Genomic DNA, 72,089 nt, shown 5'->3' on the forward strand with positions numbered 1-72,089 from the left:
ACTCAAGAGGCTGAGAGTTGAGTAAAATAAATAAAGAACACTTTGCGTTTGTTGTCCTTAACCTACTGTGTGAACTTATTTTTTCTCTCTTTTTTTCCCCTCTCCTTATAATTTATCTCATGCTGTTAGTATGTTTTACTTTGATAGTTGGTATATTCTATATAGGTTTATTTGTTTATTTGAAATAGAGAAGAAAAAGGGGAAAACAAGAGGATTGGGAGGGAATGAGGGAAGGGAAGCTGGGAGAAAAGCATAAGAAGGAATATCAGTATTCAAGAAGTAATGTACCCACTACCTAACTGTTTTGTTGTCGTTGTTGTTGTTGTTCTTGTTGTTTGCCAGTTCTGGGCTTGAGCTCAGGGCCTGAGGACTGTCCTTGGATTTTTTTTTCTCAAAGCTAGAACTCTACCACTTGAACCTCAGCACCACTTCTGGCTTTTTCTAAGTATGTGGTACCAAGGAATCGAATCTGGGTCTTCGTGCATGCTAGGCAAGCACTCAACCCCTAGGCCAAACTACCGGCCCAAGGCCAAACTCCCAGCCCCCACTACCTAACTGTTACCCCTCTATACATTACCCTGACAACAAAATACAATTAAAGAAGGAACACTAGAGATAATAACCTCAAATACAAATAACTGAAATTTTGAATTTCATTTGTAAGTTAGACCACTTAACTAATACATTTAAAGTCTGACATACACATGGTCATATCTTTAACAAATAAATTATAACCTATAGAGAAAACAGTGTATTTACAAGTTTTCTAGTGCGGTGTGGGTGATGAAGGCAGTTAACTGTGATTAGGTCTCAAAGACACACCTATAAAATAAACAGGATAAGATCCACTGATGATTTTTTTTGCAGCACAACACAACTTCCTTTTATTGAGGATGATGCTTGCCCACAGATGTGGTTAGAATATTCATGAATTAACAATGTTTGCCTTTAGGAGTTATTCACATTTCCAGTATATATAAGACAATATGCCTTCCAATGAGGTGCAAGAGAGAAGGCTAAATATATTATATATGCAAATAGATCATAGTATCCACTGATGATTTTTAAAAAAGGAAGTGCAACAGATTTAAGCAGATTTAGGAACAAGCACTGGTGGGTAGCCTTTTCCTGACCCCCACCCACCCACAGCAGTTTCATCTTTCTTGGCAATCAGTTGAGGCAAATAAGTAGGATAACAATATTGGCTAGAGACGAGTTTAACAATATCCTTAAAATTGACTTTCTAATTATGAAAAGTTAAATTTCAAACTTATTGTTATCTGAGACTATAGTGACTTATCAATTTACCTTCACTGATTTTCTAAAGAAAATGCTCAATTTTTCCCATTAATGTTTCACCCCCAATATATTGAAATTGAACCATAGATGATGTTTTCCTGTTTGGCAATCATGAAAATATGTCACACTTAGAATTTTACACAGGAGAAAGCGATTGAAAAGTATTACAGAGTTATCAGATTGCACCTTGGTTCATCAGAGAATGAAGAAATAAATGTAAGGTTTTAAAATAATGTCTTGGGAGATCTATATACCAAGGCTAAAAAATTCAATGTTGATTTATATTTTATTTTGAGTATAACACTTTCTTATCTAGGGAAAAATATCTGAACTTATTTCACTTTACATAGGTGGTGACAAATCACTACTTACAGATTTTTACAAAAGTCTTGCTTCCCATGACATAAAAATTGCTTGAAAGAGTTCCAGGTGTTGCTATTTTCAAATCTCCTATCACACTATACAAATGCCAGTCTGACCAATCTGTCTTTTGGGATTTTCAAAGCAGCTTTCCTTAAAGGTTACAGGTGATATTATGTCTTCTAAGAATGTCAGCTCTCTTGACGGTTCTACATGTCAATGTGGACGATACCAAAATTAAGTAAATGAGTTTAACACGAGATAGATTCCATTCATAGGTGAATTTATACATTTGCTAGTTATTGCATAGAATACTTTTATTTTAGCAGAATCTATACTACTTATTTCTATATCCTTGAGCTTTAATTCATATATATGGATACATACACACATACACACATATACATATGGGGGGCATTCAGCTGATAAAATTTCAAGACATTTAGGTCCTGAAGGGGACTTATTTTGTTTAAAAGCATCATCCTCCTTTTCGTCCCATTTGTTAACTTTGAAAAAAAACCTCCAAATTGCAAAATTTCTATGACTCTCTTGGGGATAGAGAGATTTAACATTGCAAGATATAAAAAAGATATATTGCATTACATTTCTTTATATAATATTTATATTTATATTAATGCATTAGTGTACAAATCAAGACTTTAATTCACTTAAGAAAAATAGCCAGAAGTAATGTTGTGGTTCAAGTTTTAGAAAGGCAGTCTTGAGGGAAAAGCTGAAGCAGGGATAGCACAAAGACTTGATTTCAAGCCCCAGTACTGGCACTGTGTTTACATATGTGTGTGGTAAGCTTTTCCTTTATCAGCTGAACTTTTTACCATTTGATATTCTACCTTTAATTCTCTATAACTTAGCCTGAAATCATTTTTCAATTATTATCAGCATATCCAACACTATAAAAGTTCATAAACTTGGATGATCAAATTTAATATTAAATTAAATACATGCTTGTCATGAGTACCAATTTTATTTTTCAGCCATAATAAACATTTTAAACCCTATTTAAAATTTTAAAAAGCCATATGAAGATATGACTCAAGTGGTTGAGCCAAGTGCAAGGCTCTGGGTTGGATTCCTAGAACTGTCAAGAAGGAAAAGAAAGTGGAGGAGAGGAACTCTCAATGCATATCAGCATCCCGATGTCCACTTTTACAGATTAGTAACATTGAGTCTAAAAATGTAAGTAACAATTCTGAAGAACAGAGCAATGTAATTAACAATAAATGCTGCTGACATGTTTGATCCCTTGCTACTTCCTATTACCATCAATTATCAGAGGTTTATTTGGAGAAGGTCCATGATTCGGTGATGTATTCATAGAAAGTCAAACCATCACATCAAAGGCTTTTTATTGGTTTATTTTCAGATAGCTAACTTTTCACAGTCTTAGAGTATAAAACTTACCAACTTTGGTAATTTTACAAATGCAAATATTTTAAAGATTACTGTGTGATTGTGTGCACATCAAAGATAACGTATTAGTACCTGGTTCCACTTTGCAAATTGATTTTGTATTGACCTGTCATGGGAAATTTCTACCAGAGCATTCACAACCACATATTTAAAAAATAAAGCAACATGTATTCATATCATTATACAGAGTATGTCTCTAATCATTATCAATGATTCATCCTTAGATTTTTTTCTGTCAATGCACACACACACACACACACACACACACACATACAAACACACAATAATTTGTGAAAAATATTCAAATCATTCACAGATTCCTTTTTTGTCATTATTTTTACTGTCTTGTGTTCAAGAAAGTTTTGAAGTGGTTTATAACACAAAATTATACATAAATAGGTTTTTGAGATTTAAAAATAATAAATATCAGTTAACTTTGGTAAACAAAAATTGAAATGGAAAAAAATTACAAAAATTACTCTTTCAATAGTCTAATAACAAAAACAGTGTTATGCTGTTAGTTTCTTAACTTATATGTAGAATATTTGCCAAATATTTTTGAATGTTTGAATTCTAAGCAATAGTTACATAGTAGAAATGAAGAAAGATATGTTACTACATTCATTAGCTGATATTTTAGTACTAAATAAATAAATTCATGTGATTTCTGCTACAGAGAAATGCTCAATAATTTAAAAACAACAGTGTTAAGCAACTATATGGATATCTTAAGGTGGATCATAAATAATTTTTTATACTAGGGAACAATTCAAATGAAAGTAACCAGTAAGATCTCAACCAACAATCAATGAGAAGAGCAAAATCTCTTCTCAATATCTCTACTGAAATGAGCTGCTTAGCAAGTCCATGATTCAGAAGAACATAGGCAGCTTATGGTAAATCAAACATTACAATTATAAAAAAATTCTTCCCTGCAGATAATATGTGTATGTGTCATTTTGCACAAATAGTGGAATCACTGATTTCTAATCATTTTTCATATTCTGCAGAGCAGCTAAGGGAATTGAACTTCATATCCAATGAAGGTCAACAGAAAATTGAAATGGTTAAAAAGAGCCAGCTATTCTTCCTTTCGATAACCAGCTAATACAAAGACTCCCCCAATCTTTCAATGAAATTGTTTTCAAACTTCTCAGGCCTGCAGGTTTTCATTCCAAAGTAAAGATGGAAAAGTTGAGTGTGATTTCCTGAAAGTCAATGATGAGGTAAGACAACCTGGGTATTTATGAGTCTCTTATACTGTCATGCTGAAACTGTAGAAAGTTAAACAGATTACTGATTCACTAGAGAAATACTCCAGTCATCTCAGGCTTGTTTACAACCACAGACAAAGGAGAGACATAGCTCATAGATCAGCATGTCATAAAGTGGAGACAGCTCACTGCTAAGGGCAAGTTTCAAACTCTGACTGAAGAAAAGATACTGTGCGCACACAGCACCCAGACACAGAAATCTGGTGTCACAAAATTAGACCTGCTGTACATAGTACAAAAAAAGCACATAAAAAAGAAATTTCTACGACTATCATAATTAGAAATTAGTGAGGGAAAATCTCAGTATATCCTTCAGAATGAAAACAATGTTAGAGTTATTTACCTGAAATGATATACCAAATTAATGATTGTCAAATGATAATCAATATACAGGAAACAGATATTTTTAAATTACATATCTGTGATTCTCTGAAAATATGTTTGCAGGCATTGATGAGATAGACCCCTTTCTGGTAAAATAATTGCAAATTTTAGTTTAAGTAGAAATAGGAGCCAGAACAAATTAAAACCCATAGGAGAAATAATTTGAGGGTGAAATAAATTACAAGTTCTCAAAAGAAAGCTTACCAGCAAATTTATTCATGTTCTTAAGGAACCAATAATTATATCCCTAACCAAAGAATATAGAAAAAAACTACCACTTTAATTGAATGAATCTTATGAGATTTCCTTGACAGTCTGATGTAATTATTATATGAACACAGACAACAGTATCTCATACGTGCAAACCTAGCTCCCTAGAAGGTTGAAATCTAGAAGATTATGATGTGAGGAAAGTTGGACATAAAAGTTCCTGAGACTTTACTCAACCAATAGGTAGGACCAGTGACATTCACCAGTCCTCCTAGCATTGGTGGAAGTCATCATAGGAGGTTCGCAATCAAAGTATATCTAGGCAAAATCAAGACTATCGAAAATAGTAAAAAAGAGACTGGAAGGGTGGCTACAGAAAAGCATAAGCCCCACAAGTGAGGCCACAAGTTCAAAGCTAATTAATATAAGAGAAAAAACTAGTAAAATGAGTAAATACAGAGAAAGAGAGAGAGAGAGAGAGAAGGGAGAGACAGAGAGAGAGAAGAAAGAGAGAGAGAGAGAGAGGGAGAGAGAGACAGAGAGAGAGACAGAGACAAGAGAGACAGAGAGACAGAGAGAATATCCAGGAATATCTTGAGGAAAAACCTTACCCTATAATTTGTATAGCAAAAATATTGTGCTTTACCCTGGTTCTTTCTCAGTTCCTTCCTAATGAGAAAAGACATTTTCCAAGGAGCTCTGGGAGGTAATGTTTTTGATATCCTGTTTCTCCACAATCCCTAGCTTTGCTCTTTGATGTTCCAACATGTACTATGAGGTCTCTGGTTCTAACTTTGAAGATCTTTATTTACCTAAATGTTACCTATGGGAGGAATTTGGGAAATAACTTTCTAAAGCAATTAGATGGTACAAACAGAAGAAGAAAAGAACAACAGGAAAGACATTATGCAAATGTGTTGCTTTTCAAGTCTATTGCCTTGAGAAAAGCTTGGTCAGGTATTGGAAGAGAATGGCACAGGGGAAAGTGAAATGTTCTCTTGTTCCCTGTTCATTTCTCATTCTGTTTTAGTATTGCTCTTCAGTTTGATTAATTCTACATATTGACAGCATGAAAAGGTAATTTTACAGGAAACATTTATGAACAGAGATTAAAATACTTTTAAAACACAGATAAAACAAATACAGCAGTGTATCTACCATCACCAAATTGGTTCTAATTCATGAATGCAAAAATTTGATAGCCATAAGAAATCTCTGTAAAGCCCATATGCTCAAGTAAGAGAAGACACTTGATTAGTAAGAATCTCAATAGACTCCAAAAAGCCATATGAAATATTCAACACTTTTGACATTTATTCCTAATATCTTGTTGGATTGGTTGAATGAATATTTTTGTTGCTGTATTAGCAGTTGTGGGTATTTGCCTCAATTTGCTTGTTGTACTGTCAAACTTCCATTTGAGTTATATGTATAACCTGGCTTTTTGCTTACTATTTTGGATATGGTATTTTGTGGACTTTTCTCTCAAGTGTGCCTTTGAATGGCAACCTTTTTATCTTTGCCTTTTGAGTAGGCCAGATTTCCAGTATGACTTACTACAGCTAATTCCAATGAATATTTTTTAAAATTCATGTTTTACCATTATAATCTTAAAGCCAAAATAATTTTAACAGTCAATGTGTAGAATTTTCAGGTTAGACTGGTGAGTAGCCAAAAGAATTTTGGTAGTCAATGTGTAGAACTTTCAGATTAGACTGGTAAGTAGCCATTAGCCATTACAAGAGGCAAAAGGAATCTGAAGAGAGGCCAAGATCATGGGATATCTGAAAGAAAACACATAGAATCTTCTTAGCTCATGGGGAATACAGCCTGAATCCCAAACTACCTAAGTATTAATAGAAGGATTTTCTTTAAGGCTAAAACTAGTTAGAGTGGGTCAATAACAAACTTAGTCTGAAACAATAGATCTTAAATTGACTATAGTATGTAAACCTTGCCATTAAAGTCAAATGCAATTTTCCTCCAATGTTAAAACACGATATCCAAGAAAAATAAATCTACAAACAATGACTCAGCCATTGGGTGGGTGAGCTGTTCCTAGTGAGGTTCTGACTGCTCCAAGATTCTTACACTTAAATAAAGTACAGTAAGGAAGTGACAGTAATGGTCACTCTCACTCTAGAGATGACCTACTTCCAGCCTCTAACTGTTCATAGTAAATTTTACTATCACCTTTTTTTTTTTTTTGCTAGTCCTGGGCTTGGGCTCAGGGTCTGAGCACTGTCCTTGGACTTTCTCAAGGCTAGAGCTCTACCACTTGAGCCTCAGCATCACTTCCGGCCTTTTGCTATGTATGCGGTACCGAGGAATGGAACCCTGGTCTTTGTGCATGCTAGGCAAGCACTCTACCACTAGGCCAAACTCCCGGCCCTACTATCACCTTTTCTATGTTTAATGACTTACTTAAATTCTTCCTTTGCCAAATACAAAGACTGGGGTAGATAGCTATGTTTCCTAGACGTAAGAAAACTAGCATTTCAACCTCCACATCATCACTAAACATTTTTCTACATGTCCTAATGAATACACTCAGGTATGAAATTTCAGTGAATATGTAGAAATAAGAAAGATGGGAGAAAGGATTTTGTTATCATAATTCTATGTTAAGAAACTTTTAAAGAATCTACACTTTTCATATTTAGTAAAGGTATTATTTTTGTCTTATTAATTAATTAATATGTCCTCTTAGAAGAAAAGCAACAAAAATGAATACTTTAAACTCAATCATAGCTACAATTGGAAAGTAAATTTCCATGTACAATAAGCAAAAAGCTAGACAGAATATTTATTTTAAAATAAATGAAGAAATAAGATTTTTATCATTATGAGTCATTCATTATTTTCTGGATTTTATGAATCAGAAAATGGACATATATAAAATGCAGGTTCTTCCATATTCAATATTTGGTTTTAATTCCATTGCATATCTTATTTAAATGGACTGCTTTTGAAATTGCCATAACGTTTCTTACATATACACAGTAAGTAACATGTTAAAGAGATGTAATAAAAATACACTTCACAAAATTCTTGTCAGCTTATCAGAAGAGGAAAATGAAACAAGAAAATATAGAAAGATCGGTTGCACTTATTAATCTTAATATGACTAAAGCAAGAAAGATCATTTAAAATGTATATCATTTCAGGCATCAATTTCAGGAGTTGGGTTTCCTAAATTCCTCAAGCCTTGTTTGATGTCCTTACTTCAGTCATGTAAACACACCCCCACTGGAATCTACCTTTAATTACCATGACTTCATCCCTTTCGATCAATACACCCCTCCTGTTTTTTCACTGAAGTTCTTGCTCACACCTCTCATACTAAGCAAATTAATTCACCCCAAGTGTGCTTGCACACCACAGGGTTATCTTTGTCACTTCTGAGGAAAAAAAACAAACATGACTGGTTTGCCACATGTGTGCTATTATATGTGTTCACCACAAATAGTTCCATGTGTGCTTCCTCTTAAAAATGGTGCATGTGTGTGTGAGTGTCTGTGTGTGTGTGTGTGTAGTGTGTTATGCATACATATCACAAATACAATAATTCTCTTTTGGACAATGTGTGTTACAACCTTAGGTGATTTAAAATTTCTGCAGTTGAATGAAGTTTCAAAAACTCCATCCAAGTCTGATCTAAAGGGACTACTGATCTCGGCTTTTTGAGAAGGGAAACTTTTCAACAATACAAAGTACGAAATTGTGATCACTAAGCTAGAGTTACCACTGTGATGCTCCCTGTGTATAGCTTATTCAGAGCCCTATAAAAAAAAGAACATAAAGTAAGCTGGGGGCCTCTGAAGCTCCAGCCCCATGCTTCTTCAAGGCTACAAACCTGTGAGCTATTCTTGCCATGGCTTTTGATATAAAATAGTGAAAACATTGGATTATCCTAAGAATACCATTTATAAAAGGAGGAATTTCTAGGATTGCCTTTTTTTTTCTTTCTGACCCAGAAAGACCCATCAATTTATGGGTAAGCACACTAAAAGAGTGTGACAGAACCATCTGAGATTTCACAGAGACAATGGAGCATGAAGTCACCACAACCTATGGCAGAGATAAAGCACAGTCCTACTGTTCCGAAGGAGTGATCAGTTAGGAATGGGGGATAAACAAGAGGAACATTCTGGAGCTAATTCACTATTCCAATACTCTTGACTACACTTTTACTGATGAACAGGAATAATTAGTTATATGGACACATAAAAGGTAATTCTCTGTGGATACAGTTTTAAAAATATTGATGTTCTGATCAAAGATGTAACCTACATTAAGCTTAATTAACTCTGTGTCCCTTCTAGTACCATGAACTTAGTGTCAGTCTCTGTCTCTAAAAGTTTCTAATGTTATTTTAGTTACAGTCACTGCCTTGCTCATTTATTCTAAAGCACTCTGACACTCATTCCATCCAAGATGCTTTGAATCAATTACCTAAGCACTGCTTAACTACAATATACTTCTACTTGTTTTATCACACCAACCGTCCTCATGTGCAGGACTTTAATAAATATTGAAAAGGTTAGTATTATTTCCTGTCTGCCATTGGGATATGAACTGCTGACCATTGCTCTAGCTCTCTGGGAGATAAACAACTTGCTTAAACTAATTTTTCCAGGTTAGCCTTTTCCCCAGGTGATCGACTGTGATTCTGTCAGTTTTTGTGAAGAATGTAGGGGACATACCCTTGAGTGAACACTCAATGCCATTTTGAGTCCATTTTCCTCCTCTGTTTCAGCCACATCCTCTGTCTCGAAACTTTCATTGCCTATCTTTCTGCCACCACAGCTGGTTGCTGTCTTAGAGTTTTATCTTCCCCACTGACTAGTACAGGATTGATTTCTGTACTGAGAGGAAAGAATTTAATTGGTGAATAACAGTCACTTTTGTTCCCTTACATTCAGCAAATTTACAAGCTATCTCAGTATTTCAAAAAATAGGCCTTCAGGCAGGAGAAACATTTGAATCTGAACATTTATCTACCTAAAGCACTCTGCACCCAGTGAAGTTCAGTTGTTACTTAGAAAGCTTTAATTGGCACCATGGGAACCCAACACATTGGCTGTCTCACACACATAAGCAGTCTGTCAACTTTCTAAAGAACAAAGAGCCAATCCAGTAACTCTCTCTGCTTGCCTCTCAAGCTCTGTTTCTGTTCACTTAATGTTTGTTTACCCTACATTAAATTTTTAAAGGTATTCTCCCTACCGAAATCACAAATAAATTCATGTCATATAAAAAAGAAGCATTTGTCAATCTCCAGAAACACAATAATTAAGGTGTACTTTTTTTTTTTTTTTGGCCAGTCCTGAGGTCCTTAGGGCCTGAACACTGTTCTTGGGCTTTGTCCTCCAGGCTAGCACTCTACCATGTGAGCCACAGCACCATTTCTGGCTTTTTCTATGTATGTGGTACTGAGGAATTGAACCCGGGTCTTCATGCATGCTAGGCAAGCACTCTACCACTAGTCCAAATTCCCAGTCCAAGGTGTACTGCTTTTAAAGAAACAATGGCTTGTGCCTATTTTCCCTCAAGATTCAAACACCAAATTGAAGCATTAGAAAACCATTAAATAAGCCCAGAAGTAGTAAGTCATGAAAGTTAATTTTCCTTAATGACTCTCATTTTTACCTTCATAATAACCCATACACAATTTATAAATAATACCAAATTATAAATTTGATATAAAAGTTAACCAGATATAAATCTTCCCCAACTTTGATTACTCAAATTTAGTTTTCATTTTAATTAAACAAATTTCCCCCCAATATTTTATTAGTGCCAATGCCACACTAAAAATACCTATAGCCTATTGGCTGCATCAACAAAAATGAAAATATCATTAAAAGTATTTGAAAATAAAAACAATTCTACACACATGGTACTTTTATTGATTCCAAAATATTCTTTTTCTCTTTATTCTTGATATGAATCTATTTTTATTTTCAGAGGCCACTAAGGATGATTTGACAGACTGATACAAATGTTGTATAACCTAATGACTAATAAATTAGCAGAGATGAGAATTGTGTCACAGAAAACCATTAAAGCGAGGGGTACTTCATTTTGGAAGGAAGAAAGATAGGAGAATAAGTTGTACAACATCAGTTGAGCTTGAGCTAGGTCAGCCATGGTGAGTAAAAGTTTAAGAAATGAATAGTAATCAAGTAGGAAGACAAGGAAAGTATTAATTGTAGAGAGGATCAATTAAATCTCCATTTGTGATTTTACTAATCTACCAATCTATCTGTGTTAGAGGACATGTTTTGATGTCTGCCACCCCAAAACTATTTAAACTTAGATGAAATCTGATTTGCGACCATCAATTTTTTAAACTATTTTCATGCTCAAATAGATGGAGCAACATTTATGTTGTAGAGTAGACATCCTATATATTTGAGGTATTACTATGATTGTTAACCATAACAATATGAGACATATTGGAAAGATGTTCCACAACATGAAGTTCATAATAAGCAATTCTAGTTTTTATATAGCCTGGATATCAGGAAAAAATGTGAAAACTGTAGGAAATGGCATGTACATAAATTCATAGCAGAAGGAGTGGAGAATTCTGAAAGAAATAAAGCTTAAGGTAGGTGTAATTACTAAAATATTCAAATCTGCATATACATTATGATGGTTCATAAGCTTGTGTTATTACCTTTGGCTGAAGTACTCCCTTTTATATATTCAGGTTATATTTCCTAACAAATAACACAGACATTATATAATGTAATCTGCTGGAGTCCTGTCTTGTGTATGGCTGTTACTCCACCCCCTTTTCATTTTAGTATTTTTTTTGCCTGTCCAGGCTTGCGCTCAGGGCCTGAGCACTGTCCTTGGACTTTCTCAAGGCCAGAGCTCTACCACTTGAGCCTCGACTTCATTCCGGCTTTTTTGTATGTATGTGGTACCCAGGAATCGAACCAGGGCCTTTGTGCATGCTAGGCACAAACTCCCTAGGCCAAACTCCCGGCCCCCATTTTAGTATTTTATTCTTCTTTATTACTAGAAACATGCGTGTTTTGCGTGAGCCTTTGGGGCAATGGAGAGGGCTGGGCATGCTCCATGTCCTCATAATTGGCATTTGCCCATAGGAACATGGATGACAATACATCACGAATGATCCCATAAGAGATTCTCCATCCTGAGGAGTAGGCAATTCTGAAAGTTACACCATCGGTATCATCATTCTCTGCCTTTAGTTACACAAAGTATAAACTTAGAAAAGGCCAGTCAACACTTACAACATATTTCAGCCTTTATCAGAATGTGGAATTGTTTTCTAAGATGGTTAGTGCTTATATAAGAAAATATTAATTTTGACTCATTAAAATTAGTATGTATATATGCATGAACGTTTAAAAGTTATTACTGGGAATGACAAAAATAATATATAAGAGGGAAGGAAGCAGAATAAGATTAAGGAAATGTAAAAGTTTCAGAACAGCCTTGTATTTGAAGGAAGAAAAAGGAAAAGATTTCTACTCTTCTTAGAAAAGCATTGACCCTCTTCTCCTCTGTATACACGCTCTGATTAGCTCAATGGCAGTCTTTCCCTCATTCAAAGCCTTCAACCTTGAAAAAGTACCCATCTCTATGCAAAGCAATTAGGGGGGAAAAAATGTGTGCCATGTTCAAGGTAGGTTCTCAGTCAGGATGCTTCAGCCATTTAAGAACCACATGGAAAAGAGAAAAACATCAATGAGTCCAGACTGCTGGAAATAGTACACAGCTTTAAAAAAAGTAAAATAAAAAAGGTTTTGTGAGAAAGGGCTTAATTTTCCTTCTGAAGGCCATGAACTCTTTCACATTTTCTTTGTTTCTATATTGCATGCTGAAATTGGAATAGATCTCCCAAGCTTGGTTAGTGTCTGCTGAATTGGGTCAGGGAAAAGAAAGTCACTTTAGAATGACTTGAAACTCAATTATTTCTACATGATTATTACTAGTGGAAAAAATTATAAAAGGTCATGCTTATTTCAGTATATTTATTTTTCCTTGTTACTCTAACGTACCTGAATAACACTAGAGAAGTTAAGAATTCCTCCAAAAAATGACAATAAAGGTCAAGTAAAAGCTCATGGATATATATTTTCCAAATCAGGCTTAATAGCATAATTTATGTTTGTTTTGTAATCTTAATATACTATTGAACTTGAATTTGAGAATATTCACTGTAGTTGTATATTTTACAGCTAGCCATGTAAGAATTCTTGTTTCACACATTCTTCTGGATCTTTCCCATGCCTTTCCATGAATTAGAGTCTATTTCACATGCCCTTAAAATTGAGTAGAATCTGAGTGCCTTGACAAGTGATATCATTTGGCTTCTCAGGCTGCATTTCTCCTATCACCACTCCTCTATTTCCTTCCTAGAAGTATGACCCTTAAACGTACCCCCATAAATACACACACACATATAGATAGATAGATAGATAGATAGATAGATAGATAGATAGATAGATAGATAGATAGATATACTTGTATATATATGTCCCCTGAAGTTACCAAGTTGTAGAGATCACAAAGACTGACCACAGGAATGATGAGAGCTGCTTTCAGGTAACTCCACTTCCAAGTTTGTGAGTCTTCCACCTTGAGGCTATAAGATTATGGAGCAGTTGGGTTCTAGTGGCTTATGCCTGTACTTGCTCATGAGGCTGAAACTTGAGGATCTCAGTTTCAAAATAGCCTGGGCAGGAAAGTTCGTAAGTTCTTTATCTCCAAGTTAAACCTGGAAGAGATGTGGCTCAAGTTGTAGAACGCCTAGCTTTGAGCAATAAAACTAAGAAACAGTACCCATGCCCTGAGTTCAAGCCCTAATATCAACATGGAAATTAATTTTAAAAGTACATATTTTTGGAGTAGGCTACCTGATCTGTAATGTCACAGAAGAGTTATATCCATAAAGAATGCATAAAATGAATAAAGTGGCTGCTTTTTCCATCTAGGTTTCAGAATATTTTATTTAAAATCATAGCATCTACGTTGTATGGTGACAGAACGTTGAAAAGGGTGATGTTGATCAAGATATGTTGTATTCATGAACTGATTTGTTAAATGGCAAGTCCTCTGTTAAATTACTTAATAGAGACTGTAGGGACAGAACAAACAAAAACAGAGAATGAATTTGTACATATATTACAGTTATAGACTCTTCTTGCTCCATTTTCCGTCTTGTCTTTAGGTATGTCTTAGCTTGGAAAGGTATTGTTGGAAAGATAAATATTGAGGATCACAATGAATCTCAGAGAAGACAAGGAACATAAAGAAGTCACCAGCTGTTAGCACAGGGAATAAAACCTTCTACTTGTAACAGGTTAAGCCACATTTCTCACTAAAATCCAGACTGGAAACTTTGCATTTTATTTCATTTGTATTTCCCATAATACATCATCCTATAATTGTCCAGTTTATTTGAAGAAGAACTTAGGAGCCTTTTATTAGGTGAAATCACTCACACAAAACATTCAATAGAAAATGTGATACACTTTCCAAAAGAGAATAAAAACCTTTTATGCTAAATTAATATTTTAATAGTAAAGGTTAATTAAATGCCATTTTGTAATACTTAGGGGTAGAATTATATTGAATCCAAGTAATATAAAGAGCTTAGGAAAATTTTGTATTTATTTATTCATTTTTATTTACTGTAACTCAAGCTATCAAAACTAAGTCTCCATGCATACATAACAAATATTCTAACAAGGAATAAATTTCTATTTCTACTCACTTCGTTGTAAGGAAAAGATAGCAATATAAAACACTCTTTTCCTTTCTCTTTTTTTCTAAGTCTTAAAAGCATTCATAAAAGCTCTACCAACATTGTGGATTGCATATGGAGATTTAAAGATCCTAGAAGTATATGAGAAAGGAAGCTGCAAAACTATAAAATAATGGGCCGGAAGTTTGGCCTTGTGATAGAGTGCTTGCCTAATATGCACAAAGACTGGGCTTTGATTACTTAGTTCCACATACACAGAAAAATCTGGAAATGGTGCTGTGGCTAAAGTGGTAGAGTGCTAGCCTTGAGAAAGCCCAAGGGCAGTCCTCAGGACCTGAGTTCATGCCTCAAGACTGGCAAAAAAAAACCCCTGTGAAATAGCTAAAACACAATAAAAATTAATAGGGTATACTGAAGTAGGTCTTCAAGATCCCTGTGAATTCATAAATTGTTTCCAAATCATGGCAGTTTGTCCCTAGTGCTTCAAGGAAACCATGCAATTCTTTCTCATAATTATGCTTTCCCATAAATCATAATAGTAATTATTTTCTCTTTCCTCAGTCTTTTATTCTGTGTCTTTTCACAGCAGGGGAAAGCAGTATATAAATGTGAAATAACACCAAAGAGATATTAGTCTAAATGGTACCCCAAATTCCCAGGATACAATAATTACCAAGATTTCCACACAGCAGACATCTGGGCAAAGTTGCAGGAGCTATTTGATCGAAAACAGAAATAAAACTATTAAAATGTTGATGAGTTTTAACTGACATAGCATTACCTTCCCTCTATCTCCCCAAACCCTGCCAAATCTCCTCTCACAAGTAAATGTCAGGAGGCACATTTCACAGTTAAGTCGACAAACAAGAACAGCTGCATATGTCTGACACATTGGGGATTCTGAAAGCATTTCCCAAATAGACAACCTCAATTCCAGATTTGTAAAATAAGAAAAATATCCACCTGTTCACTGAAAGTTACATTGCCAAGGTCCAGAAAGAAAAAGAAAATACTGCTTCCTCCTAGGAACCCATGTGTTCACCCTGGCACTCACCAAAGTTCCATCCTGAGACACTCCTGGCTCTCAGTGCATTCATCATTAATCATATTCCAGATGCAACTGTGTAAGTAGGAAATACCTCATACTGCATATGCTGAGTAGGCCCTTCTGTTTCTAACAAGACCACCAACTGTACTGCAGGAAGTGCTGGAAGTAGCGAGAGGAGAGAAGTACCATCAACTTTTCTCCCATATTATAATGGTATCATAGTCATTTCACAGCCAAAATACCATTAAAACATCATCTCAAACACTGCAGAAACCACTCACAGAAAAATACATTGATTGAAGCTCAGTTGGCTCTGATCTCAAGGGTCTTGATTCATCTCAGTCTTTTCCATTAATAAAGGTATTCTTGTATGATCATTCAAGTTATTTGATTTGAAAGTCACTTCATCTTGTGTAAGTGTTTGTTTTAAAGATGTTAAAAAGCTTATACTATATATACTATAAAATATATAATATATAATGCAAACTGCTGAAAAAATTGTCTTGACTTAAGAGATAGTGGGTCATGTACATTTTGTACATGATGTACATGTACATCTTCTAGTAAAGGAACCACAATTAGAACACCAGTTAGTCATACTGAGTGTTAAAATGACCTGCCCAGTAGTGTTTTGACCTCCTATGGTTCTTCCTGGCACCACACAGATAACTATCCAATTCAGGATCAAATTTAGTGATTGGATAGAATGTTTCCATACTTTCAGGTACAGCAGCATTCCCAGCTCTTCACCATCATATCTCTGTCCTGCCTTTCAGGTTTTCTCAGGTCTAAAACTGATAGTTGTAAACAGAGGATCAGTTTCTGAACTTCAATATCAAGCATTAAGGAGAAAGAAACAATATAACACAGATAAAACAGTTCTTGTGTTTTTCCTGATGAACATATGCTAGAGAATTCTCAGGATTTGCAGATTAAAATCTCAACACCTTTGCCAGCCGACATGCCTGACATGATCCGACTTGTGACTGTTTGATTTCAGCTTTGTCTAAGTTCTACCTTCCTACCATGTTTTACACATCCTAGACCTTCTAGCTGCCTCACAAACTGAAGGACATGAAGATTTTGTACCGCCTGGGTAATAAATTGCAATCTTGCATCTGCCACTTTTCAATTGTGTGATGTCCAATTTTATAAAAAGTCTACAAGAAGGAAGAACTCCCCATATGCAGCTTGGGAGTAATAATGTTAACTTCACAAGGACATCATAGGTGTAAATCCTCCATACTCTCAAAGGCCTTGGAACTGTGTCTGATATAGGCTGATTTGCTGATCTGATGAATTTTCCACATTTCAAGGCTTGTACAATAAATATTTCCCTTTTAGGAATGTTACATAGCCAGGTCTCAACTAAAATGACCTCTGCTCATCTTACCAACTGACAAACAGCTAGTAACACCTTAACAGGTTAGGCATTCTCTAACTATAGCATTTTCTCCCATTATCTTATTTTCGTATTTCTTTTGTCTTTTCTCATTAGGAAGCAAGCTCCATGAACACAGTAGAATAAGATCAAAAATCAAAACTCTACATGTAATTTTCTTCAAGTACTCATTGGTACCGCTAACTTGCCTGAGCATGTGATCCATTTCTGCAAATTGCTAGCAATACTTCTTTAGGGAGATTTATAAGATTAATTTACACAAGTATAAAAGTCATGTGTAAAAATGGGCAAAAGTGAGATGATCTAGAAATAGAATCAGACCAAAGGGCCAAAATAATCACTCCTACTTGACTAAAGTTTATATAGGCATCCTCTACAATCATATTGACTTCATTTTTCTAAAGCATATACTTTAGGAAATTTAAAAATATAAATTATTAAGGCAAAAATCTTCTCTCAAATACACATGCCAAAAATATAACTCAAAACTGATCATTCACTAGAATTTGGAAGCTGTCTCCTTGAAATACAATTATCAAGAATGTTGGAGTCCTAATTATCTCACCTCTGGAGGTGATACAGAACAATTAATAAAAAAAAGAATAGGCAGTTTGCTAATGTTTCTGTTTTATTTTCAACAGAGTTGAGTTATTCTTTCTCCCCAATTGCAGAAATCTCTATTTCTGCTGTAATAGTTTTGAGTACAGTCTTTCCTATTTTTGTCTTGTGTTTTTATTTGTGACAGGTTACAGAAAACACACAGTGGGCACTGGAGAATTTACTAAGCTAAATACATATTGCACTAAGTCTAATACTTGTGTAACTCTGACTTCCTTATAATTTCTTTCCTGTATTTTTTCCTTGTCTGTGTAAAATACATCTGAGATAATTTTATTTCCAATGCTCTTTCATTGAGGTAGATATGTAAAAAGCTTGATGGCATAATGGCTTGTCTAAATTTCATGTACAATATTTGTTACATGTGACATTCACTTCAGCAAAAGACTTTCCTGAATTTTAAACTACTTCTGTGAAATAAGCATATTTTATCTGTTGAATATCTCTTTCCTACTTTGTTATTTAATCAATCCAAAATGCTTTTCAGAGGCTTCCTCTATATCTCGCTATTGCATCTACAAGCCCTGTAGATGTTGGCATATGTGTAGATAGAGATATGAGTTTTCTCCCCAGACGATGAAATGGCACCTCTGCACATAAATTTTCAAGTTTAAAATATGTAAAGTGTTTTTTTTCATTTTCCAGCTACCATTATTTCTTCACTGACACTATTAGCCCACAATTTACTTGAACCTTCCTGGGATAAATTCAGCTCAGAATGACATGTAGTGAAACCAATTTTAGATACCCAATGTTAAGATTAAATCAACAGTTGTTTAACAGAAAATTAGTACATCACTTTAAGCTTCCAAGATAATTTCAGTTTTATAAAAAAAATTTCTTGCTGATTTTAAAAGTCACATTAGTGAGAAATTTTTTCTGAGTACTTTTACATTTATCAATCGAATATTGTTTCCATATCAGTCTCCCCATTTGCTAAACCTCTATTCTCAAAATACCCCTCACTTTAGAATTATTGAAGCATCTTTTGGGGGGGATTTTTTCATTTTAAATTGTATTTTATTTTCAGTGTAATGTGTAGAGGGTTACAGTTTCATCTGTCAGATAGTGAGTGCATTATTTCTCAAACACTGCCATCCCTTCTCATGTTTTTGTTCCCTTTCCCTTCCTTACCCCTCCCAATCATCTTGTTTCCCCCTTCCCTTTCCTATTTCAAATAAACAAATAAACAGATATACTACAACATACTAGGCAACAAAGTGAGATACATTAACCACATGAGATTAACAATAAAAGGAAATAAAGAGCAAAGAAACTGTGCATAGTTCATTAAGAACAACAATCACAAAGATATTTTATAGACACATTAAAATTCCTAAATGAAAAGCTACTCATGAAACCAAGCAAAAAAGAAGTATTACAGTACATCAGATTCATGTTTAACTTCATGGTTGGTTTTCATTTGATCCAATGTTGGATTACTTTATTACTCTCCTGAGGGTGGTATCTACTTAAGCCCTTCAATATATATTTTAATGTGAAAAGACAATATCACTGTTTGGACAAAAATTCAAATTCATAAAAGTTTACTTAAAAATCTATGACATTTGTAAATACTCATCACTGCAGATGGAAGGAAAGAAAGTGTCTAATTTTTCCACTTGTTTTTGTTTTCATACTATTTACTGGTGACTGTCTAGTTGATATTGTTTACAGGCAACATTCAAGTATCACTTATGCTCACTCTCTTTAATCTCTCTTAAAAAGCCAATATAATACAGGAAACTTAAGGTGTCCAAAATATGCAAATTTTACATTAAACATTAGTGTAGACATATAAGATATGTAAACAATCTCAAAATGATTGTTACTTTTCCCTGACAAATCCTTATTAACTTTATGAATAACCAAGATCTTTTCAGTAGCCTTATACTTACTTCCATTTATGCCATGGGAGTAAGAAGAAAGGAGCAAAACAGCCAAATTTGTTGGTACATGCCTAAAAGCACCGAAGTCTGTGTGCTGAGGCAAGAGGCTCTCTGATTTGAGGATGTCTGGGCTATCCAACAAGATCCTACCTTAAGAAAACAAAGCAAATGACCAAAATAAGAAAGAAAAAAGAATAAAAGCAAAGATGAAAAGAAATTCACTGCCTATTGACCACATTTGTCTTCTCATATATTCTTCACCATAGTTCTACAAGAGAGAAATTATTACCAATTTATAATTAGGAAAATTATGGCTGGGACTCCCTCAGTACCACATCAGAGGTTACAATATTTGTAGAAAGCAGGTATAAGAGAAATATTAGAGCTAGAATTGAAAATAAGTAGAGTTTAAATGAGATCTCCTATATTCCCCTTTATATTATTCTATCTTTTGACATGAAAATAATCTTGTCGTTACAGCCTGTGATAATGGAAACGTGGGAAAGCTCTGGTCTTGGTAAGACAGGTTTTCCTATCTATCCTAACACTACAAGACTGCAGGACATCAGACAGAACTAGATTTTGCTTGCAGTCAAATGTGATAATGGAAGAAAGTTTTCTCTAAAATATGTTGCAAGGGAGTGAGGAGATAGTAGTGAGAAGTCAAATATTTCCACACAAAAATAATGGACAGAAAGTTTCTGGCCTAGATTTTTCTTATCAGTTTGCAAAAACGTAATGAAAACCCAGAGATGCTACTGATGTTGCTTTTTTTTCCCTAGCAAAGTGAATGCATGAAATTAATGACTTGTTTTCCTGAGAAAGAGCTTTCCACCTGATTGCCTTTTCTAAAGTTTCCCAAGTACTCCTTCAACATGGGCTGTGAGAAAACTTGTGCCGTCTCAAAGCCAGCATGTGATCAGAAGGTCACTAATCATCTCTCTCAATCACTTATCACTGAGATGCCTAAGCCTTAAATTGCATATTCTCTTCTGGTGTGGGGTTTACAAAATTCTTACAACCATGTTGCAATAGTTAATCCAAGTACTACTTGGCTTGTAGTTCCCAGATATTTCTTAAGATGTGTACAGGTGTTGCTCTCTATGCATTATTTAGATGAGATTGACATTTAAATCAGAAGACTTGGAATAAAGTAGATTACCCTCCACAGGGTGGTAGTTCTCATTCAATCAGTAAGTTGGAAGCACCCTTCCCTACCCCTATACACACAATGAGAATAAGGAATGTACTAGTGGAATAGCTGTGGACTCAACTGTGTAATTCCCCTAGCATGCTGTTCTTGCAAATTATGGACAAGAGAATATAAGAAATTTAAATTAATATACCACAGTGAAGCACCTCTCACCTTAAATTCTCTCACTCCCTATAGTGCACGCACATACTCACACACATCTGTTTGTTTCTGTGGGACTGATTCTTAAAATTTGATGATAGGATGGAACTTTCTGCCCATCAACTTCTTCATCTTCTCAGTAGTTACCCATTGAAATGATCAATAATGTTTTGCTGTGCATCTTGTTACACAGCTTTTTGAGATAATTAACCACTTCTAAGGCTTACTTCTTCTTTCTTCCTTTACTAACTCCATATGAACTTTCAAAAAATACATTTTGAAGACATATGAGTAGACATAATATTCTCTTTGCCAAACTTTTGCAAAAGTGACTTTACAAAGAAATTTGCGAGGAAATGCCATTCCTTGTTTCAAATTTTCTGTTCTCTAAAATGGATGTAACATAATAATATAAATGGATAAACAAATTGTGGATTGATCCACTTTACTCCTATATCCCCTGGTGGCTTCATATATTATATAATCTGAACTCATCATTACCATGGCCTATCGGTACTTACTGATCTAGTCTTTTCTATGCTCAAATTAATCTCAGATACTCCTCATAAACCCTGCCCATACAAGCCATATTTATTTATTTATTTTGGGGGGTGGGGGTTATGGGATTTGAACTCTGGCCTGGGCGCTGTCCCTGAGCTCTTCAGCTCAAGGCTACCACCCTACCCTTGAGCCACAGCCCATTTCCTGTTTTCTGGTGATTAATTGGAGATAAGAGTCTCTTGGCTTTGTATTGCCTGTGATGGATTTGAACCCTGATCCTAGATCTCAGCTTCCTGAGTAGCTAGGATTACAAGTGTGAGCCGCTGTGCCCACCTAAGCCATATTTCTTTTCCTCAAACAAGCTACGCATCACAAGGAAATAACATCTGAAGCTTTTTGTAATTGCTTAGAATGCCCTTTCTCAAGAGCATTATTTGTTGGCTTTACTTTTCCATAAGCATACAACGAAGCAATTCTTCCTCATGTAATATGTCACGAAACACATGCCCCTCCTCTTCCTTGTAATATATCACCTCATAGTGATTTAGTGTCTTCACTGTGATATATGTTACCAGAAATTTTTTTGTGGCCCTATTTTATTTTTAAATGTTTTCTATTTCCTTTTTGGAAATTGATGTTGTAGAGGCAATAGAGATGGGTTAGAGTTATAGAAGTCAGATAATTAATACAATTCTTTTTTGAACATTGTCTTCCCTTTCCTTGCTTGCTTCCAGTTTTTCACTCCTGTCCCCAGCCACAAGTTGTGTTGTTACTTTTCTGCATAACATCTAGTGAGTATCACTGCTGCTTTTGCTCTTGTTGCCCCCCCCACTTTACCATCCTCAAAACACATAAACATACAAACAAGCCGAAAGATACGGAAAACAAAAACAACAGCCACACTTCCCCATTAGTCAGTCATTTTATTATTTTCAGGGGCAACTTATTTCACTTTTTAATCTAGCTTGCACATATACAGATGAGAAGATATGATGCTTTTCATTTTATATCTGGCTTATGTCACCTACCATTTTCTTTGTAATCAAATAGTATTCAATTTTTATTCATTTATCTGCATTAAGTACATATTTGAGGATAGCATTTCTGATTGAGATGCAATAGAATATCAATGTCATTTCTAAATTGTAGTTCAATAGAGATTGTGTACTTTCCCTATAATCATTGGCCACTTATTCAGAAGATAGGTCCATAACTCTGATTTAATTACTAGATTATTTATTTTTAATTTTTTGAGTTTTCAAAAACTATTAGTCTTCTAATAGATAATAAGGATTTTTCCTTCTTCTAGGAGGGAAAACAAGATGATTGAGAGGGGGGTGGGGGACAGAAATGGGAACAAAAACATGAGAGAGGGTATCAACGTGTGAGAAGTAATGCACCCACTATCTGATGTTTATAACTGTAACCTCTCTATACATTATCCTGACACTAAAAATAAACAAACAAATAAATAAATAAATATATTTTTCTCCTTTCTAAAGATCATTGCTTTGTTCAATCTCATTTGTCATTTCTAGCCTCTATTTCCTGAACTTTTTGAATTCGATAAATTCCTATGATAGCTTTACAGTTTCAGATCTTGTGTCAATAGCACATTCCTATAAATGTAGATACTCAGAAGCTGAGATGTGAGGATGGAAATTTTATGCCACTCAGGACAGAAAATTACAAGAAGCTATTTTTAGCCCAAATATGGGATATAAGAGGAAAAAGAAGGCCCAGGAAATTAATCACGTGGTTATTTCTTGGGTCCTGAGGTCCAGAGTTAATTTTTCTTTCCCTTTTCTACTGAGTTGTCATGATTTTCTTGTTTGTTTGTTTATTTGTTTGTTTCCAGTTGTAGGGCTTGAACTCTGGGCCTGGGTGTTGTCCTTGAGCTCTTCACTCAAGGTGATCTCCCTACCCCTTGAGTCACAGCACCACTTCCTTGTTTTAGTTTTAAATGTGGTATTTCAGATGCACACAACACAATATAGATAGATGGATGGATAGATAGATAGATAGATAGATAGATAGATAGATAGATAGATAGATAGATACATAGATACATAGATAGATACATAGATAGATACATAGATAGATACACAGATACATAGATAGATACATAGATAGATACATAGATTAGTTTACATTATCTTCTATCTCCTTAGAAATAGATTGTTTGCCTATTCTTGAAATGAAGGCGTTTTCTGAACTTTAACCCTTTTTTATGATTGCAATGCATGCTCAAAAAAAGAGATAGTTGGATAAGGCAGGGAATCAGAAAGAAGAAAAGAATAACTTTTCTGTTTAAGAGAACACAGGAGAAAATTTTTAAATTAAAATTCACAAAGGTTATAGTACTACAAGAGGTGTTAATATGCCATTCAAATATGATTACAAACAGAACATTAAAAAATTTAAAAATGAATGGAAGAAATCTGAATAAAAATTCCATTTTTTGCTGGATGCTGACGTCTCACACCCATAATCCTAGCTATTCGAAAGGATGAGACCTAAGGATTTCAATTCAAAGCCAGACTAACAGGAAATTCCATAAGACTCATCTCCAATTAATCACTAGAAAACCAGAAGTAGTGCTGTGGCTCAAAATGGTAGTATGCTAACCTTGAGCAAAAATAGCTCAGGAACAATGCCCAGACACCAACTTCAAGCACCACAACCAAGAAAAAAATAAGCAAATAATTAATAAAGATAAACACCAAAATAAATATTTCACTTTTAAAATTAGGGCCACATTTAGGATTATTCATGTGCTATGTACAACCCTATACAAAATTCAGAATTATTTATCTTCTGTTCACATTTTACTTTGTGAGTTAATTCAAATTTGAGTGAATAAATTGTAGTCATTTCCTCTTATATACAGAGTTTTTAGTATGAATGATGTCTAAGTATACATTCCAATAGATCCTACTGCAAATGGTAGCCAAATGTAAATTACAGATAGTAGAAGTAGCATGAAAAGAGCTAATAACTATTAAAACAAAATTAACAAAGTTTGAATATCTTTCCATTTCCCTAAAAATGGGGTGAAGTAATTCTTTCTGATGGCAGCATAGAATTCCATTGTGTATAAATATCATATCATCTTGATCCAATCATCTACTGAAGGGCATTTGGGTTGGTTCCATATTTTGCTATGGTAAATAGTGCTGCAATGAACATTGTTGTGCTAATGGCATAAGTGAGACCCAAAGGAACATAGGCTCAATTGTTTCCCTTATTTGTAATAATTAGTATGAACTTAGGACTCTCCTAGCAGAGGATTACAATAGCTCAAAACAAAAATACATAAGGCCATATAGTATGAGGCTAAATTAAAGGATCTCTAGGATAGGGAAACAAGAGCTTTATCTTGAGTGATTATTGTTCTTAATGTATTATGTTATTTCTCTTCTCTTTTGTTGTCCTTTGGTTAATCTCATATTGTTACAGTATCTGACTTTGTTTATTTGAAACAGGAAAGGGGAGGGGGGAAACAAGATGATTGGGAGGGGTGGGAGAAGGGAAATGGGAACAAAAACATGAGAAGGGGTATCAATGTGCGAGAAGTAATGCACTCTCCATCTGCCAAATAGAACTGTAACCTGTTGGGGACTGACTGTGGGGTCAGTGACCGTGACTGTGGGGTCAGTGACCTTGGACCCGCACAATTGAGTACACAAGGAAGTAAGCTCTTATTATGATTTTGGGCTGTGTCAATAGCTTCTCATTTAACCTATTTCAGACTTGATACTGTTTGTATGAATGTAGCCCCTGGCAGTTCCCTAGTTTAAAGATGTGTATTTAAGATTGAGAACTGGAAATAAACTGGGCTACGGTCTTGGGCTACAGGCTTCTTAAGCTGTGGCTCCTGATTTGGGCTGTAGCCCTCCTGAACCCCATCTGTTTGTCTCTCTTCTATTTTTTCCTAGTCCTTGCCCCCTATTTCAGGAATCCCAATCTGCGAACCCTGGTTTGCTGCCGGTTGGCCCCGGCAGTAACCCATGTATGCATTACAATAAAAAGCTTGAATATCTAAGAGGTTGAGGAAAATCTAAGAAAATAAGAACTTTGAAAAAAATATATAAAGGTGACTCTAGAAGAAACATTCAGACAGTTTTACAACAAAAACAGCCACAACAGCTGCAGACCATTTGCAGTGAAAACTTACTAGGGTGGGGCAAGCGAAAATAGTGTTGAACTCATTTGGAAATTAATGTACTGGCACATCTTATTGTTCAACTGAGCCAGCCTGAAAAATATACAAAAAGTATAGTTAGTATATAAAACTTTATTCCAAAGCTTTCTTCTTTGAATCAGTATTTAAATTGTTTTTCTTTAAGTGCCGGGACAATGTATAGAGAGGTTACAGTTACATTTGCCAGGTAGTAAGTGCATTACTTTGCACACAATGATACCCCTTGTCATGTTTATGTCCCCATTCCCTCCTTCTACTCCCTCCCAATCGTCTTCTCCCCCTTCCCTTTCCTATTTCAAATAAATAAATGTATATACAATACACTAGGTAACAAACTCAGATTCATAATAATATGAGATTAAGCATAAGGCCAAAAAAAGAGAAGAGGAATAACACATTGTATATTAAGAAGAAAAATCACACAAGATAAATCTTTTGTTTCCATATCAGTATTAAATTTTAAATGCACTGACTCATGAGCATTTACTTAAGTATTCTGAGGCTGTTGCCCATGGCATGTAGATCTTATACCATTCCTTTAAGACACTCATACTGAATTCTGTTCAAAGTTTTCTTTGAACTTTTTATTTGTTTTGCAGACATTCTGTAAGAAACACCCAGAAACAATAAGGAAGACACATTTTCTAAGAAACTAATTTCCTTTCTTACTAGAGTTATGTGGTATATGACTTTCAATCAATTTCCTTTGCCAGCAAGTCACAGGTGTATGCCATACGAGGGGGTGAAAAATATGACTATGAGAAGAGAGATACCAGAACTTTTGTTCCTATGTCCATAGCATAATCAGCCTCAAATATATATCTATTTCTTATTGTGAACATGAAGGCAAAGAAATGGAAGGAATATCTAGATTTGTAAATACTGGGAATAGATTCAGATCTCTAATGATAAGCTTCCCTATTCTCCATTGATACTTTGCTCTAATATAGAAAGGAGTTTGAGAAACCACTTTACAGTAATAGGCCCATGCCACCCTATTGAATAAACTCCAAGATTCTTTTATAAAATTAAAATATATTATCAATTTAATACTTTGCTCTTCAAAATATATTTCAGGACAAGTATATCTCTTCTTATTTTCAGGAAAAATTATTATAGTTGGAGATGCTTATAAATTTAACTTAATAAAATGAAATCTTACAGAAAACAACTAATATAATTACATCAGAATCTAGTATTTCTCTCAACAGTTACTGATTTTTTGATTCAGATATGTACAAAGAATGTACCTTGGGACCGGGAGTTTGGCCTAGTGTTAGAGTGCTTGCCTAGCATGCATGAAGGCCCAGGTTCGATTCCTCGGTATCGCATACATAGAAAAAAGCCAGAAGTGGTGCTGAGGCTCAAGTGGTAGAGTGCTAGCCTTGAGAAAGTCCAAGGACAGTGCTCAAGCCCTTAGCCCAAGTCCAGGACTGGCAAAAAAAAAAGAATGTACCTTTCAGGTTTTTCGTTGTAGCAAGTTAAATATCCATTAATAGGGGACTACTTAAATAAACTTGGTATATCTGCACTGTTGCATAATATGAAAGGCATGAGCAAGATTTTACACTAATATGAAATCATGATTTCCCATATGTATTATCATAATACTTTTTAAAATAATGTGTATTGATGTATATGAGCTTATAGCCATAATGATCTTATGAAGACCAAAAGTTCTAACTTTAGTTACCATTGAGGAAAAGAATCAGGTCCCTAAGAAACATTAATTTGGATGTAATAAAACATTAATATGTATCTATGACATACAACCTCTGAGTTGAATAGTTGTTTGTTAAAAAGGACATTGGAAATATGATGTAAAAATCAATGTTAATAAATTCTTTAATAAAAAAAGAAACATTAATTTAAGGAAAACTATTTACTGCCTACCATTTTATAGTTGCAGAATTTTGAGCCATGTGAATAATTAGTCATTCAATTAAGTTTAAATGATTTAAGATTTTACACAAAGCTATGATGTGATTAACGTGATCAATACCTTGAGCATACTCTATAGATAATCACTAATGTAAGGATGAATGCATAATGCATCCTGTTTGTATCAAACCAATTAAAATCTCATAAGATAAAGATGATCAGATTTAGATAACTCCGATGAGCTCCTGACACTGAAGTTTCTTCACCAGAAATTTTCTTACTGGTGGCAAATAAAGATGGGGTGTGATTTAAATGCCCACTTGACCAAATTAAACTTTTGTGCTATGAATGAATATTTTTTACTTTTTCAAGAGCTAAAAATAAAAGACTATCTTGGGAAAGTTTTGTAACCTATTTTCTGGTCTATGAACTCAAATAAATTAAATAAAATGATTCATTGCATCTTATTCTAGCTGGATTCAGGGGACTGAACCAATAATCAAGAAAAGTATCATACTGTACAAATGGAATATTTTAATATCTCAGTCTTCCTGGAATCCAGAAGAAGGGGAGAGAAAAATACATACCCCAAGTCCTAGTTAATATATTCTTAAATGACTAAAAGGAAAGATTTCAAAAAGTTTAGGAACCTTAAAGAAAATGAGATTTAATTTTAGATTCTGAATTACCTCTTCACTATTATAAAGCAGAATTTCTATTAATTAGAAATTACCTAGTTACAACAAGGAGTTAAGAAATGCAAATAATTCCTGACCCAATAGCCATGAGTACTGTTACAGACTGAAATTATCTAGAATTGTTTTACTTCCTAGAAAGCACTTTTCTTAAATTTGTACCAAAAGGAACAAACTATAAAAAATTTCAAAATGCCACTAGCAAGACAAATAAAAGTTACAGTAAAGAATAATTCGAATGATAAATACGCTTAAAGTAAAATTATCTTTATTTGCCATCTTTATGTATTAATAAATCATGGCTATGTTTCGTTCACATTATTTCCCATTCTTCTATGAGATCCTGCTGGTGTAGGAAACAGAACTCAAAATATTATAAGTTGAGATTTCATAATTAATTATATATGTATGTACCACATACACACACACCCTACTCTGAGGGAAAGATGTCCCATTTGTATTACAATATTTTTTAAAATATAGGCAAATAAGCAAACTTTTCCAACAAAAGAGAAGATGGATCTGAGAGTACAGCTAACATTTTAGAAAAACTTTAAATACAGCTCTTCAGAATTTTGAAAACAAATATTCTTACTCAGGAAAAAAGTCATCCAAGGAGGAAAACTAGGAATTGGGATCAATAATAAACAGAAGTTTGTGTGAATAATGGGAATGTATAAAGAAGTATTTTCACCAAGGTGGGGTGTGTGTGTGTGTGTGTGTGTGTGTGTGTGTGTGTGTACAGTTCCTGGGGGAATGAACTCAGGACTTGTATGCTGTTGCTAAGTTTTTGCTCAAGATTAGCACTTTGCAACATGAGCTACACCTTTACTTCTGGCTTTTTGGTGCTTAAGTGGAGATAAGCGTTTAATGAATTTTTTTTGTCAAAGTTAGTTTTTAACCTATATCATCACATCTCAGCCTCCTGAGTAGTTTAGTCTGACAGGGGGAAATCACTGGTGAACAGCTACAGTATTTTTTTTAATCACTAAAGCCATGCTGATGTAATCTGTGATTTCCTAGTGCACAAGACCTTCTCATTCTGTAATGTTCAGATGAAAAAATTGAAAAAGTGCAGAAAATAATTTACAAAACAGAGCAAGAAATGCTACAATTAGAGAAATAGTGAAGATTTTTAAATCTTATCTTTGATAAAATAATATGTAAAGAGATCATTGTAGAAATAATCATACATCCTGATTCTAGAAACATAGTTGTGTCTCACAAGAAAAATTAAATCATACCCCCCTCTAAAAATGGTAAAATAATAAAAGGATAAAAGATACTAAAAAAATAACATTTTTAGATCTACGACCAAAATAAAATAACAATCTCAGCTACCTGGGGCAGAAGAGATCATGGGATTAACACTTGAGGTCAGTTTAGAGATACAAGTTCATGAGATTTCATCTTAACCAATGGCGTGGCATGGCAGCACAGGCCTGTCATCACTAGCAACACAGAAAAAAAAAGTGTAAGAAAAAATTAGGGTCTTAACTTATGCTCTAACTGGCCTGAACTCTGATCCTCTCACATATCCGTCTCTGTTTTTCTGAGATGATGGGCTCAGTGACACCCCTGTAGCTGGACTCACACCTCAGTTAAGTCAGGTCATAAAGTAAGACTGTACCTCAAGAATAACACATATTGAAAAGAAATATGTGTAAGAAAATTAGTTTTAGTTTGGGAAAGTTATGGCTAATATTATACACTATTGTAAAATATTTGTGGAAAATATAAGTAGGGTGTCAAACTGACCCAGTGGAATTAAAATAAAATTAAAGATGTGAGTAAGATATATCTAAACAGAATCATAGATATAGTCAGGAATCCATTCAAATACATTCTGGGAAAAGCACTGTTAGGTAATTCCATCATTTTGGAAACATCCTAGAGTTATATCTAGATATTAAAGGTCAATTATTCCTTGTAGCTTGTTGATATAATCAGGAGAAGAAGTAAAGGCCAGGTATGTGAAACTAATGCTGTTAAGATAACATGGAATTCTATTTTGTGTAAAACTTTGTACAAGTAAAAGTATACTCCAAAATAATAACAAAAAGAAATAGTATATAAACAAGTATAAAACTAATAACAATAATTTATCATTATTAAATACTGCACATAATTGTACGTGCTGCATTTTTTATGCAATTGGCAATGTCTTAGCTTAGCTTCCACCGATATCTCCTACTTGTAAGTAAACTGTTGCAATCTGATGCCACTATAATGACAAGATTACCAGGCAAGAAGACTTTTCCAGCAGCATTTTGAAACCACCATCACATAATCAGTTAATCACTGACAACAGTACGCAATACATGACTGCAGTTTCAAATTCACAATCCTGAGTTATTAGATGAAATACAATCTCCAATATTGTTTAAAGGCTTAATTTATATTTTCACATTTGTAATGGCATGGGTGTTATAGTGTTTCAGTCCAAACTGTGTTTTTAAATTTTCAAATTTAATCCATTGAAATACATAATCCTAGAGATACAGCATGGAAGTTTTCTGTGTTGGGCAAAACAAGTACCAGCTTTAGGTCATTCTATCTTAAGGGTAAATAGCTATCATCTTGATAGCATAACTGGATTGGATATATTTTCAAAATAGCAATATTTTTAAAATATGAAATTATAGGAGTAAGCCTATTGTAAATGAAGGAACATTTGTGCTGTGTGTGTGTGTGTGTGTGTGTGTGTGTGCATGCATGCACATACGTATGCATGTGCATGCACCAATACTGTGGCTTAAAGTCAGAGCCCTCACAACTCTTTCAGCCCTTTTGATCACAGCTGGTACTCAACCACTTGATCCGTGCTTTCAATCTGCATTTTTCTGGTTATTTGGAGATAACATCTCATAGACTTTACTGTTCAATATGAATGCAAAACTCAGTCCACTTATCCCAGCTTCCTAAGTAGCCAGGTTTATAAAATGTGAGACAGTGCTATTAGGCACATTTTTCTCTTTTTAATCAAAATAATATATTAGTACTGTTTTATGTTTGTCAAAGTAAATGAAAGATCAAAATGATGATGTAAATATTTGTTGTTGATTTGAAATATCAAACAATTCAATTACAATTGTATACATATACTAACTATATGAACCATGTTAAAGTTTTTAAATTGTATCTTATCCTAGATCCTATTTGCTTTAGCTTTTAAAAGGAAGGAAGATTGAAATAAATAAAATAAAGAAAGTAGCAAGCAAAAGATGGAAAAGAAAATCATGTTTTGCAAAACAATCGTTTTGATTAGTAAATGACAGAAAACTCTGACTACATGACTTAATGTTTTTCGTTAACTTTCCAAAACACATCAAAGTAGAGACACATAAATCACCCACATTGACATTGGAAATCTCCTGTTCAAGTTTTCATGAACCAAGCATATTATTGGGGCCATGACATTGTCAAATAAATATAATCAAGATGAAAAATACAGGACATGGCTGAGTCCATTGTGCATGTCCAACAGGTGATAAATGTCAAAATCAGTTCTCATAACCACACTAAAATATATCATTTTAAAGAAATCACTGAAAAAGGAAAAGAAAATCCTAACCAAATGTCAAAGAATTGGTTAGTTCACAGAAAATTTGTGAACAGCCAAGTGAGACTAACTTCTACTGTTACAAGTACCGCATATGTTCCTCAAGCAGTATCAAATATTTTAAATAGAATATATACTCAGTTCTAGTTCTGGGCCAGTGGTCAAATAAGAGAAAACACATGAAAATTAAGTGGCAGAATGAGGATCAAGGGGAAGTAAAGTACAAAATGATTCACTTCTGTGGTCCTCTCCCTCAATAATTAAAATTTTATTGGAGAATGAGAAAGCCAAAGTTTAGAAATGTAATATGCCGGTATCAATTCTTCTAAAATACTTAAAATACATTTCCCAGTGTAGATCATGGCAGGAAAGATGTCTCAGAAAGAATAAAATGCCTCTGGGTGGGTGAGGTTTGAATGAAAAGTCAGGCAGTCAATGATAAGAAGTAGAGAAGCAGCATAATTTCTAGAAGGAAACTAGGGTAGCACAGACGAGTCTTCAAGTACAGGTATTTTCTGGAAAGTCACACTTAATTGTATCCCCAAATGAAATCTCATATTTTCACATCTTTATATTTTAAACAGCTTAGTTTCCCTCATTTTCTGTTTGGGTGCTGGATTTAAATTTGTATTTGGTTATTTGAAATTGGATAGGGAAGAGGGGAAACAAGATGAGGGGTAGGGGTGGCGGGGAGGGAAATGGGGACCAAGACATGAGAAAGGGTATCAATGTAGGGGAATTAATGCACCATCTATCTGGTGAATATAATGTAACCCTTCTATTAATTACAATAAAAAATATATGAAAAAAAAGAAAAGAGAAAAAAAATTCACACAGGTGGGCCAGGCATTTGACCTAGTGGCAGCATGCTTACCTAGCATGCAGAAAGACCTGGGTTAGATTCCTCAGTACCACATACATAGAAAAAAGCTGGAAATGGTGCAATGACTCAAGTGGTGGAAATCTAGCCTTGAGAAAGCCCAAGGATATAGCTCAGGCCCTGGGTTCAAACCCCAGGACTGGCAAAAATAAAATTCACAGAGGTCTCCACTTCGTAACATTTTGAGGGTGGGTGTATGAGGAACCAGTAATGGGGCTTGAACTCAGAGCATTGGTTCTGTCCCTTAGCTTTTTCATTCAAGGCTAGCACTCTACCACTTTAGCCATAGCTGCACTTATGGCTTGTTGGTGGTTTAATAAGAGACTTTCTTGTCTGGGCTGGCTTTGCACTAAAATTCTCAGATCTCAGATTCTTGAGGTATAAGCCACCAGCTCCCCTATGCAACCTTTGAGATGAAATCATCCCTTTAAATTCAAATGATTAAGGTGAGTCTAAATGTTCTGTGTTTTTTCCTGTTATTCCTGAACTGCTGACATTGTCACATCTCTAGCCTACAACTTCACTTTGATTTAGCAATGACACTTTTTTGATGCTTATGTTTCATGTTATTTTCATGTGTCCATGTTATTTCCTCAGGCAATCGATGGCATAGAACTCACATATATTATGAAGAGAATTGTGTTAACAAGATCGGGGTACATGGATATTTTATGTTTAAGTTGAGCATTGACAGAGAATACTTGAGTTTAGCATTAACAATAAGAAGCTATTAAAGAGATTTACTCACAAATGTAGTCTTACCATTACCCTGGGAGATTACATTCTTATCTTTGGAAAACAAATTTCATCTTTCAAGTTTATTCTTTTTTTGTTCAATACGACAGACAATATCCATCAACTTAAAATTTCAGAGGCAGCCAACAGGTATTAATGTGGAGCTGTTTAAGGTACAATGTTCACATTTTATAAATTTCAAGAAACTGGATTGATCTGTCAGTACTTTTTATTATTATGTTTAACTGGTTGTACAAAGAGGTTGCCTTGTAACAAAGCAGTTTGTGAATAGAATGCATCTTGATTAATGTACCTTTTCAACATTATCACCCATCCCTCACCAACCCCTTCTCTTAACGTTCTTAATTTGTAGGTTATATATTAAATTCTTGACTTCATACTCTCCTTTTCTCTTCATTGTTTACCATTTTCCCTTGACCCCAACCAACCCCTTTCAAACACCAGCTTTCTGGTGTTGTTTTTGGTTGAATTTTGCCTTCACCTTCCTAAGATATTATATTATTTGACTACTCCCTTGAATCTATTTCAGTTAATACATCCATATATACTTGTGTCACTCAATGTATTTACTTAGAAATTTATAAGCTAAATCTAGCTGTCATGTATAAGGCAGAACAGGCACCCTGTGTCTCTCTGGGCCTTACTTCACTTATAATTGTTTCCATGTCTTTCCATTTGACCTGTCATTTGATGTCGTCTGTAAGAATCATCATTTAGATTAGAGACAATTTAATGGTCAATTAATGTTTTTGGTGTTATTAGAAATGAGACTGTACTGAGGGGCTTCATTTTAAAAACTCTGGCCCTTATTTAGTCTATTTCTCAGTTAAAAATTACTTTGCACTTGTACCTCATGATGTTTTGATAATGGGAGAAACAGCAGTAAAACTTTTCCTAAAGATGGAATAATTATTTTTAGACAGGAAGAGGGTAATGATCCTTGTATGTCTCTCCAATGGTCAAAATGTGACTGGATAAAAATATACAATTTTGGGAAAATTTTAATATGCCTACATTACTTGTCTTACATCTTTTCCTGTATTTGTCTACTTTTAAGTCCTGTTAAAACTCTGGGGAATTATTATGGTAATTGCCTCTACATTTTGTCTTCCTTTAATCAAAAGACAAAAAGTAAGCAAGAAGAAAACAACCTTGTTGGATTTTAAAAATCAAGATAGCCATTTGATGTTTTTTCTCATTGATTTTAGCAAGATTGCCTTATACCACATAAATACAAGATATACACTATTTTTCTTAGCAAGAGTACAGTTTTCTGAACAGTACACATTCCAAATGATAAGGTTAAATTCTAATCCCTTGGAACTGTATTCATAGGGAGATACATGAAATACTTTTTTATTATATATATAATAAAATGTATACTACATTATATATATTTGACTACATATAGTATATAATATATATTAATTTTCTATACTCAAATTATATTACACATAATATACAATGAAATTATATTGTATGTAATATATAATCATATCATATTACATATATAATCAAATTATATTATTTAAGTATACATTACATATGATTATATATATATATATATACAAAGAACAAATAATTCTTTAGAAGTTTTCACTATGATTTGAAATTTTGGCCTTGTTTCACTTTCAATCATGGGTATAAAAATTTGAAGTTTTACTTCAGTAATTTTTAGACATTGAGCATGCGTTCAATACTTTCTTCAGATCGGTTTCTACTAGAGAAAGCAAGCAACTGAGAGTTCGTGATAACGCATCAAACCATGATGAACCAAGGCAATTTTATTTTTCTTGACCATTGCTCCAGGTCATTGTAATTTAATGAGTAGTAATCCTACTTAAAAATATGTTTCAGGCAGCAGGGTGTCTGCTGGGAGTAAGCAGCCCAGCATGGACAGATCAATATGCATTGTGTGCTTTCAACCATTCAATAATCGATTCACCCTTGTTATGAGAAAATAAATGCCAAACTCCCCAAAGTTAATTTCTGAAGAGAGCTTTTACAAGCCTATCAGATTATTAAAAGTTTCCATGGCTTATTTTCTGTGTGTTTATTTATTCCTGAAATCTCCGTGCTGCATCTCACAAAATCCCATTCAAAAAACTGTAAGAGATCCTAAAGGTAAATTGCAGCAGGAAGATAGGATACTTTTCCTGTCTATCACTGAAGTACTGAAGGCTCATTTGGAATAAAGAATTTTACAGACTACACTCTTTTTTCCTCCCTCTAGTCTTACTTTTAAGTAAACCAGCTGCATTTAATAAGCTATCAAATAAGGCATTCAGCAGACTGAACTATAAGATGTCAGATCTTCTCCTTCATGTGTTATTCAGCAATTTTCAATTTCTCAAATTTGTGCATTAAAAAGAAGATAATGTATTTCTTAGACGAGTCAAATTTTTCAAAAGTCTCGGTTGTATGCTATAGGCTTTCAACATTTTCTTGTTACCATAGTAATGGGTTTATGTAAGACTGAATCTGTGCAGCATAATCACAAACATTAAATTGGCATATAAAAGCTTTCCAGCCTAGCATCCTCTACTGTCTATGCTAATGGTTTTGTTGCTTTTGTAGCAGGATCTTACCAGGCTGTAATTCATTCCAAGAACCTAAAACAGTGACTTTCACTGAACAAGATTTCAGGGGAATGTTTTATATCCTGTGTAAGAATTTTCAGTTAGCCTGCTAAACTCTCAGAACTTAAATTTGTCATGTTAAAGAGTTCTGTGAATTAAAAACAGACCTAGAAAAAAATCTATATATACAGTACATCAGAGCATCAAATGTAATATATGAGTCTTGCTCATTTGGCTTCTGTTTGTAAGATGTGAGCTGTAAATGGTATTCATTTCCTTGAATCTCAATCACACTGTCATTTCATAGAAACCAATTAAAAATTTGTCTTGGTGAATAAAGATACTTGGTCACTTAAATTTACTAAATTTACTTTCTCTAGACCTTTATTTTTTTCCCCTTAAAAAGCTACAACATAGGGGCTGGGATTTTGGCCAAGTGATAGAGTGCTTGCCTAGCATGCACAAAGACCCGGGTTCGATTCCTCAGTACCACATGCATGGGGGAAAAAAAAGCCAGAAGTGGTGCTCAGGCTCAAGTGGTAGAGCTCTAGCCTTTAGAAAGTCCAAGGACAGTGCTCAGGCCCTGAGCTCAAGCCCAGGACTGACAAAAAAAAAAGCTACAACATAATTTAAAATGACATGATAACAATGCTGAACACATTTAGAGTTCCATGAGATAAAAATAAAATACTCTTGTCATTGAACTAGTACAAAACAATTTGAGCTAGTCACCTCAGTAGTTTTAGGAGAGTATATACTTGCTCATCTGATGTAACGTTCAGTTGGGATTCCAAAGCTTTCTATTTTAATGGGTAAAACCTTGATTTTACCTCCCTTTAGATTAAGAAAACAGATGTTCTATTCCACTTCCTACCCAAACTGAAGTTAATTAAATTCTTTTCTTGTAACTAAGGCAAGCAAGAATCTAAAAGTAACACCTACGTTAATTCTTCTGTGTGTCATCTTTCACTGTAATTTTGTTGAGCTGACATTGTTCAGAAACTTTTCAGTTAATTATCGAGAACTAGTTTCATTTGAGCTGATGTCAGTGGTGTTACTTTTATTCCTACAGAAGTCAAGTAACTTCTGCAATACACATAGAAGTCACTACATTTCTTTCTTCCTATCCACTCAAAGAAAATATCCAGGAGCATTTGTCAAAATCGTCAAGTATGACTGTTCTCCCAATACCCTTAGTTGAAAAGCAAGGTCAAGGCAAATTAAACTTAGTGATTGTTTGTCAATTTTCCTATAAAGCATCTAACCCCTCTCTTTTGAGAACAATTCCTCCTCTGTCATTCTGTTTCATTTAGTGACGTTCAATCTATCCAACCAATGAAACGCTTTTAATTTGTGTTTAGCAGATGGAAATTTTGTCCCTGGAAGCTGCAGCACATGTGGGAGGACACAAGATTTACAGTAGACCCAATTATGTAACTCAAAACTGGGAAACTGTGTTCTCCTTATCTCTATTTCTGGTATTGTGATTTCATAAACTTAGTACTTCTACAAGCTACTGAGAGATATCAAGGCTGAAAATGGGGGAAAACGGGAGTTGCAATGACAATGTTTCAGACAGTAAGGTGAGCCAATCTGGCTGAGGCCAGATTAAATCACGTTTTCCTCCAGGGACAATGGACAAAAATAACACATTCAGTGTTACAAATACAAACCACTCCACAAGCTAGAGTTTTTGTGCTTGAGGCTAGTGGTTGGACACTTGAGGCACAACTCCATGGACGACATTTTTTTGTATTTAACTAGAAAAGAAATGTCTCAGGCTTTCCTGTCTGGGCTATCTTTGAACCATGATAGTCAGATCTCTGCATACGGCGTAGCAAGGATTACAGGTGCTTGGCCTTCTTTTAGGTACAAACTCTTGGGTAAAATTATAAAGTGGCTGAGAGTGTAGCTTAGCAGTAGCACATTGTCCTTATGTTAAACCCTAGAATAAAAATGCAGAAAAAAAAATTAAAAATTGCCTTCCAGAAAATTTCATTACTTCCCTAGTTTTCAGTCATTAATCTACTCAAAATTATAACCCCCTGGGTAATATTCATTGCAAATAACAGTCTTTATCTGATTACACTTATACATGCATTCATTTATGGAGGATCACTGTGATCCTTCTGTCATAGTAGTGAGAAGTGTCCCGTTCCAAAGAAGATTATATTCAAGTAGATGTGAAAACTAATCCAATAAAAATGGAATTTAAGGGCCGGGAATTTGGCCTAGTGGTTAAAGTGCTTGCCTAGCATGCACAAAGACCCGGGTTCGATTCCTTGGTACCACATATATAGGAAAAGCCGGAAGTGGTGCTGAGGCTCAAGTCGTACAGTTCTAGCCTTGAGAAAGTCCAAGGACAGTGCTCAGGCCCTGAGCTCAAGCCCAGGACTGGCAAAAAAAAAAAAATGAAATTTAAGACCTTCAATTAACAACTCTTAATTCAATTGAAAAAAGTCTTAATTTAATACAATGAAGTTTTTTAAAAAATGAACTTTTAAATTTTCACATAAAACACTCCCATTCACACATTTTATTTCATTGGTAATCCAAGATCACATACTTAAAGCCAAATAAAAATTCTTATTTTATTCTGATCACTATCAAAGTTCATCCTTTGGATTACTTAGATTATGCATCAATTTCTCTTTTAGCAAACTTGCGTCCAAGGTCACGTTCATCACTCATATTTTTATTAAAACTAAAAGTGCAATTAGAATTAGTTAAGGTCACAACTTAACTAATATCTCTGTTTAAATAGTAATAAAATGGCAACATGAGCATAAATTTCTCAGCAAATGCAAAATAGTCTCTCTCCCATATCAGAAAACACATATGGAATGTCTTTAAAAATCCCTCCTAGATTAAATATAGGTAAACTTTTCTTCACTCAATGTTCTCCCATTATCTTTTTAAATCTTGATATCCTTGAGATCAGTTTAGCGCCTCCCTCCAAAAAATTTAAGTGTGTGCATACCATACATCATCTAATGCTACTAATGAAGATGAAGTATAATTTAACACTTAAGGGCTTTTTACAGATAGATAGATCTATTTCACTTTGCAATGATGGGCAAATTAATTCAGTTCTCTAAGGATCCGTGTCTTTATTCATAAAGGGATCACAATAAATCTGAACTGCTTGGTTGGGAGTAAAGGAATTAAATAAAATAACATGAAATATGGTTCAAAGAGTCTTACACATGTTACTTAGGTGTGGGTAAATGGTCAGAAGCTGCACACTAAACAGGAGCAGAACTGGCAGATAAGTTGCTGTGCTCTAATCACCTTTGTATCCCAGACGAGTAATAAGTTATTAGTTTCAGCAAGTCCAAAGTATTCCAGAAGATATATTCATACTAAAAAGTAGATAACGTGATTTTCATTTAAAAATTCATATTCAAATTGGCCTCCTAGATGTTTATTTACAAACATCTGATAATTCTTCCAGATGATTCAGAGAACCAGCTATTTTTTCCTGTAGACCCTTCCCCAACTTCTCAGATTTAGAGTCTACTACTTTTGTATTCTTAGAGGCAATAAATTCACCATAGCTCAAATGCAAATGTCAGGGAAACAGATTTTCTTTCACACTATTGCTACATTTGTTCTTCAGTAAAGAAATAAAATTTAGAGAAGAATGGCATACATACATGAAATTAAGGGACAGTGTATATTCTTTGAAAAATACCAACTGGTTGGCATTTGTCAGAAATCATTTAGGACATTTCCTGGTGTCCAAAATTCGAACTATACAACTATAGATTGCTTAAAAGCATGATTTTTGTCACTGATCTTGAGGGTCACGTAACCACTGTCAAGATTGTTTTCAAAACACACTATAAATCCAAGGCCAAGAGAGGACCCCATGAATACCTTAGATAGTGTGTATGTAAAATTGTCTACTAACCAAACTTCAAAATGATTTATTTTTCCAATTTAAACCATCATGGGTTGCCTTAGCCTACATTTAGTGATAGATTCATTTATTTTCATATTGGATTCTTTCATGTAATGTAACACTTAATTTAAATATCTAATCAGGACCAAAAGGGTTTTAAAATAAAAGACTGTCCTGACACCTGTGCACCTTCCCAGGATAAAGCAAGAACACTCCCTGTCGGCAAACAAGCCACACCTCTAAGCTACTTCTTCTTAGTGTTCTTTATGAAAGAATCTAGAGCTTCATTCAATCAAAGGATTCAGAAGCAACTTATAGAAATAAAATTTACAAATACAAAATTAGATATTTTCAATGCAGTGATTCCTTGATAAGTAAAATTATATATTTTCTATTAAATATGGCAGGTTTTACATGTAAGAATTTTCCCTCCTAAATGATAATGATAATAGAATTTTAAAGCAAAGAAAATAGAACAGGGAAACAGCCAGGCAACTACTTCCTCTGGAAAAAGCTGAAGAGGTTCAGTCCTTAAAGACATTAAACAGAGTGAAAACATAGAGCTGGTAGTTTGGTATCTTACTCTGAAAAGTGCAAGAAAATGAGTTTGCAGACTTCTATTACAATGAAACTCTTATTAGTCTAGCAGCCAGACCCTCTAGCAGAAGAGTGAATTAATCTGTAGCAAAATGACCAGAGTGAAGTAAATAAGACATGTAAGAATCCCACAATGAATTTTCTTATTTTCTTTTTATGGCAATGTTTTATAAAAAAAAATAATTCCCCTGACATAATCCATAAAGTTTCTAAGATCTTGTTCCTAAATTAGAATTCCTTCCAAGTACAAAGGAGACTTGAAAGAACTTTATTACATAAGAAAGTGAAAACATATTTTTCAAAAATTTGGCATAAACAGATATAATGTAATACAATAAAAATACTATTGAAAGGTCAAATAAATTATTCATAAAAATAGAGGAGGGGTGAGGAAGGTAGTGAAGAGACTCAGGGCAGGTGAAGGGAAAGGAGCCATTTCTAAGTGAAGTCCTAATAACAAAAAGAACACATTAATAAATTGGACAGGATAGCCAAAGTCGAAATATCAATAAAGAGTTTGAAAGATTTAATTGGCCCAAGTTTGTATAAATAGGATTAAAAAAAATCAAGTTAGCTGAGAGTGTGGCCTAGTGGTGGAGTACTCTAAGCCCTGGGTAGCACATATCCAGAAAAAGGCAGAAGTTATGCTGTGGCTCGAGTGGCACGGTGCTAGCCTTGAGCAAAAAGTGTCCAAGGACAGTGTCCAGGCCCTGAGTTCGAGCCTCAGGACTGGCAAAAAAAAATCAAGTGAAGAGAACTGGAAAGACAAAAGTATGGAATAAGGTACAATAAAAGAATTTAAAATGCACATAGACATTTTGAAGCTTATTAATAGATTGAATCACATATACATGCACATATGTGTTACTATCAAGAAGCCCATTTGAACAATTAATGAATCCTCAACAATGAACAGGCATTTAACAAAAATGAATGCTAGAAATTTGAAATGTGTCCGTCCTGCCTGATTAGTAGGTATTAGTGGGAGGGGAGAAGAGAGAGTAAGAAGACAAATATGCTCAAAATACTTTATGTACACATGTGGAAATGTAACAATATCTTACATAAATTATGTAACAATAACTTGTACAATGCATAATGGATCAATGATGCTTTCTGAGACAGATTTGACAAGGGGAACAAAGGAAGAGAGAGAAGGTTTGGAATAAAGAACCAAAAAAGAGGAAAAGTGAAATATGTGCGACAGCAACAAAACAACAACAAAAACATAGAAATAGAAAGAATATTCTGTTGTAAAGAAGACTGAGAACAGCAGTTGGCCTTACAATTTGGAACAAGTAGGTAGAACACCAAGGACGATGGCACTGTTATGTTGTTCATTTGTTCACAGTGGGAGCAGAAGCCTACTAGACACATCATACTCTGTATGAAAGATCACCCTGGAATGGTGAAACACGTGGTATCATGTACCAGCCCATGTCACTTGGTTAAAAAATAATAATTCAGGTAATAATTTCAGCTAAACAGCTGAAAAACTAAAGGCAGTTCTCCAAGAAGCCAGACTTGAGTGCAGGAGAGGAGGAAATGCATTCATTTGAGGCTGTATTTACTAAGCTTACTGAACTTGTTAAAAATGATATATATTATCACTAACTCAGTGAAAATACATTTGGAAAACATGGAAGTCATGCAATAAATGCCAACTGTTCCTGTTTTGATTGCAGACTTTAAAATTCTGTCTTAAATGGTTGACCTTCCTTTACGATATGATCTATGACATAGTATAACTTTGCTCTCACAGAGAAGTTATGATGAGGAAACTATTTTTCTCAATTCCTAAACACATCTTTTTTGTCTTCTATAATTTCTGTTAGGAAAAAATCAAAAATAAATAGGGCTGATTACAGTCTATTAAGAACAGATGGAAAATGTTTCCATCAGGAAGTGGACCAAACGGACCTAATTTCTTTCTCCCTTTTTATGCCCATCATCTGCACTGGATCCGAAATCAGGCAAATGTACATATGCATAATATATAGACTGAGAAAGCAAACATTCCTAGACTTCAGGTTTAAAATCAAAATGAAAGTTTTATTTTCCTACGAGGGACAATAGACAAATGACAAAGCAATCTTCACAGTTTTTAATGAGATCCCAAGATAACCATGACGATCAAAAGCAAAAAAGTTGAATAGCTGAATATAAACTAAATGCCTTTTCTTAGAATCTACTAGTTGCTTTTTTTTCTTTTTCAAAGAAAGAGTGTGGTGTTCAGAAGACTGGACAACAGAGGAATAATGCATTTTCACATTCTTGGGGACATCAAGATTTATTATTAGGAGTTCAGCACAGATTAATGATAGCACAATGAATACCAAAAGGGAGTAAGGAGAGATTTGTCATTTATTATGAAGTGTAGTCACATTTGTTTTAGTTTCTTGCTGAGAGTCCAAGGAAGCAAAGTCATTACTTTTTGAATGAAATATTGGATGCCAGATATTAGTAATAGGGCATCTGGAGATCCCTAGTTCCCTTGGATTATCATCTATGCATACAATTTGGGAAGGATATTGAGTAAATTATTTACAGGTTTAGAATTCTTGATAGCAGTAGCATCGCCTAAGGCAACACACTGGTGCCTTTAGGCCACAAGGTAAGTGTGCAATTGACAATCGTCAAGCTATACCTGAATTCTGCTTCATCCCAGAATTATTTTATGACCTGCTGTCAGCAAGCCAAGGAAAAATTTGTGATGAATATCTATTATTTATATTATTTTCTGTCTTCTATGTGATTCATTCTGTTGTCGTTAAACACGTCCTTAAATTTCATCAATAATTTTGCCTACTGGCATGTTTCACTCTGCTCAAGTACATGAACTTGTATCAGTCACAGATAAGGGAAGGTTATAAATACTGCAAGAAGGTAAATGTATTGGAGGCCAGTTGCCTTCCTCGATAGCTGGTACTGTCAGTTTCATTTCCTCTCTGCTGCTTTGTTTGGGATGAAATTTAAATGAAAAGAACATTAATAATGTAACTTCTTCTAATCCATGTTTTCCACAAGTTTTCTGAGCATTTGATCCTAGTATCATCAGTCTGTAAAGATTTTTACTTTGCTAGTTTTCTTACACATGTATTGTACACACATATATGAACACTCATTCACAGATGCAAACAAACAAACATATACACATATAGATACTAGGATCAACCAGACTTCCCGGAATCCTCTTTCAGCACATTAATTTTCTAGACCTGCTCAGTATATATCAAATCTCTGTATAAACTGGATGATTTGCTTATGTAAGTGTAACGCAAATCCTATGGCTAAATTCTTACTTTGTCACATTGCCTAAAATACCAAATTTCTTTCAACAAAATAGTTCTACATAAAAATGGTGGGAGAAGCAGGCATGGTGGCTCATGCCTGTAATTCTAGCTACTCAGTAGGTTGAGATCTGATGATTGCATTTCAAAGCCAGCTTGGGCACTAAAGAACATGACACACTTATCTCCAATTACCTACTAGAAAACCAGAAGTGGCGCTGTGGCTCAAGGGGTAGGGAAGTAGCCTTGAGCTGAAGAGCTCAGGAATAGTGCCCAGGTCCAGAGTTCAAACCCCATGACCCACAAAAAAATATGGTGGGAGAACACAATCAATATGTTCAATATACACATGTGAAAGGTGAAAGTGTCCAAGTAACTTGAGAAGATGGATGGAGATGGAAGGACTGACATCGACTAGAAGAATTATAGTTTGACGTGTTGAACTGAAGTCCATTTGTACAACTAACATAAAGACAATAAAAATAGAGACAAATCCATATGTGTGTATGTGCGTATAATTAAAAATGTGTTAAACTGCTTAGAGTATTATATAATATACTCCACAAACACAACAAAGAAAAAAATTTACCTACTGATCAAAACCAGCAGAATTCTTTATAATGGGCCAGGACAGTGACACTGTTAACAAATAGTGAAACCTAGGCGATTTCTTCAAACTTTGTAATCTTATTAATTGCTCAGTCAATATTGAAAAAGCGATTGCTCTTCCATTGTAAAGAAATCACTGAGTGTGTGACTGGACTTAAAACAGAAATTGACATTCAAACTGAGTTCCTAGGATCTCACTGCCTTCACATCCAGCCAGTCCCAGAGATCTGCTTATCTTAAGTCAAATCTACTCCTGCCAACTTTCATTCCCAGCTGTAACCTAGATATTTGCACTGGATCATCTTCACTCCAGACCTTCTGATTACATTTGACAGTGAACTGGGACTCCGTGCTTGTCACTGTCTTTCCTGTCTTCATGCTACTTTATTTTTCACATACTATCCTCTCTTTCATGTGGATTTTGGTTACTGAATAGGGAACACACACACACAGAGACACTCTCTCTGTCTCTCTCTCTGCCCTCTCTCTCTCTCTCTCTCTCTCTCTCTCTCTCTCTCTCTCTCTCTCACACACACACACACACACACACACACACACACACACACATAATTTTGTTTCCTCGGTTAAAAAATATGTGGATAGAAGGGATAAAGCCTAGTTATTTGCCAGGAAAAATCCAGTTCTTTAAGGCCCATCCCTGAGGATGGGCCCCACTAGTTGCTATGAATCACTAACTAGGTGATGAAAGAGATACCTCAGGAGAGATTCACAGTTACAGAACGAAAGAAGATAACACTTCATGTGGTAAAATGTGAAGGTCACTATAAATTTATGAGAGAGCTAAAAGTGGCAGAAATGTAACTCACAAATATCAGGGCAGGGGAGCGACCTACCTTTAATCTGGTCAAGCTGACCACCAAATAGTTCAGTTCCTACAATATTCCCTCATAATAGTTGTTAATCACCTTCTTAAAATTCTTCCAGAAAATGTCAGATATTGAAATTCAAATACAGTGGACAAACAATAAATTCAAAAGAATCTAGAAAAAAAAAAGCATGAGAAAATAGCTTAAGGTAGTATCACAAGGGTGTTTGCCAGCATCTGAGAAAGTTCTTATTTTCTCAATATCCTTGTTTGTTTGATCTTCAATAGGAAACAAATCTCTTCATTCCTTCATTCTACACATATTTACTGAATATCATGCGTTTTGTAGTACTTGGAGGTACAGATGTAACTAATGTATACACTATCTCCACAGAAGTGCTTGGGGTGAACAGAGGTAAATACTACATTCAAAAAACCTCTATGAAGAGAAAGTTGCTCTTTGCTGGGAGGATTATGCAGAGGTGAATATTTGACTGCAGCATTTGAGAAGGACTTTGCTACAGAGTTAAACATAGATCAGATAGATGGGAGCTGGTAGAATCCCAATGCATAAAATCTACGATGTGATTATTGAGTAGTGAAATGCCAAAGATGGCTATTTCTGCAGACATATAGGGAAAGGTGAGAGAGAATACAGTAAAAAGCAGCAGTAACTCCATTGAGAAGAGAACTGCATGACAACCTCATCAAGAAAAGAATATTCTACTGCTCACTGGGGATTGAAGGCTGTAAGTTGAAATGAGCAATATAAGACAAAAGAATTTAAAGCATTTATAGTAGATGAGATATCTTTGCTTCTCAGAGCAATGATTTATCGGATAATTTGAAAACAAAGGTAGCAATGAAAGTATACATTTGTGTATTTAGCACAAATAAGTGAATTTGATGGTACCATCTCACCATTTTTATTTCTTTAGCTCTCTAGATAAACCATTGCATATCATTTCTACTTATCTTTAAGTGTGAAAATAATTTTAAAGTTATTCAAAAGTAAATCTTTGCATTCTAATAATTTTTCTTCTCATTCTAAATATTTGACACATTCATATCAAAATAGAGAGCAAAGCACAGTTTTCACACTTCACCTTCATCTAGACTTCCCAGAGAATTCTAATAAATTATCATGCAAAACTCCTCTTTTCACTCTCATACTACATTAATTCAGAGATTATCAACAAAATTAGCTCATTATAAATACAAATAACCTAGTTATAATAATAGCTAAGTTTTGCACCAGTGGCTCGGTCCTATAATCTTAGATATTCAGGTGGATGAGATCTAATGATTGAGGTCCAAAGCCAGCACAGGAAAACATACAGGAGAGACTCTTAACTCTCTCTAAGGAGATAGGAACAAAAAGCTGGAGTGAGTGTATGATTTATCTTCCTTTGTAAGCACAGGTGAAACAATCCCAATCATACATTTGCATTTTCCTTCCTACTAGAAGAAATAGTAATTTTAAGTATTTCATGCTATAGGAAGTCTTCAGAACTTCTGGAACTGCTTCATTAGATTTTGGGTGTTAAGCACATGATATGTGAGGGCAGTCAAAAGAGTTAGTATCCAAAAATGTTCCCTATAAATGAAAATTGACATTCTACTTATTTATTTTTCCTAAAAATCATTTGTGTAAGATGTGAGGCAATGTTATCTGACCTTAGGTTAATTTAAAATGGAGACACCAGGCAATAATTCCTACCCTGCTTCATAAAGGCTTTGCCCATTCCCACAGGAAAATATCATGGAAGTAAAATCTGCATTTCAGAGGACAAAAGGTAGGTCAAGAAGGGATCAATTTTATAAGGGCCACAAAATCCACATTGTCCATGTCTAACACCAACATAGGTGATTGAATTATCTTAAAATTATTTCTTTCTCTCTATTCACAACAGTCATTTGAGTTGCAGGTAGAAATTACATAATATTTGGTGGAACTGAAATTAATGGCACATGCACTTTCTGTGGGTGACACTTATGGGGCTTGAACTCAGGCCTGGCGATGCCCTTGTTATGTTTTTGCTCAAGGCTAGCATTCTCCTACTTGAGCCACACTTTCACTTCCATCTGTTTGATAGTTAGTTGTATATGAGTCTCATGGATTTTCCTGTCCCAGCTGGCATTGAATAATGATCATCAGAGTCAGCCTCTTGGTAGGTAAGATTACAGGCATGAATCCACTTGATCTACACATTTTCAACTAAAATATGTGAACCATTGACATGCATAATGCTTTCGGGAGTGGAGTTTTATCTTTGTATGTTTGTTTAGGGTTTGGTTTTACTTGAGAGATGGTTTCCTAATGTAGCTCAGGCTTTCCTAAAATATTGATTCTCATGTTTCCACTTCTCTCATGCTTAGACTACAGGTGTATATAACTGTACTAATCTTGGTATTTGATGCAAATACATACAGCGCTTCTGACTGTGCAACTTGTAGGTAATGAAATATTTGGGAAAATACGGTAACTGTGTGTCTAAGAAAATATCTTTTACTTGAAGTATTCAATGCTTAGGCTTTCATCAAGCAGTTGTAATAAATACAGCTAACATTTTCTTTCCATATAAGTGATTCTTTAAAAATCTTAAGAATTGATATGATATTTAATGTATTAAGTCATAAAGTAGTTATGCAATCATCTAACATGGACCTTTGCATATTTTATAATTGGATAAGGGGATCTACATCATGGAAAAAATAATTAAATTCCATGTTCTGAGCCAAAAGTGTCACTGACTTTTGAGAGGATTAACTTGTTATGATTTTAAAGAATACTAATGAAATTCTTAGTTTTCATATGGAGTGTTTTAATTAATTTTGAAGACATTACCATAGTCAACCCAGTGAAAGCTTTTAGATAGAAGATAAATCTAAGCTGAATGTCCTAATTTAAGGTACAGTTGTCAGATCCTTCTGGGTACAGGTTGTGATTTTTTTTTAATTGTTTAGGGAATCCCAAAGCTAGTCAGTAGCAGCAAATTACAGATAACCAAATAACAATTAGCACACACCAATGAGCTATGGATACCCTTTGTGGAAGCAAATGAACATTAACTTTCCCCTATCAAATGAAGATCTTTCAAAGTAAGCAAAAATTAATCAACTTTTCTGTTTATCAACAAATACATGAATTTTTTTTGCCAGTCCTGGGGCTTGAACTCAGGGCCTGAGCATTGTCCTTGGGCTTTTTCCTCAAGGCTAGCACTATGCCACTTGAGCCACAGCATCATTTCTGGCTTTTTCTATGCATGTGGTACAGAGGAATTGAACCCAGGTCATCATGCATGCTAGGCAAGCACTGTACCACTAGGCCAAACTCCAGGCCCCATGAACTTGCTTTTTTTTTTTAAAAGGCATCAGGTTTACTTTATACTCATAAACAGGAGTTATTACAATGTATTCATAAGCATGAGCTATTACAATATGTATGGTTTTTCATCCCTCAGAAAATCAAATTCCAAAAATAAATATTGCAATTATTTCTTACAAATAATCTCATGGAGTTTTAAAATTTTACACACTATTCAGTCTGCCATGTTATACAGCAGTTATCTCCAACACAGAGGCAGATTAAGTCATCATATACAGTATATAATAGACATAGACATTTCAAATTTACTATGCTAGCCAACGTGAACATTTGCTAGTTAACTAAGAATCCCTTTCTTTAAGTTACTTGTGGCATGGTTCTGCACTGGATACAAAACAATGAGGATTTAAAATTCAGCACGTGCAGCACTTGGAGTCTTCAAGTCGGTTAAAATGTAGGTTTGTTTATGTATCTTCCATTGTCATTTGAGCTTCTCTTCTCAACCAGCTACTGTCCCTAGTGGAAACACTAGGAATTGCATCCTCTACACTGTCTTCCTGCCTCTCTCCTCTTTCTCTCTCTCTCTCCTCCTGTAACATGTCAGATTCTTCAATGGCTTTGACAGCTATTTTCTTGGATGTTTCCTGAATTTCTCCACCTATTATAAACTCATCAAGGATAACATATGCCTTTTCAAAATTAAAGATGATATCCAGCTCGCAGACATTTCCAAAGTACTTGTCAGGAACTCCACATGACGATGTATAATCTCTAGTGTCAAGAGCTCATTATCTTGATTCTCTACTGCACAGCAAAAATACAAACTAGCATACCTTTTATAAACAAGTTTCAGCTCCTTCCAGTCAATGAAACTGAACAATTTCCCGGGTTATTTTTTTCCTCTCTTTGTCAGGGAGAGTGGTGTACCACTTCTGTAGCCGTAATTTCCCTTGTCGACTGAACAGCAAGATGAAATGTATCATGGTGACCCGGACCCGCCACCTGCGCCCCAAGATCCGCCAGCGCCCAAGCCCACGTGGCTAACAGGTGAGGCGCCCGCCTCAGACCATGGCTGCTTCCCACCCCCATGAACTTTTAAACAAAAGCTTTCTAAAGAAATCAAAGTAAAATTTCCCAAACATAGAAATTTTAGTTACTATAAAAGGAAAAGGACACATCTTTACTATGCAAGGAAGGCAGCAAGAGGAAAATAAATTGAATGTACTTGCCAGTAGAGAAGAAAAAATTGCAGAAAACTAAAGAGAACACCATGGCCTCTCCTAGTATTGGAAATTTTTTGGAAGTTATGGAGTTGGTGAGAATGAGATTATAAATTTAAATCAGCCAGGCACTGGTGGTGCACACCTGCAATTCTAGGCAGAATTCTTAGATCTGAGGATTCTGGTTTGAAGTCAGTCTGGGTAGAAAAGTCTGTGAGACACCTGATCTCCAATTAGTCAGCCAAAAGTGGGAAATAGAAGCATGATTCATTGCTAGTTTTGATGGAGAAAGCTAAGGGACGGTGGCTAGACCCCAAGTTCATGTAGCAGTACTCACACATATACATATACAAAGTTTGAAGTAATATGAAATTCTAAACCAGTGTTATGAAGAAGTTACCAGATGAAGAAAAGTCTTGCCTTTCAGTAATGAACTAAAAAGCATTAAAAGCTAAAGCCAGTCAAAGCAACATATTGTAGTGATCCTATTTTAGTATTATATAGCCTGGAAACATAAAAGACGGGAAACTGGTCAGATTTTGACCAAGTTACTGCAGATAAAACTGTGGGTTAAAGGTACAGGTAAACTAGTGTGAAAATGTTGTAGAAACATAACCAATGAAAATTCTGGCAGAGCAAGTATTTGAGTAGACTCACAGGAGATAATGCGGGGCAAAACAAGGAGTTGGGTAATTCTCATTGGTAATCTCTGAGAGTAGAGCATGGTCAGTGAGTGTGGAAGAAGATCAGAAATGCAGAAAGCAGAATATCACATTACTAAAGGGGTGGTTGCGGTTTCTTCTTAACAATCTCCCTGGAGGCTTATAAACTTTAAAAATAAATGGATACAATAATTGGGGGAGAATACAAAGGATAAAACAATTGCTTACTATCACCTCAAGTCTTATTGCTAAGATTTTAGAACAACAGAAATAGCCACAAACTCTGGAAGAAGATAAATGTGGCTGCTATTACCATTCATATAGCAGTAACTGCCTAACAGCTCATCAAAATTAACTATATGTTGAAGACAAGATTAATAAGCTCACTTATCTCCTTATCTATTCTGTTCTCTAAGCATAAAATCAGGATGCCTGGAAATGGCATTAACTTTCTTAGAACCCTAGAATGTCATTTTTAGTCTGTTTATTTAAATTTAGTAAACATATATTAAATGCTTCCTAAGTTCCAATGAGATGGGGATAGTTTCAGAAAGTGAAGAATAACACAATGGCTCCAAGAGATCTGAAGAAATTGCAGTATGCCATGGAAAAGCACTAATACTTTACATTGTAAATAGTAAAGAAATTCTACCTTCAGACCTGCTTAGATCCAAAAGCTCAAATGATATATAATCAGCATTGCATTGTATTGAAGCCTTGATAAGACTTTGTTTAGTGATAATATTTTATTCTAACCTCTATATATTGAAGAGACAAACATTTCCAGCCTTGTCTTTGCCTAACAGAAAACAATCCCTGAAAAATAAATAAATAAATAAATCTTCACTAGAGTTCATACCAAAGTTCTCTTTGTAATATATCATATGCATGAGTGTCTTCGTGTGTTAATTTTTTAAATAGCAACCAGAGACAAAGAATCTTTGTAATCCATTCCTTATGTCTTAGGCTAAAGTTGGAATAAATACCATAAAAAACATATGAGCTAGCAGAAAGCAGGTGTTTTTCAAAAGGAAAATCTAATCTCTGATAGTTATTAGTTATATTCTAAATTATTGTTTGTCTAGAAAGGCCAGAAGAGAAATAAATGTATTAATTGGGATAGTAATTTTATAACAAAAAATTTGTGGTTTTAAATAGGGTCTATAAAAAGAAGGGACACAAATATTAAGTGATATTGAAAATTGTTTCACTAAGCATGGTTGATAATGAGGTTATAATCTGTTATGTTTTAATCAAGATATCCATGGAGCTTCATCCAGGTTTTATCAAATTCATTTATCATAAACATGGCTAAAACAAATGAATATTTTTATTCTCCTTAATCAAGTAGATTGAGGACAAAATCAAACCAAAAAAAACGGATCTGGGATTTGTTTGTTGCCTTTTTTGTTGTGGGGGGTGTTTTGTTTTTCTTTTGTGTGTGTGTGTGTGTGTGTGTGTGTGTGTGCAATATATGCATTTTGATATGATCCTTTATGGATAAAGTTCTATTTATTGCAAGGTTAAAAATTTCTTTGCTGCTGGATGCCGTGGCTCATGCCTGGAATCCTAGCTACTCAGGACGCTGAGATCTGAGGATCAAGGTTCAAAGCCAGTCCCATTACAAAAGGAGCTGATATTCTTATCTCCAATTAACCTCTAGAAAATGAGAAGAGAGGCTTGACTCAAGGATAGGACAGGAGCCTTGAGCTGAAGAGCTCAGGGACAGCTCCCAGATAGAGTTCAAGCCCTGTGACCTCCCCCAAAAAAATTCTTTGCAAATAAAAATCACATGACTTAATATTTTTAATAAAAAGGAAAAGCTGGAAATAAAATGTAGCTACTTTTAGGTGAGTATAAAAGTAACTGCAGCAAACAGTAGATAAAGCAGCTTGATATGATACATATATAAATTTAGTATAAATATATTATCTCAGCACTGAAAGTAGTTCTTGAAAAACATGTTTCAAGAGTTTCTAAAATATTTTTAAACCAATTCCTAAAAGTTTGTTTTTGTATATCTAATATATAGGCTTGGTTTCCCAAGAAACACTTTTTTAATTAAAGAATTTATTAACATTGCTTTTTACATCATATTTCAAATGACATATTTAACAAACAAGTATTCAAAAAGGGAATCTCTATATACAATCACTGGCACTTAGATTTTAGTTCATAATTAAAATTAGGCTGGGGGTTTGTATGTCATAGATAGATATTAATCTCTGTAAAAAAACATTATGTCTATAAAGTCATAAAATTTTATGTCTATGTAGTTGTGTTTATATTTCCAATACCATGTCCATAGCATTGGGTATGCAAATATTGAGTCCTCACTCTTGTACTGTTTGGATCTAATAGCCACATATTAAGGATACCATGCACCTTTTTTTCCTTTGGTCTTGACTTGTCTCACTCAACATGATTGGCTCTAGATTCATCCACTTCCCTGCAAATGCCATTATTTTATCTTGTATGTTGGCTATGTAGAATTCATATATATATATATGTATGTATATATATATATACATATATATATCAGATTTTTGTATCCATTTATCTGCAGTAGGCATCTGGATTGTTTCCATCGCCTGGCTATTGTGAATAGTGCAGGGATGAACATAGCTGAGCAGGTGTCCTTGCACTTTTACACACACAAACATACACACACACATACAAACACACATAATTTAGTAAGGGCATCCTAGAAAATATAATATTTTACAAACGAATAGTCCATGCCTTAAGTATTCACTTATGTATCTCTAAAGTAAGCTTGAAGGTAGCATTTTATGAAGTTTAACAGGCATTTAAAATAAATAAAGGATACTTTTTTGAACAAATTAACACCAAGACAGTGCATGTTTTTGTTTCTCTGCTTTTAAATATCCAGGGAAATTTTAATTGTGTGTTTTTGTGTGTTGGTGTATCTGATAATTTTTGACAGTGGCAATAGTACTCGTGTCTAAAAAGTAATTTTGGTGGTATAATTAAGAAGGAAAAAACACTACCTTTTATTATTCTCATAAGGGCAATTGTTTGGAATGAAGTTCAAGGCAGAAAAGTTCTTATTGGCAGTCACTTCAAAAATAGTATGTTTTCACTGAACTGTGCATACAATAGGTAATTTTTATGCCTGACATTTGAAGATTTAAGCTGTTTTATTTTTGTGTTTTTGGTGATTATTACTTCATTTTAATTATTATTAAATCTGCGAGTTACAAGAAACAGATCAGATTTCTTAGTTTTGTCAGAGCTGTTATGAAATCAACTTGTTTTGTGTGTTTGTAATTTATTTTTTAACTTACATTTTATTGGTATGGTGATGTACAGTGTGGTGATAATTATCTACATAAGGTCATGAGAACATTTCTCTTTTAACACTGTTACCCTCTCCTCATTTTCTCTCATTTTCTCCCCCCAACTCCTCTACCTCTCTGTTGTAAAGGTCATCTCCAACATAGTATCTAGTGAGTATCACTGCAGCATTCATTCATGCTTTGTAATTATGTATTTTTAAATAATATATAAATATTGCACAATTAATTTGAGTACCATATGTTTTTAGTACATGTATACATATACTTTATATATACATATATACTTTAGTACATGTATACATATATAATGTTAAAAACAGTTTAAACATTTCACTCTTTAAACATTGGTCCTTTCCTTATGATGAAATCTTTCGAAATCTTCTTAGCAGGATTTTTAAACATACCACACACATTGTTAACTGTAGTCACCCTACTGTGTAACAGAACACCATAACTTCATGTTTCTATTGAACAGTAAATTAATATTCTTAGATCAAACAATCCTCTCCTGTCCTCCCGTCAAATCTTCCCACCTCTGGTAAACACTGTTCATTCAATTTTCAGCTTTTCAGAGCAACATTTTTAGATTCACAAATGAATGAGATCACGCAGTGAATCAAAATTCATTATTCAGTACAGCATGGGTGTTGGAAAATATGTCAATTTAGTTGTGACAATTACTACATAGCATGAAATGCATCTTGTATGGATGGGAAAGTAGTCTAATTAAACTTAGAAGTATACCATATGTTTCATTTCTGCATACTGTTTAGTGCATCATACTTAGAACTCATCTCCTGAGCTTATACTGTAAGGAATGAAGGAATTTATGTATGTGTAGATAACTACATATGTACATATACATATAAATATGCATATATATTTATGCACATGTAATATATACATATATGTGTATGATGATAGGTCAAATGTAAATTTTTATCCTCTCCTAGCAAAAATACAAAAATGATGCACTAGATTAAATCTTAATTTACAAAGACTTTTTAAAGCTGTATACTCAGATATTAAAAGAAGAATCTCCTTTATCTATTTTATTTTATTTTACTTTGTGCATGTGGACCGAGGGAGCTCCAGCCCCACTTCTGATGTGTGTGTGTGTGTGTGTGTGTGTGTGTGTGTGTGTGTGTGTGTGTGTGTGTTTAACTAAAGGTAAGAGTGTCACAGACTTTTCTGTCTGGCCTGTCCTCAAACCATAATCCTCATACCTCAGCCTCCTAAGTAGCTAGAGGTACAGGTAGGAGCCACTGGCAATCTTCAGTCACTTCAAGTTGAACATGGAAATATTTATGAGAATATGTACTAGTGGTTAATTTGCATCTTTTAGGCAAAATGTCTGAATTTATGACTAAGGTTTCAGAAACTTGTGATTAATTAAAATGGAGAGGAAGGAAAAGAGAGGAAGCCACTTTTTAATGTGTGTACAACCCAATGAACAATTTGAACATTTTATTGCAGACAAACTTAACCTCACACCCCTGGCAACATAAAATTTATAATCTTTTCAAGTGACATGCAGCACTTCTTGTTTAACTTGGCTAAACAAAATCCTTCTCATGTCTAGTTCAAAAAATGGTAATTTGCACTACTTAGCTCTGCTCTTGCATTTCTCCGGGAGGGATGTTTTCTCAAAGGATCATGCTTCCACTGGTCACTTGAATATTGAACAGGTAAGCTTGTAGACAGATATGCTCTACAAATGTACATCATATGTGGCTCCTAGAAAGAAATTATGTATCTAGTAAGGCACATAGTAATTACACTACAACCATTGCCAATGCAGGGATAATACAACACATGCCCAAACTATGTTTCTTTCACTCATTCTTAATGCTTTTTATGGATTACAGTTACAAGCACATGAGCCCCAATGCTTTAGTAACATCCTTAGAGTATACTTTCTTCCAGTGTTCATTGAATATGTTGTTTCTCCTCTTCTATAAGGTACACCTTCCTGACTTCCCTGGCTCTTACTTCCTGCTCAAGTGTCATCTTCCATTCCTACCTGCAAAGCAAACTCAGAAGTACACCTGGATGGTGCTTTATGCACAGATCCAGTTTGATTTTACTCTTCTGGAGCCATTCAGACTTTATTTTCCCCACTTCTTTTTCAAAAGTCCAAACCTCTTCCTTTGCACTCCATGTCCCTCTAGAGTTTTAGGTTCTAGAGCTTTATGACAGGAGAAAGAACCTCAAAATTCGGATGTAGTTTCTATGAGACAGGAAGAAGTGCAAAGGTGCAAGATAAAGTGTCTGGATCACAACCAAGGGAAGAGAAAAGCATTCTGTATTTGTTAGTGTCTTCCCTCCACATTGGTTTCAAAAAGTATTTTTACATTCACCTACAAGCGGCTATCTTTTGCTTCCACTGTTTTATACTTTTATTAAAAATATTAAGTCAACAACCTGTACATTCTTGATCATGTGATTTCTATTTGCAAGGTACTTTTTAACCTTGTAAGAATTAGAACTTTATCAACTGAGTTTATTTTGTCCTCTAGCACAGAAAAGAACACATTACAACAACAGACCTCTTGAGTCTCATTTTCAAACTAATGCATTCCAAAAATGCATTCAATTTCTAACAAAGAGCAAAGGATAAACAATTAAGCATTACATGTAACAGAACTCTTACCCACCTGCCAACAATTAAACGCAGTAATTAAAATTTGTAAGAGAACACACATAAGCGTATCCACGGATACAGTCATATCACGGTCAAAGGGGAGAACTCCTTCCTAATAAGTTCCTTTTCCCATTTTGCAGGTTGCTGTCTTGACATTAAACAGACACAAGATCTGTCAACTCTGTTTCCCTTTCTCAAAAAAGAGGAAAATCCCCTTCTATATCCCCTAGGAAGACTATTATATACAGATGGATGTATTTTGTTATTTAGTTTAATAAATGTAGTGTTCAGAACAGATGTTAAAGCTTGAAATTGTCCAGAGAAAGGAACAGTTCAGGTGGTAATAATGCAGGTTTCCTGCCTGCTGAGCTTTCTGCTTTGTCTTTGGAAGAGTTACTTTTATAGGGGAAAAGGTATTACAGTATTTATAACCATTTAAGTCCTCACCATTTGGAACCAAGCTGGCAAGCATGGTGTTAATTAATACCAGGGATGGTAGTGGTAAAGGTGGTTTTATGACACAGGCACCTGGTCCAAAATTGGACAGAGAGGAACAGGACATTAAGCGAAGCATTATGAATCTGGATGAATGCAAGGACAACTTTAAAAAGATGGATTTTCTCAAATTTCAGACTGAATTATCTATGTGTATGCTCTTCTTTGGAATTTCTAAAATGCTAGCTACCATTTTATGATCCAAGAAAAATGAACTAAAATCAACCTGTGAATAGTACTGAAATTCTGATAATTTAGTCATAGTGAATCTGTGTCCTCTGAAAGTGATCATTTATGGGAAAACAGTCTCAATGTGAACCACAATCAGAGTATTCCTCTGCAAGTTAGTAAGCAGTAGAATAGTAATATCTGTTCAGATAATTTTTGAGTATTTAACACTAATATAACTTGCTATGTACTCATTAAAATTTTGTAATGTGGTTTAAGTAGAGTCATTAATTATAATTACATCTGTATTAATTTATATTATCAGTTATTTGGGGTTCATAGTTTTCTATGATAAAGAAAAATGTAAGTACAATGAGGATAAAATGAACTTGTGATTAGAAAAGTTGCATTTTAGCTCTGGAAATGTAAGAATATGAACTCAGCAGTGGCCTGGATTTCAAACTCAGCTCTTATTACATGGAGTTACCCTGAGTTTTGATAGCTTTCCTTTTCTAATACCTTTTTGTTGGATGACCAGGAGGGCTCAACGAAACACTAACTGTGACCCAATAAGTAGAACTCTTTAAGCAAAATTGTTCACTAAATGTCAGATACTATTTATGTAAACTATCAAATGGGCTAAGGAAGTCACAATCCTTTCTCCATTGTTTAAATCTTCCAAGTGGATAATCTTAAATTTATCCTTCATATTTTAGAATTAAAGGGAATATTAAATATGTTGAAGTATACAAGTTGGCCTAAAACCAACTACAAGTTACATAGATATTGGTAATAGGGAACTTGTTTCTTGTTTATCAATGCTGTATTTCATAAAATCCACAGTTTTTTTCACAATCATATACATGAGGCCACACACACACATGTATATATATAGATAGATAGATAGATACATTATGAGGACACAGAACGTGATGGTTTTAAGTAAGTTGTTCAGCTCAAAAAGACAGGGGATTGTTTTAAAATCAGTGCTTACAATTACAACTAGTATTTGCCTTATAATGTAAGAAAGCAGAATAGAGAAATGGGGTTATAAATAGAAAAAAGAAATAGGCAGGTAGGTACGTAGATATATAAAAAGATAATTAGATATTCCTAGCAAGTATGTATTATAAAACATCTAATAATTTTACATTGTGTAAAAAATAATTCTAAAGAAAAAGATTGGCCAGAAACATATGACTAACCCCTAAAATCCTAACTACTTATGAGTATGAGCTCTTGAGGATTGTGATTCAATGTGAATCTAGACAGAAATGTTCAATAGATTATCTCTGAAGCAATGAAACAAGCAACAACCAAAATGAAGGAGGGAGGCGTGGCTTAATTTATAGAGTATAAGCCTAGTAATCAAGAGGCCCTAAGTTCAAACCCCAGTATTGCCAATAAAGAAATAAATGGGGGAAAAATAAAATGGCAATTTTGGACAATCTATTCATTCAATAGTTGTTAATTGTGCTCATGGCAAACAGTGTGTTACATATTGGGCATATTCTAGCTAGAATAAAGGCTGTGAGCAAAAAGCAATAACTGCCCTCAAAAGACATCTTAATACAGGACAAGATGACATTATTTTGAAATTTTTAAGTTTTAAAATAATCAAATAATCTATTCAAGTTTATGGAATATATAGAACATTTTGAAAACAAAGTTCCATCTCAGAAATAAAATTTGCAACCTTAGCTTTGTAGCACAAGTCAATGAAGCCATCAAAATTTCTGCCCAAGAAAGTATTCCTCGATAAGCAGGGCATGGTACCTCATGCCTGTAATCCTAGCTACACAGGAGGCTGAAATCTAAGGATTGCGGTTCAAAGCTAGCCCAGGAACTAAAAGAGTGTGAGACTCTTATCTCCAATTAACCACTAGAAAATTGGAAGTGGCGCTGTGGCTCAAGAAGTAGGACTGTAGCCTTGAGCTGAAGAGCACAGAGGCAACATCCAAACCCAGAGACCAAGCCCCATGACCAACAAAAAAATAAAAATAAAAAAAGAAAGGAAAAAAAAAGAAGAAAAAAAAGGAAAAAATTCCTAGAAGTGTTTGTAAGTGCATCAAAAAAGACTATTAATATGTAGCTCAGATTTGGTTTATTAGATTTCCTCTAACAACTTTTCCTAGGAATTACTATAACCTTCTTTGCTACAGTTGCATATTTCCTTTAGCATGAGCTTTGAAGTTTTGTGTAAAATCTCTGCTATGACAGTTTGTTTGGCACAAGCTAGACATTAATTTCTGTCTATGTACTTGGAAAATAAAAGTATAAATTAATTCTGGTATTTCTTGCAGCCAAAGGTCCAGGAGATGATTCTCAAATCCATAGATTTATTAAAATTACCCATGAAGATTATTAAACTGCTGTGTCTCTATTTCTAAGAATGAGGTTATGAATTGATATCTAAGTATTTTAAGCCAATGATACACATATAAGATTAAGGATTTCTGCAAATGAATCAATGGAGACAATTTTTAAGGATTTCTTCCTCATCTATTATGTTCAAAGGAAAAAATCACACGCATAGAAAAATTGTAGCACCTCTGTTGAAAAGGAATAACACCCATATGTATACTGAAGATATATGTGGTTTTAGACATGAACTGTCCTGGTCTATGTAAATGAATCCAAATTACCTTACAGGATATTCCCGAGACTGTCACATCTATCATATCTCATCTTTATAGGTAACTTGATGATTCATTACTTTGCATAAAAATAATATTATACTGTTATTAAAATGATCATGTTTATCATAAGAGAATAGCACATACTTATTAGAATTTATATAATAGAATTAGTTACTTTTTCCAGAGAACCAATCCAAGAGTCATGTCCATTAAACACCCTTGAATAGTTTTTTTTAATTTATAGTAAACAGTCAATCCAGAGTGTTGGTATATTTCTCTATTTCTCTTCTCCACCTAGAAATTCAAGGAAAACATCTCCACAAGTATATTATTGAAGAAAGTATATCATTTTCTGTGAATATTATTCGATATATGGAGTGTCACTACAGTTGTTGGGAGCCAGAATGGAATCAAACTGTACCTTGATTTGCAGCAGATAATTGCTTTATTGTCTTATTGTTTTTGGCCTTGTTCTGTTCAATTGATCTGAGATTTATCATATGAATGTAACCCCCAACAGTTCCCTGATTTACCATCTGGATGTAACACCTGGGAGTGCCCTGGTTTCAAGAAGGGATATAAGCCTTGAGTTTGGAAATAAACTGGGCGGCAGTTTTTGCCTGGGCTGCAGACCTCCAGGACCCGATGTGTTTGTCTCTCTTCTATTTTTTCCAGTCCCTGCCCCCTATTTCAGGAACCTCAATTTGCTGCCGGTAAGCCCCGGCAACTGGCGCCCGAACAGGGACCCTGAAAATCTGGGACGAAGGTGGAGGACCCCGAGTGGTGAGTAACACATTGTAGCACTATTAAGAGAGGATTTTAAGAGAGTGAGAGAGCGGGAGGCTGTATTGTCCAGAGTAAAAATTATGGGTCAAGTTAATAGCCATAGGTCATATGTACCGATCTTAACAGGCCTACTTGAAGCCCACGGAATGTGGGTGGAAAAAGGGGTGCTTCAGAGCTTCCTACAGTTTGTTGAGGAGGCATGCCCGAGGTCTATAGAGGAGGAATTCCAAAACACCTGGCAGCGGATAGGAAAAGCAATTCAAGATTATTATAATGTATATGGCCCCGAAAAGACCCCAGTAGAGGCTATTAATGTATGGAATTTAGTAAGTGAATGCATAAATCCTCAACATGAGAATGCTGAACTTAACCTTGAATTAAGGGAAATTTATGAATTAAAGGACCCTTCTGAAAAACCTAAGGCTGAGCCATATGCCACAGCCCAAGAGAGTCTAAGTGAGATCTTGAAAAGGGAACAACAACCAGTAGATATTGAGTATCAGAATTCAGATTTGAATATCAAGGAGGAAAGTTATGATGAGCCAATGGAGGACGGGATAGCTACGATGGAGAAGTTAGAAGAAATCCTACATCTTCTATCGAAAATGGGGACAGAGCAGAGAGCCCCCCCAGAAGTAGGAAAGAAATATGACCCTCAGGCCACTATGGTGTCTGATTCTAAACCTTACCCCTCTCACCCACCGCCCGGGCTGCAGACCTCCCGGACCCGATGTGTTTGTCTCTCTTCTATTTTTCCCAGTCCCTGCCCCCTATTTCAGGAACCCCAATTTGCTGCCGGTAGGCCCCGGCATACAGTGAATGGTAACACAATCATTTGGTGTCTGGCTCAGTAAAGAACAAGATCTGAAAGACAAAACAAATTCTCAGTGAAACTCGCCTGAGCTTGAAAACTTGACCTGTGACTCTAATACAATTAAGTGTTTTACTGTCATTAAACCAAATGACCTTAAGAGGGAATAGTGAAATCAATTAAGCCATTTGGTCCAATCCTAAGGGAATGTGAATAGATTCTTTAAAAATCAGGTGCTTGACAATTAGGTGCTTGAAAACAGAATTACGAAAAGCTTTATTTGCAAAGAAAAGTCGATTTTCAAACGATATCCGGGATGGTTTCATGCCATTTTCAGGCTTTTTGTAAAAGCCACATGAAATAAGTTTTGGCAAGCATCACATCAGCAATGACATAACACTTCTGAGTAATTTATATGACAGGCCACAGAACTAACCTTTTGACGTGCCATCTCCTCATTTGATTAACGTAATCACATTATGTCATATTATTTTTGACTCTATTATACAGTTGAGGAAACTGAGACATAGGTTATTATTTTATTGAAATTGCCTCAGAGTGGCATTTACACCAATGAGTATATGACTAGAGCCTACAAACTAAACTTTTCTTCTGAATATCACTCAGGACACGAAGTATACCACAAAGAAAGTCTCCAATTAATCAAGGAAGAAAATAAAATGCACATCAAATATACCATAAATACAATCAAAGGAATTTGTTACCTTTGTAAATTAAGTTTGCTTCCTAAGCAATATAAACACAACAGCTATAATTTTAACCAAATAATAATTTTAAACCAAAATAATAGCACATAGTATTGGTGGATTTGTATCCAATACTTTCTTCATAATAGAGGTACCTAACATGCCATCATAAAATAAAAATACTTGTTAAACCTGTGAACAGGTAGTTAAAATGAAAGTAAATAGTCATGACCAACACAGAATGTACATGCTGATGAGTCTGAAGTGTTAACTTCTTTTTTAGAACTGGAGTTTGAATTCAGGTTCTTGTGCTCGATATATATTCAGCATTTGAAACACCCAGGATAATATTTTATTTTATTTTATTGCTAGTCCTGGTGCTTAAACTTAGGGCTTGTTTGCTATCCCTGAGCCACTTTGTGTTCAAGGCTAGTGCTCTATCACTTGAGCCACAGTGCCACTAACCAGCTTATTTGAGTAGTTTATTCGAGATAAACGTCCAACAGGGACTTTTCTACCAGGCTGGCTTTGAACTATGACCCTCAGATCTCAGCCCCCTGAGTACCCAGGATTATAGACGTGAGGCACCAGAGTCTTGCAGGTAGTGTTGTTTTATTAAAATCTCATGTTATTGTTTATGTCAGCCTCAAATCTATGATCCTCCTTCCTACATCTCCTGCACATATGTGATTAGAGGTATATAAACACCACAACTCCTGGCCATATGAGTATTCTTCACACTTCTCCTTTGAAATGATGATGACTAATCTTGAAAATGAGATATGACTGAGGGTAGACTTCTAACAAATTAACTGACATTATCCATTAACTAATGGAAACATACGTGACAGTGACTTACTTTTCTAAATCACCGTCTTATTGAATTCAAGCCTCTATAATAAATTACAATAGGCTGGTGGCTTCAACAACAAACATTTATTTCTCATCACTTTTGAGGCTTGAAAGTCAGTGATTAGAGTACATGTTTTTTCAGATTCTGATGACGCTCTTCATATAGCCTGCAGAATGCTGATTTCTTTTTGTGACATGAAGAATGAAAGACTGTTCTCTCCATTTTCTAGAAGACTGTAAATCTCCAATAGAAAGCTATTATGTCATGACCTAACAATATCCTAATACTACTCTTTTGCATATTGAGTATTTGACAATGTGAGTGGGTAAGAGTATCAATGTATGAATTATGAAGGACATAAAGTTATAAAATGTTGAGGCTTTCTCATCATTTTCTTTGAAAGTTAACTACCACATCATGAGAAAACCCAATTGACATGTATGGATATGTTTATATGAGCAGAAATAGGCTCTGGCCTGTAAGCAGAAAACTGATAACACATATGAGCAATTCAGCCTGGAGGCAAATTCAGCAGCTATATTAAGCCCTCAGGGGCTATTTCTTGTCACTCCTTGAAGTTTCTCCTAATTTGTTCATTTCTAGGACAGTTTGCAAGAGCAGAAGAATGCAAAGCAAGCCTTGAAGTCTCAAAAGCCTAAGGCCTAGAAGGGTTTCAAGGATAAATAATGCATGTTAAGTATAAATAAACTTGTCTAGCTCTATTATGATAAGATTCAAAAAGAGATTAGATAACAGTATATCTTAGAAGAGATGTCTGCATACTGACTGTATACCTCATCTAGAGAAAGCTACCAGAAAGAAAGAAAAAAAAAAAAACAATTCCAAGTACCTTTAGAAAGTCAAGACTTTATCCTCACATGCCAGTAGATCCAAGAAAAATGGAAAATCACAAGAATTTTGCTGCATACTGGACATGAATCTTGAGTGATTACTGTATGAGTATAGGACAATTGTAACCAGACAATCTTGCCATTTTCAGTGCCTCCAGATCTATCCACTTTCTTGCAAATGCCATAATATCATTTCTCCTAATGGAAGATTCGCAATCTATTTGGATATACAGCAAATCTTCTTGATACAGTTGTTCATTTAGGGCCATCAGAACTGTCTCTGTATCTTAGCTATGGTAAATCAAGCAGCAATAAACATGACTGTGCAAGTAGCTTCACTGTATCCCGATTTATAAACTTTTGTATAAGTTCCCAAAAATAGTGTTACAGGGTTGCAGAATGGTTCTATGTTTAATTTTTGGAAGAACCTCTGAGTTGCTTTCCAGAGAGACTGAACAAATTTCATCAATAGTGAATTAGGGTTTCTTTACCCCCCACTATCTATACTGACAGTGTGCTGTTTGTACTCTGGATGATAGTGCTTCTAACTGGGGTGAGATGGAATCTCAGTACTGTTTTGATGTGTATTTCCTTTAGAGCCAGTGATGTTGACCATTTCTTTGTGTGTCTATTGTCTATATTTTTTTTTACCTAGTCTCTGTTTAGTTCATGTTCCCATTTAAGAAATGGGTTGTTGATTTCTAAAGGGTTCAGTTTCTCAAGCTCTTTGTATATTCTGGATACTAGGCCATTTCTGATGTATAGCTTAAAAAGATTTTCTCCAACTTTTCTACTCTTTTTCTCTCTATTATTTGAATTCTTCACCAGAGCATTTAGACATTAGAAAGACATAAAGGTGATCCAAATAGGGAAATATTGCTACAGGAAGAAACAAGAGAAATATTACAACTTTTGGACAGTCACTAACTCTCTGAATAAGTTTCCAAGTAATCAGTAAGTTAAAGAAATAATTGACAAATAGGATTACATCAAACTGTGCAGTAAAACATAGTTATCAAGCTAAAAATCTGTTTAAATATTATTGAATTCCAAGTGACTTCTGACTAGAACCCTACTGACTCCAAATAATGTCTTCATATTCTGAGTCTTTTCCTTCCTTCTCTACAAATAATTCTCTGGAATTTTTTTCAGTCTTAAAATACAGTTAAGAAAATATGGCAACATACAAAATGCTTGTTTTCCATTTGACCTTTTAAATATATGTGTTCATCTGTATTAACATATATAAAGATAAATATATTAAATTTAATTTACAACAGAAATAATAAAAACTACTGATTTATCAATGCATATAAATATTTAGAGGTGTACCACTCAGTGACAGTAGACATTTTTTTTGAAGATGTTCATTAGGCAATTTTATAATTGTGGTAATATCAAAAATGTGCTCACATAAACCAAGAAATCTAACTCCTCACTCAGAGATGCACAAGGCTAGGCTAGGGTATGCCATTTGCCTCTGGTGGAAAAGTTGTTATATGACATACAATTGCCACAACTTTACACGGAGAGGGAAAGAATAAATTGGAAAAAAAGACATTTGAAATAATTCCAAGAAGAAATTGTGAAACATTCTTTATAATCCATGAAAAAACAAGAGGCCTAATTTTCAGTTAAAAAAAAAGAAAGAAAATCTGCCTAGACTGAAGAGATGGGCTCAGCTTGTACCTTTTCCCCTTAGTGGTTGAGTGGCTTTGATACTCCTTCAGTATTGACGTAATGATGCCAGAGAGATGTCTGTATCTGGAAATGAGCACATCTCTACCCAAGGACTTTTAAAGTACCTTTTCAAAATACTTTTGGAAGTGCTTCTAATGAATTTTTCATTAATGTCTTGTCTGGTCTTGGAATATTTGTACTTTTTTAAAAGTTTCTTAATTTCTACTCTCTAAATTCAAGTCATTCAATTATTGAGTTAAATTTGTGTTTAAAAGTTTTTGAGTGGGGGCCAAGGGTTTGCCTAGTGGTAGAGTGCTTGCCTAGCATGCACCAAGACCCAGGTTCGATTCCTCGGTACCACATACATAGAAAAAAGCCAGAACTGGTGCTGTGGCTCAAGTGGTAGAGTTCTACACTTGAGAAAATAAAAGGGCAGTACTCAGGCCCTGAGCTTAAGCCCAGGATGAAGAATATCATGATAATTGTCTTTGGATCTGTTATATTCTCAGAAATGACAATAAAAAATAAATGGTTCTTGCTGCTTTCCAAGCATCTTAAGGCACACATTGTCAAATGTCTTGCCAAAAAATAAAAGGTTAAATGTCCACAGAGTTTACAAATATTCTTTCTGCATACATAGTACAAATATACAATTGCCAAAAGCACTGCTGCACACATCTGTAATTCCAGATATTCAGTAGGTGAAGGTAAGGATAAAATACATGCTGATAGTATTGTTTAGATACCTCTAAATTTTTGCCAGGGGGAAGAGGGTTATGGGGCTTGAGCACAAGACCTGAGTTCTGTCCCTGAGCATCTTTGTGCTCAAGGCTAGCACTCTACCTCTTGAGCCACAGCTTCACTTAGGGATTTTGAGTGGTTACTTGGAGCTAAGTATCTCACAGGGACTTTTTTTGCCTGGGTTGGCTTTGAACCATGATCCTCAGATTGCAACCTCCTGGGTAGCTAGGATTATAGGCCTAAGCCACCAGCACCCAAGGAAATGCCTCTAAATTTGACATATATTTCCATCCTTCTTTTTTGTTTCTTCAATTTTATCTCATTTCTGTGGCTATTTTTTTTATTTCTAACAATCTGAAAATATACTTTAGGATTTCCAGATCAATACTAGTTTGGGTATTCTTCAATGTATATCTTTTTGTCTGTTCCTTTTTGGTAATAGGGATTCAACCCAGGATATTGTGCTTGCTGAGCAAATGCTTTGTCATTGAGCTACATATAAGCCTATGGTCTATTGTTATTGGAGGTCTCAAACTGGAATTTGAACTCACAATCTCATTCTTATCTTATTTTAAAGATAGTTTATCAGTTCTCATGATCCACTTATTTTAGGTTTCACATCTTTGTTTGGCTGACAGGTAAATGCTACTTTGTACAAATGCTTTTTGAGATTTAGTGTCAAATTTTTCTTCCTGAATTTGGCTTAAAGCATGATTCATCTAGCCTCAACTGAGCAGATAGGCATGTACCATCAGCTGTTGGTTGAGTGAAGTTCTTGGCTGTATGCTCAGGCTGGCATTGGACAAGAATCAGTTTGATCTCATTCCCCAGCCAGAATTCTGAACCACTGGTGCCTAGCTTACAGACTCATTTTTATTTTTTTCATATATTTTAATTGTAATTAATAGAAGGGTTACACATTATATTCACCAGATAGAAGGTGCATTACTTCACATACATTGATACCCTTTCTCGTGTATTGGTCCCTATTTCCCTCCCCACCACACTCAGCCCTCATCTTGTTTCTCTCCTTCCCTATCCAATTTCAAATGACCAAATAAAAAATATCCAATATATTAGACAACAAAGTGAGATACTATAACAATATGAGATAACCAAGGGACAGCAAAAGAGATGAGAGATAACAAAGCACATTAAGGACAACAATCACTCATTATATGGCTTGTGTTTCTATATCCTAAAGGTCCTTTCATTTAGCATCGTTCTATATGCCCTTATGTATCTAGGTTTTGCTCTATTCCAAATCTCTGCTAGGAGAGCCCAAGGTTTCTACTGATTATGACAAATAAGGGAAACCATTGAGCCTATGTTCCTTTGAGTCTGGCTTACTTCACTTAATATGATATTTTCTGTCTTTCCATTTCCTAACAAATGGGGCGATGTCATTCTTTCTGACAGCAGCATAGAATTCCATTGTGTATCAATACCACATCTTGTTGATCCACTCATCAACTGAGGGACATCTGGGTTGGTTCCATATCTTTGCTATGGTAAATAGTGCTGCAATGAACATCCTTGTGATAGTGGATTTAGTATGTACTTGTTTCAGTACGATGGGGTAAATGCCTAGTAGTGGAATTGCTGGGTTATAGGGGAGCTCTATGTTTAGTCTTTTTTTTTCATTTCTTTTTTTTAAAGAATTTATTAACGTTGATTTTTACACCATATGTTAAATGACAAGTTTAACATATGAGTGTTCAAGGAGAGAATCTCTATTTACAATCACTGGTTCTTAGTATTTAGAACTTAATCACAATTAGGCTAAGGGTTTGTATGTCATAGAAACATATTAATTTATGAAATAAAACATTTTGTCTATAGAGTCATAGGTTTTTATGTCTATATAGTTATGTTTATATTTCCATTACCATGTCCATAGCTTTGGGTATGCAGTTATAGAGTCCTCGCTCTTGTTCTCTTTGGATTTAATAGCCACATATTAAGGATACCATGCGACTTTTGATCCTTAGGTCTTGACTTGTCTCACTCAACATGATTCGCTCTAGATTCATCCACTTCCCTGCGAATGCCATTATTTTATCTTGTCTGTTGGCTATGTAGAATTCCATTGTGTATATATACCACATTTTCTGTATCCATGCACTAGGGCATCTGGATTGATTCCATCGCCTGGCTATTGTGAATAGTACAGAAATGAACATAGCTGAGCAGGTGTCCTTACAATATCTTGGGTCATGATGTTCAGGATAGATGCCCAGAAGTGGTATGGCGAGATCGTAGGGAAGGTCTATTTTCAGTTCTTTAAGAAACCTCCACACTGCTTTCCAGAGTGGCTGAACTAGTCTGCATTCCCACCAGCAGTGTAGTAGGGTTCCTTTTTCTCCACAACCCTACCAGCAACTGTCATTGTTTGAGTTCAAAATCTTGGCCATTCTTATTGGGGTAAGGTGGTATCCTAGGGTTGTTTTTATTTGCATTTTCTTTATGACCATGGATGATGAACATTTTCTCATATGCTTTTCTGCCATTTTAATCTCTTCTTCTGATAAGTCTCTCTTTAGTTCCCTTGCCCATTTAGTGAATGGTTTATTGGGTTTGGGGGGGATTAGTTTCTTGAGTTCCCTGTAGATAGTGGATATTAAGCATTTGTCAGATGTATTGATGGTGAATATCTTTTCCCAATTGATTGGCTGTCTCTCTACTTTTGCGACTGTTTTTATTTGTACAGAAATTTTTATTTTTAGGTAGTCCCATTTTATCGAGTCTCTCTCCAATCTGTTGTGACCCTGGGATTCTGTTCAGGAATCTTTTGCCTGTGCCTATGAGTTCCAGTGTCTCTCCTACTTTATCATGTAGCAGTTTTACAGTTTCCAGTCTGATGTTGAGGTCGTTGATGCACTTTGAGTTAATGCTTGTGCATGACAACAGTCTAGGGTCAATTTTTAGTTTTCTGCATGTGGCTGCCCAGTTTTGCCAGAACCAATAATTGAATAGGCTGTGTTTGTTCCACTGTATATCTTTGGTTCCTTTGTCAAATACAAGTTGCCTATAGGTATGTGGTTCTTTTTCTGAGTCTTCTATTCTGTTCCACTGATCTTCTGGTCTGTTTTTGTGCCAATACCAAGCAGTTTTTTGTTATTATGGCTCCATAGTTGAGTTTGAAGTCTGGTATTGTAATACCACCAGCATTGCTCTTTTTGCCTAGAATTGTTTTGGCTGTTCTAGGTCTTTTCTTGTTCCATATGAATCTTTGGATTATATCTTCTATTTCCATAAAGAATGTCTTTGGGATTTTGATGGGGATTGCATTGAATTTGTATATCAGTTTTGGCAGTATAGCCATTTTCATTATGTTGGTTCTCCCTAGCCATGAGCATGGGATGTCTTTCCATTTCTTAGTGTCCTCTTTAATTTCTTTCGTTAGGCTTTTATAGTTTTCATTGAATAATTCCTTTACATCTTTGGTTAAGTTAATTCCTAAGTATTTTATTCTCTTGGGGGCTATTGCGAATGGGATCATTTTCTTGATTTGGCCTTCTGTTTGTGTATTGTTGGTGTACAACAAGGCTACTGACTGCTGAAGGTTAATTTTGCATCCTGCCACTTTGCTAAAGTAGCTTATTAATTCTAGAAGGTTGGGAGTGGAGTTTGTTGGGTCACTCAAGTAGAGGATCATGTCATCTGCAAATAGGGATAGTTTAATTTCTTCTTTCCCTTTGTGGATCCCTTTGATGTCCTTTTCTTGCCTTATTGCTCTGGCTAATGTTTCCAGCACTATATTGAAGAGAAGTGGAGAGAGTGGGTATCCCTGTCTAGTGCCTGATTTTAAGGTGAATGGTTCCAGTCTTTCACCATTTAGTATAATACTCACTGTAGGTTTTTCATATATGGCTTTCACTATTTTGAGGAATATACCTCTTATTCCTGTTTTTTCTGGTGCTTTCAACACGAATGGATGTTGTATTTTGTCAAATGTCTTCTCTGTGTCCAGAGAAATTATCATATGATTCTTATCCTTAGCTCTATTGATATGATATATTACATTGATTGATTTGGGAATGTTAAACCAGCCTTGCATCTGTGGGATGAAGCCTACTTGATCATAGTGTATGATTTTTTAAATTTGTTTCTGGATTCTGTTGCCTAATATTTTATTGAGGAGTTTTGCATCTGTGTTCATAAGAGAGATAGGTCTGTAGTTTTCTTTTTTTGTTGGGTCTTTCCCTGATTTGGGGATGATAGTAATATTAGCTTCATGAAATGAGTTTGGTATTGCTCGTTCTGTTTCTACTTATCGGAAGAGTTTCAAGAGTATAGGTGTTATTTCATCTTTAAACATCTTGTAGAATTTGCAGTGAATCAATCTGGACCTGGACTCTTTTGGTTGGCATTTCCCTGATTGCTTCCACAATTTCGTTGTAAGAGATTCGTTTGTTCAATTTGTTTACCTCATTGTTGTTCAGTGTGGGTAGCCTATAGTTATTCAAGAAATCTCCATTTCTACTAGATTTTCTTGTTTCTTTGAATATAGGCCCTGGTAGTACCTATTCATTATGGACTGAATTTCTTGGGAATCAGTTGTGATTTTTTCCCATGGGGCCTCTAATCTTGTTTATTTGAGTCTCCTCTTTCCTTTTTTTGATTAATCTTGCCAGGGATCTGTCTATTTTGTTGACTCTTTCAAAGAACCAACTTTTTGATTTATCAGTTTTGTGTACAGTAGATCTTATTTCAATCTCTGATATTTCTGTTTTATTTTTGTTATTTCTGTCCTTCTAGTTCTTTTAGAACTAACTTTTTCTTGCTCCTCTAAGTGTTTCAGGTTTTTTTTTTAGGTTATTTACATGCTCTTTTTCAGTCTTTTTAATAGGTGCACCTAGTGCGATAAATTTGCCTCTTAGAACTGCCTTTGCTTTCTTGATCTTTGCGATTCTAACTGGAGTGAGGTGGAATCTTAGAGTTGTTTTGATTTGCATTTCTTTTATGACCAGAGATGTTGAGCATTTCTTCATGTGTCTATAGGCCATTTTTATTTCTTCTTCAGAGAAGATTCCCTTTAAGTCTTTGGCCCATCTTTTAATGGGATGATTGTTACTTTGGAGATTAGTTTTGGAGTGATTCCATTTTTTGAGCTGTTGATATATTTTTAGATATGAGGCCTTTGTCCATTGTATGGTTGGTGAAGATCTCCCATTCTGTAGGCTTCCTAATTAATTTACTAGCTATGGCCTTGGCCATACAGAAGCTCTGCAGTTTAATGCAGTCCCACTTATCCAGCCTTTCTCTGATTTGTTGTGATTCTTGGTCCTTATTAAGAAAGTTTCGACCTGTGCCAAGGAGGCCTAGTGTATCTCCTATTCCTTCCTGTAGAGTTTTCAGTGTGTCAGCTTTTACCTCCAGGTCTTTGATCCATTTGGAGTTAATTCTAATGCAGGGTGACAAAGAAGGATCCAACTTTAGTTTTCTGCAGGTGCTTAACCAGTTCTGCCAGCACCACATTTTGAAGAGGCTATCTTTCTTCCATTCTATTTTTTTGGCTCCCTTGTCAAAGATTAGGTGGCCATAGGTAAAACAAACAAACAAAAAAAAAACTGCCTTTGCTGTTTCCCATAAGGTCCTTTGTGATGTTTCTTGATTGTTATTACATTCAAGGAAGTTTTTAATTTCATTTCTGATCTGATCTGTTACCCAGGAGTTATTCAGAAGTGTGTTGTTCAGTTTCCAAGTGATTGAATGTTTTTGTCTTTGACTGCATTGTTTAGAATTAGTCTGACTCCGCTGTGGTCTGATAGAATGCATGGGATTATATCAGTCCTCTTGTATCTGCTTAAGTTTTCTGTAGGAACTATTACATGATCTATTTTGGAGTGTGTTCCATGTGCTGCTGAGAAAAATGTA

The 72,089-nt window shown here is 34.8% G+C and overlaps 1 long non-coding RNA gene across 2 annotated transcripts; it reads right to left on the bottom strand.

The window, feature by feature from the left end:
• Positions 1-6,147: 6,147 nt before the first annotated feature.
• On the bottom strand, positions 6,148-49,507 carry LOC150064143 (uncharacterized). 2 transcript variants are annotated; one of them, XR_016535118.1, is made up of 8 exons: positions 49,466-49,507; positions 45,333-45,479; positions 15,764-15,916; positions 15,383-15,424; positions 13,859-14,079; positions 13,521-13,719; positions 9,665-9,821; positions 6,148-6,742 (listed from the first exon to the last, which is right to left on the bottom strand). It is a non-coding gene; the product is annotated as an uncharacterized LOC150064143 (long non-coding RNA). The 2 variants fall into 2 exon arrangements; XR_016535117.1 differs by having other exon boundaries at positions 9,665-9,826.
• Between the last annotated feature and the right edge of the window lie 22,582 nt (positions 49,508-72,089).

Source organism: Megascapheus bottae, chromosome 4, assembly GCF_031878675.1.
Source record: "Megascapheus bottae isolate mThoBot1 chromosome 4, mThoBot2.hap1, whole genome shotgun sequence".
Taxonomy (NCBI): domain Eukaryota; kingdom Metazoa; phylum Chordata; class Mammalia; order Rodentia; family Geomyidae; genus Megascapheus; species Megascapheus bottae.